This window comes from Oncorhynchus mykiss, chromosome 25, assembly GCF_057628025.1.
Source record: "Oncorhynchus mykiss isolate SJ-2025 chromosome 25, ASM5762802v1, whole genome shotgun sequence".
In the NCBI taxonomy this organism is placed as follows: domain Eukaryota; kingdom Metazoa; phylum Chordata; class Actinopteri; order Salmoniformes; family Salmonidae; genus Oncorhynchus; species Oncorhynchus mykiss.
This window is the reverse complement of record NC_143046.1, coordinates 73,557,020-73,629,108: the sequence shown is the minus strand read 5'-3', so window position 1 is coordinate 73,629,108 and position 72,089 is coordinate 73,557,020. Positions and strand designations below refer to the sequence as shown.

Sequence of the window (72,089 nt, the reverse complement as noted above, 5' to 3'; positions counted from 1 at the left end):
CTGCTGACGAGATATGAATACAATGATCACATTGGGATGAAACGCCTCCCTCTACGGAGGTATGCAGGACACATTTCCCACTTTAAATGTAATATATGCCTACAGTAAACACACACACGATGCATGAGGGCAGTAAAGACACTGGTAGTCACATTTAGAGAACACTTCACACCCAACCAGCCATGTTCCCCACAAAATCTGCTCTCACTCTACACGTCTACTAAAGAGAACTGTCCAAAATTAGATCCTTGTTCTACTATCTCCGTTCAGCAGCTACCCCATCAGATCAGTCATACAGTAACCGGAGCACACCACAGCAGCTACCCCATCAGATCAGTCATACAGTAACCGGAGCACACCACAGCAGCTACCCCATCAGATCACTTATACAGTATTCAACCAATTTCAGCTTCCCCATCACTCAGAAGGCATAGCAGAGCGTTGGGACCTGAAAATCGTCAAAATGCAGGTCGGTCAGGTCGGCTACCAGCCTCTTTGCCTTAGGCTGGTCCTGCCAGGTATCTGCTATCCTCGTTTCTGGCTTGCAGTCCAGAAGTAGAGTACCCTTCTTGGGCTTCCCATTGGACCCCCCGGCCTTGGAGGGGACGACATCCATGGCCTCTCGCACCATCACCAGCCCCTCGGCCAGGCACTCCGCACGTTTGGTGTTTATGTTGCCCTGGCGCCTGATGTCCCCCAGCTCGGTCTTGGTGATCTGCAAGCCATTCTTCATGTCCTGTACCTCTTTGACCACGCTATCAATGCGACTATTGGTAGAGTCCACCAGCATCTGCAGGAAGGACTTGTAGTTCCTCTCCTGCTGCTCAATCAACTCTTTATAGAAGAACTGCTGCTGGTCTAGAAGCTCATATAACATGGACAGAGAAACCAGGTCATCGTCCTGGTAGCAGGGTGCCTTCTTGGGCAACATGGTTCTCCTCGGGCTCCTCAGCCTGCCTGTCTGGATGACTGGAGCTGTGCAGGTCAGGTCTCTGGCTGCTAGCCGTGGGGAGCTGTGTCAAGTCTCGGGGAGTGGGGCTCAGCTGGCTGAACTACGCACCAGACAGAGAGGAGGACTAGACTGATAAAGAAGCAGGGTTTACCTGACCTGAAGCCTGAGGTACTGTGGCAGTGATGGAATGATGTGACTGACTGGCTACCTCCCCTGTACTGTAGCGACAGCCTAACATTGGGGCTGCTGTCTGTATTGGATATCTTTGGGAATCCTAACTTACACATGGGGCGTTTCAACAGAAGCACTGGGGTTAATGTATCGTGTTTTGCTTTTCGCCACCCCGCCGACCACAATCCGGACTGTCAGCTCGGTGATACAGTTACAAAAACCAACGAGGGGGTCTGAAGGATAATTTCTGTGATTAGGGCCTGGTCACATGATGCTTAGGGTCCCCTGCCAGGCTAGCTGGACAGACGACAGCATCCAGGGTCAGAGAGGCTAGATGCTTAAGCTGACGGCTGTCTGCCACACAAGATGAACCCATTCGCTGCATCCCCCCTTTGTTGTTGAAGAAAATCCTAGTGGGAACACCGTACCTCACTGTGATACATAGGCTTTAATTTAGGGCTAGACTATACAATGGCTTTGTTTTTCTCTGAACCATCCTTAGGCCCTTAGCCTCTTTCTCTCTCCCTGAACCTGTAGGCCTTCTTTACTTTTGGCATTATCGGTTTGTCTTTGCTTGCAGGTTTGTCTCTCTGGTGTTACCTACACCCCTCTCTGTTTGTACACTCTTTCCCGGTCCTGTACTGTCCTTTTTTCTTGTCCCTGGCTCCCTCTGTCTCTCTCCCCCTCTGTCTCTCTCCCCCTCTGTCTCTCTCCCCCTCTGTCTCTCTCCCCCTCTGTCTCTCTCCCCCTCTGTCTCTCTCCCCCTCTGTCTCTCTCCCTCTGTTGGGTTCCTTGAGCATTGGCAGCAGCAGCATTCTCTGGCAGTGTGCCCAGAAGGGAGGTCCTCCTCCTGCTCCTCACCCTACTGGATCCTCAGGGCCAGCCCACTGTAACCCCAGCCAGGACCTCCCTCTCTCTGGCCCCTCGGGCAGGGAACGAGACCCCAACACACACCCCCAACACACATGGCTGCCAGAAATCTGGCCTGGATTTGCAAAAAATGCACAACCTAGGTATGAGAGAGCACTGCTTGCTGCCATAGCTGCAGCTATCCCATCCTGGCCCAGAGACCTAAAAACACCATAGCTGCAGCTATCTTATCCTGGCCCAGAAACCTAAAAACACCATAGCTGCTACAGCATGGCATAGCCACTTTCACATCACATTGACAAGTGGTCCCTGAGGGCCATGTGGTGGTGGTAGTGTAGTGACACACAGAAGATTGGGAGTGAGGGCTTCCTGTCACTGCTATGTCCCATCTGTGTCTGTCTGCCCACATGACTGGAGCTCCACTTTTATTTAAGTTTATTAGAACATGGACAATGTACATCATCTCAGAAATGAGAAGTGATGCTTTGCACCAGACTCCAACATAGAGCTACAGCAGAGGGATGGAGTTAATCAGACACTACCCCTACATATGAGCATGTAACATCATGTGCAGTGATAGTGCCTAGTCATCGTCTATAGATTCATAGCCTCCACCCAACCTTGCTCATAAATCTCTTGCAGCAATATTCAGCACATCGACATCAATTGGTTATGCTGCTTATTGTTGAATTTGTAACTTATTGTTACAGAATGGTAGCCCTAGACAGAAGAGCACCCCCCCCCCCCCCTGGCACTGCCAAGGTTGTCAGGCACCCTGCATTTAGGTTGTGGCCATTCCATGCCAGTAAAGCGAGAATAAGAAGAATCCAATCAGACAGTGGCCTTTTCTACATGGAGTCACCACACTAACTCTGATAGAGCAGATCAGCTCAATACACTGGGGCTGTCTTCTAGTACGTTCATTTCCTTGTTAGGGCACGCCGCAGGATCCTGTGGCATGACCAATACATTTGAAAATGTGATTTGATTTACAGCGGGGCAGGGTCAATGTCCCCACAACTACAGCAGAGAGCAGAGGACCCACCCATCTACTGAGGCATTACTACAGACGAGAGCAGGGGAGTGGAGTCGACACAACCTTTTAGTACACGCCTTCACAGCACAGCAACACACATCTAAAAAGATTCCTTCTTATGATTGTCCACCACAACCAATCAAACATTAGAGCGAGGGCCGAAACAGTGGACACACAGATTCAGAGACTACAATCCATAGCTTTGTAATCCCCACATTGGTGGAGACAGTACATCCATGCTTTTGGAGAAACAATGTGTGCATTGAGCACAAGAACATGACTTACTTTGAGAATCATGTTTTAATGCTGTTCTCCCGCTGCTACAACCCAATCCCTCCCATGGAGACAGGCGATAGAAAAGTATGTTGGAGGTTGAACCTCCAGTGACAATGGTAATTACTAACTGAAAAACAACATGATATATGGAACAATGTAGATCTGTGTATAAAAAGTGGTAAGACCAAGGCATAAATCAAACATGCACGGTCATGTCAGAGATAGGGCAGCTACAGTTATTCCAAGAGTACCATATCACTTTCGACCTGACAAGTAGTATACAAGAATGTCACAGATTACATTTTTGATCAAATTGAAGCCATTGGTGTTTAGAAATCGTATAACAACAAGTCTATCAATTATTTGTAATTACCATAGAACAAAAAGTGACTGACAGCATGTATCAAACTCCGTTAATATTGCAAAGACGTAGACTTTAATTCCATAGATGAGTTTCTCCCTAATGTCTCCTGAGGCAGAAAGATGAAACTATGCATTCTACATCATACAACAGTAATATAACCTGAAAAACACTGATCATAGTAAAAATGATACACGATCTGGTGAACTGCTGGTTCATAGTGGCCTAATACAAACGCAATATCTTGTCAAATTCCTAGAACATTGTATATAATTCTGAATTAGTGATTTTATGGGGGCGGGTGTACGATAGGTACAGCGGTAGATCGTATGCACTGCTCCCTCGAACCGCATCAACAGATATTTGTTCGCTGCATTGAGAGGTCCGCTTGTGCATGTGGAAAATATAAAAATCTCAATGGTTGTTCAGCTTTATATCGATCATAATTGGATAGCCCACATTCTATATTACACATATATTATGTTACAGAATCTTAACACGTTCCATTACCGGATCAGCACACGGGTTTTGTTAAACATTAAAACCGTAAAATGCTAGTTTCACGGGCGCATGGAGTCAGGTCTGGCTCGCTGACATGAAGTAAATGCCGCGATCATCATCAGACAAAAATATACTTTTGAGTTATCATCATACGTCTTAAATATCGCTCCATCAAAAACACAATCAGCAATGCATAGGAATTGTAGGAAGGATCCTATAATCAATAAATGTAACACCCAAAAATTTGACAAGCTAGCGTCGACGCACGATCACTCCGACCGTCACTCAACGGTTCACGCGAATCTTCCTCCGCAGGAAAAGCATGCATTCATGCAACGAGGAAACCTTACCATTGCTTGCTTAAATTATATTGAATTAAAAATAATATTTCCAACGCAGCACATGATATAATACTCACCATGTCTGTCGGCGCTGAATGTGTTAGTTTTCTAAAACTAGACTACGAGATTGACCAGTTCCCGGGACCTCTACTGATGGGTTGAAGGTGTGTATCTCTCGCGAGCTCTGTCTATATAGCTTGGTGTATTCCTCCGCCGCTGAAAACCCTCCTCACTCACTTCCGCATTTTCCTACTGCAGGACAGGCAGCATGTATCACTCCCTCCCTCCCTTCTCAGAAAACTTGCCGGACAGAGTTGTTATTTGTATTTAAAAAAAAAAAAAAAAAAAAAAAAAACTTTAACTACGCAAGTCAGTTAAGAACACATTCTTATTAACAATGACGGCCTACCAAAAGGCAAAAGGCTTAATGCGGGGAAGGGGGTTGGGATTTAAAAAAATAAAAAATCTATTAAGTAGAAAAATAGGACAAAACACACATCAAGACAAGAGAAACAACACAACACTACACAAAGAGAGACCTAAGACAACAACATAGCATGACACATGACAACACAGCATGAAAGCAACACAATATGACAACAACATGGTAGCAACACAAAACAAGGTACACACATTTTTGGGCACAGACAACAGCACAAAGGGAACAAAGGTAGAAACAACAATACATCACACAAAGCAGCCACAACTGTCAGTAAGTGTGTCCATGATTGAGACTTTGAATGAAGAGATTGAGATAAAACTGTCCAGTTTGAGTGTTTTTTGCAGCACGTTCCAGTCGCTAGCTGCAGCGAACTGAAAAGACGAGCGACCCAGAGATGTGTGTGCTTTGGAGACCTTTAACAGAATGTGACTGACAGAACGGGTGTTGGATGTGGAGGATGAGGGCTGCAGTAGATATCTCAGATAGGGGGGAGTGAGGCCTAAGTGGGTTTTATTAATATGCATCAACCAGTGGGTCTTGCGGTGGGTATACAGAGATGGCCAGTTTACAGAGGAGTATAGAGTGTTATGATGTGTCCTACAAGGAGCATTGGTGGCAAATTTGATGGCCGGATGGTAAAGAACATCTAGCCACTCGAGAGCACCCTTACCTGCTGATCTATAAATGATGTCTCCGTAATCTAGCATGGGTAAAATGACAATCTGAATCAGGGTTACTTCGGCAGCTGGGGTGAAAGAGGTGCGATTACAATAGAGGAAACCAAGTCTACATTTTACTTCAGCCTGCAGCTTTGATATGTGCTGAGAGAAGAACAGTGTACAGTGCAGTGGCACAAAAACCTAAAGCCACACACATAGAACAACACAGACCAGTGACCAATTTGCCTTTGGCGGCAGGAAGCCTAGCGGTAAGAGCATTGGGTCAGTAACCAAAGGGTCACTAGTTTGAATCCCAGAGCTGACAATGTGATCTGCCAAGGCACTTAACCCTAATTGCTCCATGGTAGCTGTTGATATACTCTCCAAGAGTGTCTCAGGGGAGTTGGGATATACAAAAAAAATTAACATTTCCAATTCACATATGCATATAATACTCACTTGTAGCCTACATATGTGAAATAGGACAAATATAAGCACTCACCAAATGTGTTTATTTATTATTTCATACAGACAGTATCTGACACTTACTGGTACAAGTACTCCTACTCATATATTAATACATTTGGATTTGACCAGCCATTCCTTGAGTTATTGTTGCATTGGAGATAAGCAACACCAGACAGAGTATTAAAAAGAAAAAGTGCACGTAAGATGTTGTTGGTAGAATAGCTGGCATTCCATCATCACTTCATGATAACTGAAGCTATGAAATGTGCATTACATTATTACTTTAAAAACAAAATAGGCCGATGGTGATAATCGGACAATAAGAGATTTATTTAGGCTAGCCTATTTGTCATATTGAATTAATATTCACTACCCAATATCATTCATTGACAAAATGACGAATAATGTAGTTTTATAGTTGGCCTGTTTGGCTATAAAACTGATGAAAATTACATATTTATTTCCAATGTTTTTGCAAACTCAGAATCAACTTGTTTTCAGCATTTGTCATGAAATCCGAAATATATAAGGAGCATTCCTTCAGGGGATCACTATTCAATATCTATAGCCAATATTTTAAATTCTGCATGCTGTTTTGTGATTATAGAAAAACTAAACCCTAATAAGGTATATTTACAACCAAAACAGTAAATACAAAAATCTGTAAATGATTGACATACATAGGCACAAAATAAGTTGTGACATTGGCTTTGGTCATGTGGCCAACAGTGCAGCTGTAGTATAATTCGACAGATTCCGGTCTGTCCAGTGACTCCTCACTGCATACCGTGCCTATGAATATACAGGTTTCTGATGCGCTCGAGCTGGAACATGGCGCTCTACTTTATGCAACGCACTGTTTTATCTCTGCGGAAGAATACTCAAAAACACTGGCCAGTGTCTGTTGACGCTGGAGAAATTGCAGTTATTTTTGAGACGGCGCTTCTCATTGGATACAGTGGACCTGCAATATTCTGCCCATTGTACGGGAGCCCACGATTGGCTACGTTGGATCTGCAATGCGTCAAACAATGGCGCCTAATATTACCTGAGTAGTTTAGGAAAACGGTATGGCCGGACAGTCTACTTTGTATCACAGAGCATTTTGTAATACTATAGTTATTGCTGTCGACAAGACGTTTCTTTCAGTCTGTCTAGTTCCTCAAAATCATACATCCTGATCTGGCAGGGGCTCGATTGGAGTTTTTTTTGGGAGGAATGGTGGGGATCGGCGATTGGTTAACGCAAGCATGCACGGAACTATTTCCTTTTAGTCGCGGAATTGAAAATGACAGGTGTATCAATCAGGGAATATACAATTAAAATATTAGAAATCCTGTGCTGATTGAGTCTATTTTGTGAATTAAACTACTGCATTCAAACAGAGATTTACTTTTAGGCAATAATCTCGCAGTCTGCAACAATATGTCCCAGGCATAATCACGGTTTAATCAGTCTATGAAAGTGTGTTTGTGTGCTCATACTCAATCATACAATTTGCATTCAAGAGAACAGGATTTTAGCAGCCTAAAATTATGCGATTCCTAAAATTCTACCTCTCCAACAAACCACAGGCGCGTTCGAGATTACGTCATATTCATGCGACTGTTTACACGCAGAGGCTATCAACATGGCACTATTTCCAGCTTTTGCAGGATTATCAAATACAAAAGCTGAGATTGCACCTAAAGGTAAGACCCACAAATGTTTATTTATGTTTAGTGGATGTGTTAGCCACCGTTCTGTGACGGCTTTTCAAAGAGAGATCTAGTGAAATTAAACGTAAGTGCAACGTTCCTGCTTGAAAGTGTCAGTGTCCTAGTTTTACTAGCTTGTTAGCTTCATTGGTCACACCACAATTATACTATAGCTAGCTAAGTGTCTCTGCTCGTAACATAACATCCCCCAAAATATGCATCCATAGCTATAATTTGATAAACATTAACGTTAGTTACTCAGTGGTGTGGCCAGGTGAATAAGCATGATAAACAATTTACCCACACTCACTTACTGTAGGTCAGCAGTGCATTGGCCCATCGGGCCCTCACCATAACCTTAATCTAACCAAAAAGGTGTACTATATCATGTCCTTATAAAATTAAACTCTAAACCCATTGGCACAATGCGATATGACAACTCTTTGACATAGAACTATCTTTAGTGCATTTACTGTATCAGTGGGCTTCTTTCTGAAAAAAGCTGTCGCCAAACCTGATTAATTATTGTGCATAAAAGCCCTAGAGAACTGATTGCGATTGATTTGACATTCCTCTTCTCTCTCCTCAGAACTAGAATGGCTGAACAATCAAAGTTTCCGCACTGATGACGCTCTCTCTCTTCACCAACGAGCCACTGAGAAAGCCAACGAAACACAATCGGCAGAAACAAGGTGTTATTATCATGTGTTTAATCGTTATTCAATTATTTCCCTTTCACTGTGACTCAATAGTATTACATGCTCCATTGTACAGGAGACAGGATAAGGCATTCTGCCCATTTGAGAAGCACTGGAGGTTTTATTGAGTAGCTTTGAATTTTACTACACAATCTTGTTTTTATTACACAATTATAAGAAGTTTACCTCCAAATATCTTATACTTTTGTGGGATGATATGATCTCAGCATTGACGTGGTGGTAGTTTCACCCCAAAATCAACAGCTTGTGATATTTGTACTTATATGTATACTACTAACATTTCTCAGCAGACACGTTATACCAGAGAGGGAGGATAAGAATGATGTCCAATCCAACAAGAAGAAAAAGAAGGAGAAGAAGAAGAAGAAGAAAAAGAAGAAGCACAAGAAGAAGAGTGGAGAACCCTCTCCAGCAAGCAGTGGCTCAGATTCGGATACTATCTACCCCAGTGACCTCCTAAAAAAGGCTGAGAGCACTCCTCCCAGGTATGACCTCACTCATTTTGTTCCCAGTGAGACCCAGGATACATGCTCTAATAGGAATATATATGATCAGTTTCGCAATTTATGTCATAATGAATAAGAGTATTTGGACAGGGGGGGGGGGGTTGATCCTAGACCAGCACTCCTACCGTAAGATGCTTTTTGAATACTTGCCCATGGCTGGTATTACTGTAGTAGTTGTTCTGTTTCAGGGTTTAAGTGTTTCCAGGTAGGGAGATTCATTGTCCGTGGCTCAGTGCGTTAGGGGAGGTATACTCTGGGGGTCTTGGCTGACTGCCAGTTGGAGTAGCTCTTCTTGACTCAGACTCTGAATTTAACTGCGACAGCAAGCCTGGTGGTCTCTGAGCTGCCAATGAAATTACCCCCCACCCGTACTCTTACCCTAACCCTAACTTTGGCTCCTCCATAGGAGACTTGTGTGACTTATCCTTCAAGCTACAGTCAAATTATCCTAATGTTGCCATTATTTTTTATCTGTATTGCACTGGCAATATTTAACGACTAATCTGTTACTGCACTGTCAATGTTTAACGATTATGTCTGTTTTATGAAAAGCTTTCTTATCAATTTCCATTATGGCATCATGTTTGTGTCACCACTAACCCTATATTGTCTTTTGTGCCAATCATGAAAACGCTGACTCGCTACCTCACCCACCCCTCTTTAGAGGTGTGGCCTATACTCTTCATTGATCCTGACTATCTCTGTCTGTAGTGAGGAGGTTCAGTTTCAGGTGGAGGGGTCTTATGTGTGGTTGGATGACCTCCAGACCCCCACCGATCAGCCCTTCTGCGTGGACAGGAGAGCAGACCGTGCCAACTGGGAGTACAAATCACTTTACAGAGGAGATATCGCTAGGTAGGTAACCTTCCTTCCCCCTCCGCTGCACCACCTTCCACCCTCCGCCTCCCCACTCTAACACCCCTCACCTCTGCACCACCACCATTACTGCCATCTCAGCTCTGGTGTAGCTGTCCGTCAGCCATCATCAACCCACTCTTACCCTGTCCACACCACTGAGCTGGACAAAGCTGAGATATACCTCACTGGCCTGGCTGCGCATCCACCACTGTCGATGGACTCGCACTGGAAAGGACAATGCGAAAATAACCGTACGGTTCAGGTTGGCACGATATTGTTGCAAGGGTATCTGTTGGCCAGCAGTGTTTAGTTTACCCCCCTGCCTGGTTCTGCTCCCAATGCAAGGTCAATCAGAGAGTGAGTCAGTCAGCTCCATTACAGTACACATCATCACACGTGAGCTTGGGTGGCCAGAGGGTGGAGTTGGGGGGGTGATAATAAAAGCTGCACAGAGTTTTGTGTCTGTAGCGCTGCAGTAATCCAACTCTCACAGGTGGTTTTACTACTTCAGCACTCTGACTGCCCTCAGCCTGCAGTCACAGTCAGGGTGCTGAAATCAAAGCTTTTAACTGCTATAAATTCCTTCCTTCCTGTCAGAGCGCACTCTATGCCCTACATACTTAGTGAGTTGAATAATGACGTGCCTAGGATGTACGCTCACAGTGGGGTATATATTGTTGCCATATGTACAGTGCATTCGGGAAAGTATTCAGACCCCTTTTCCACATTTTGTTACATTACAGCCTTATTCTAAAATTTATTAAATAGTTTTTTCCCCTCATCAATCTACACACAAATCCCCACAAATTATTTTGTGCAAATGTATTATAACCCCGCCCCCTCCGGAAATATCACATTTCCATAAGTATTCAGACCCTTTACTCTGTACTTTGTTGAAGCACCTTTGGCAGCGGTTACAGCCTTGAGTCTTCTTGGGTATGATACTACAAGCTTGGCACACCTGTATATGTGGAGTTTCTCCCATTCTTCTCTGCAGATCTTCTCAAGCTTTGTCAGGTTGGATGGGGAGCATCGCTGCACAGCTATTTTCAGTTTGCTCTGGCTGGGACCACTCAAGGACATTTAAAGACTTGTCACGAAGCCACTCCTGCATTGTCTTGTTTGTGTGCTTAGGGTCGTTGTCTTGTAGGAAGGTGAATCTTCACCCCAGTCTGAGGTCCTGATCAGTCTGGAGCAGGTTTTCATCAAGGATCTCTCTGTACTTTGCTCCGTTCATCTTTCCCTCGATCCTGACTAGTCTCCCAGTCCCTGCTGCTGAAAAACATCCCCACAGCATGATGATGCTGCCACCACCATGCTTCACCATAGGGATGGCGCCAAGTTTCCTCTAGATGTGACACTTGACATTCAGGCCAAAGAGTTGAATCTTAGTTTCATCAGACCAGAGAATCTGGTTTCTCATAGTCTGAGAGTCCTTTAGGTGCCTTTTGCTAAACTCCAAGCAGGCTGCCATGAGCCTTTTACTGAGGAGTGGTTTCCGTCTGGCCACTGTACCATAAAGGCCTGATTGGTGGAGTGCTGCAGAGATGGTTGTCTTTCTGGAAGGTTCTCCCATCTCCACAGAAGAACTCTGGAGCTCCATCAGAGTTATCATCGGGTTCAAGGCCCTTCTCCCCCGATTGCTCAGTTTGGCCGGGCGGCCAGCTCTCGGAAGAGTCTTGGTGGTTCCAAAGTTCTTCCATTTAAGAATGATGGAGGCCACTGTGTTCTTGGGAAACTTCAATGCTGCAGACATTTTTTTGGTACCCTTCCTCAGATCTGTGCCTCAACACAATCCTGTCTTGGAGCTCTACGGACAATTCATTCGACCTCATGGCTTGGTTTTTGCTCTGACATGCACTGTCAATTTTAGAATAATGCCTGAATAAGGTCTGAATACTTTCCGAATGCACTGTACACTATATGGACACCCCTTCATATTAGAGGATTTGGCTATTTCAGCCACACCAGGTGTAAAGTCCAGCACACAGCCATGCAATCTCCATAAACAAACATTGGCAGTAGAATGGCCTCACTGAAGAGCTCATTGACTTTCAACGTGGCACTGTCATAGGATGCCACCTTTTCCAACAAGTCAGTCAAATTTCTGCTCTGCTAGAGCTGCCCCGGTCACCCGTAAGTGCTATTATTGTGAAGTGGAAAAGTCTAGTAGCAAACACGGCTCAGCCGCAAAGTAGTAGGCCACACAAGCTCACAGAACGGCACAGGCGAGTGCTTAAGCACGTAGCGTTTAAAAATGGTCTGTCCTCAGTTGCAACACTCACTACCGAGTTCGAAACTGCCTCTGGAAGCAACGTCAGCACAATAACTGTTTGTCGGAAGCTTGATGAAATGGGTTTCCATGGGCGAGCAGCCCAAGCGTCGGGTGGAGGGGTGTAAAGCTCGCAGCCATTGGACTCTGGAGCAGAGGAAGCGCGCTCTCTGGAGTGATGAATCACGTTTCACCACGTGCCAGTCCGACTGATGAATCTGGGTTTGGAGGATGCCAGGAGTACGCAACCTGCCGACTGCATAGTGAATAATGGTTTGGGGCTGTTTTTCATGGTTCAGCCTAGGCCCCTTAGTTCCAGTGAAGGGAAATCTTGACTCTTCAGCATACATGACATTCTTGACATTTCTGTGCTTCCAATTTTGTGGCAATAGTTGGGGAAATGCCCTTTCCTGTTTCAGCATAACAATGCCCTGTGCACAAAGCGAGGTCCATACAGAGATGGTTTGTCGAGATCGGTGTGGAAGAACTTGACTGGCCTGCACAGAGCCCTGACCTCAAGCCCATCTAACACCTTTGGAATGAATTGGAACGCCGACTGCAAGCCAGGCCTAATTGCCCAACATCAGTGCCCGACCTCCCTATTGTATTTATGGCTGAATGGAAGCAAGACCCTGCAGCAATGTTCCAACATCTAGTGGAAAGCCTTCCCAGAAGAGTGGAGGCTGTTATGGCAGCATATGGGGACCAACTCCATATTAAGGCCCATGAGTTTGGAATGAGATGTTCAACGAGGAGGTGTCCACATACCTTTGGTCATGTAGTGTCTTCTTTTAACTCAGTTTGCTTCTGAGTATGGTTGTCTTCATTAGCATATTTCTAAGTGTGTGTCTATATACGTATGCATGTCCACAGAAGCGGTGTAGTAGGACCCACTGATCTTTTTATTAACTGCACAAGGGCAACAAATTGAGTTTCAGATGATGTCGGGTTTAATGTGTAGTCAATACACACACACCACAGCAAGTTAAGTGAAATGTGATCAATATAGCCATGATTGGACTGGTGCTTGGTGTATTGCTGCAGAGGGACTTCCTTTTTGGAGGAGGTCAGGTGACGCAGACAATTCTGTTTATTTCTACTTTTTTCTCTCTTTCTCACCCTGCCCTCCCTTACTGAGTCGCACCCCAGTTCAAAACGCTCTCAATACATTGCTATTTCTCTTTACAGGGATTCTACATATGACTAATGATTGTAATGTCTTTAAAGGTACAAAAGGAAAGGCTCTTCCTCTCTGGGTTTGGACCTGCGGTCTCAGGCCGTGAGCTGGGCTGAGTCTGGCCCAGAGAAGAAGAGAGTGGACAGGAGACAGAGACCCAACCGCTACTTCTCCCCCACCGTCCGCCAGCTGCTGATGTCTGATGGCAAACCCACGCTGCCCAGACCTCCACCAGAGGACACCACAACCACCACCTTACCCTTCATCCCTGTGCCCTCCTGTCTGGAAGGTGAGGCAGAGGGGGGTGGCTCTGCCAAAGGCCAGGGCTCCTGGGTCAACCCCCTGGGGGTGTATGACTCCTCCACGTCCCTGTGGCTCCAGGGGAAGGGGAAGGCGGAGCATGGCAAGGCAGAGGAACAACCTTCTACTCCCAGGGACAATGCAGCCGTCATGCTGGCTGAACGGGTGGAAGACTTCAATAGGAGGCTGAGGGAAACCCCCACAGACACACACACCTGGCTTCAGTTTGTCCTCTTCCAGGTACACTACTCAATGTTAAAACCCCATAATTACACACCACACCAATTAGTCCATTCAAATCACATGAAATTTTACTAGGGCCAAGAGTATTTCCGGGACATTTCAACGTGTCAGGAAAAATTCTAGTCCCTGGCCTGTATCTTGATACAACAAATCACATAATAACTTCCAGAACTGTATTACAGGACGAGGTAGCTGGGGCGCCTGGGGTGTTTGCTGACATCTCTGAGAATGAGAGCGAGCGGCGGAAGAGGTCAGTGCGGGCCACGCTGGAGAAGAAGGTAGCCATTTTGGATCGAGCAGTGGAGAATAACCCGAGCTGCGTGGAACTGAAGCTGGAGCGACTGCGGCTCTGTAGGGAGCTGTGGGAGCCGGCAGCCCTGCTGAAGGAGTGGAAAAAGCTGGTGTTCCTGCACCCCAACAGTGCCCCCCTGTGGAGGAAGTACCTGCTGTTCATGCAGAGCCACTTCAGTACCTTCTCCGTGTCAAAGGTCAACACGGTATACGGGAAGTGTCTGAGCACGCTGGCGGCGGTGCAGGATGGGAGCATGGTTTCTCACCAGATGCTGCCGGGCACTGATGAACACATGCTGGGTAATGGTCCAAGCCACATACTATATACTTTATATTTAATAATGTTTGCATTAATAACATTAAGAACTTTTCCCCCGAGATAGCTTCTACATTATAGACAGAGGATTACTGAAATGTGCACTAACTCACAAACTTGTTCTGTTTGGTTGTGATGGAAAGTCATTGGTTTTTGCTTTCTCATCTTTTATTCACTGGCTGTACTGCAGAGGGGCTGAGACTTGAGAAGCATTAGCCAATGTAAATATTTGTAGAGGCGAGCAGAGAGCGAGTATTATGGTTCAGGTTTCCCCTTGTCATTGTGTCCTGTCCTGCTGCTGTATTGAACTGTATGTGGTTCATTGTGTATGTTCGGACTGTGTCTGTCACCATGAGAGTTGAAGAGTGGATTAGTTGTCATTCTATTGGAAGTGAAAGCTGCTGTTGTCTCTGCCGGAGTGTGTGCTTGTTTATGTACAGTGTTGTGAAAAAGTATTTGCCCCATTTCTGATTTTCCCTATTTTTGCATATTTTTCAAACTGAAATATCAGATCTTTAACCAAAACCTAATATTAGATAAAGGGAACCTGAGTTTGCAAATAACAAAAAAAGTGCTACTTATTTTATGTATCACATAACAAAGTTATGCAACACCCAATTCCCTGTGTGAAACAGTAATTGCCCCTGTACACCCAAAAACTTACACCATTGAATCATCTGTCCATAAAATATTATTCCAAGAGTCTTGATGATTATTCAGGTGCTTCCAGGTGTTTTTTGGCAAACTTGATTCAACTTTTTGGATGAGATGGGTCCTATTGAGTCTGACGAAACCCAAACACTGCATTCCACTGTATGAACCTCATACCAACGGACAAGCATGGTGGTGGTTTGGGGATGCTTTGCTGCCTCAGGATCTGGACGACTTGCCTAATAGAAGGAACCATGAATTCTGCTCTGTATCAGAGAATTCTACAGGAGAATGTCAGGCAATCCGTCTGTGAGCTGAAGTGCAGCTGGGTGATGCAGCAAGACAATGATCCAAAACACAAAATTAAGTCTACATGAAAATGGTTAAAAAGCAACAAATTTGAAGTTTTGAAATGGCCTAGTCAAAGTCCCGACCTAATCCCAATTGAGATGTTGTGGCAGGATTTGAAACGAGTAGTTCATGCTTGAAAACTCACAGATGTCAATGAGTTACTGCAGTTCTGCATGCAAGAATGGGCCAAAATTCCTCCACAGCGATGCGAGAGACTGGTCAACAACTACAGGAAGCATTTGGTTGCAGTCATTGCAGATAAAGGTGGCACAACCAGTTATTGAGTGTAAGGTGGCAATTACCTTTTCACACAGGGGAATTGAGTGTTGTATAATATTGTTAATTAAATAAAATAAGTATACTCATTTTGGGGTGTTATTTGTAAATTAGGTTTTGTTTGAAGATAGTATTCAGTATAAAAAATATAGAAAATCAGAAAGGGGACAATTCTTTTTCACGGCACTGTATCTCCTTTAAACTCCTTTCAGAAGTCTTTGGTATGGATTTGATGTGGTTATAATCTGTCATGACAGACTAAATTTAATTAATGTGTATCATGATGTCATTGCCAGATGTCTGTGGATGTGGCACAAGGCCTCATTCAGTAGACAAATGTGGAATTGTGCAGCTAGAAATGTCATAAATAGAACTGACAAGATTCCTTTTTCCCAATGACTGACAATTATATATGTTTTATACAGTACACATCTATCTGCAATGTTCTATAACATATTTCATTCTCCTGAACAGACCCCTAAACAGGTTTGTGCTGCGTAATGTTTCTGACCACTGACAGGAGATGAGGAACAGATGGACTAGGGGAGAAGGAGGGTGAGAAAGGGAGAGAGGATCATGGATGTCCACTCCAGTGTCCATGCTGCTGAGCAATGATATGAGTACTACAGTCCTGGACTAGCCTCCTGGCCCTCTGGCATCTGCCCCTCAATTAGCCTAATGAAACTATCATCTAGTTAGACTAGCTGTCCAGTGGTCAGTCTGGGCTGGACATGGAACTGTCTTGTCAGGGCTTTAGCCTGCTGAACAATGATAAGGATGGGATGCACTCCAGGAGCATTTCAAGTACAGCCTTAATTTGATTAAAAATAATGTCAAGGTAATGATAAGGTTTAAACAATCAGAAACAGAAGCGAGGGCCTCACATTCTTTAGCCCAGGGTTTCCCAAACTTGGTCCCACTCAAACAGTCCTATCTGTTGACCACAGCTAACTGTTATGTAAGGGTAGAAAACTTTGTTATGGATTTGATGTTATCCAGCGATGCTTCGATTATTGAAATCACCTGGAATTGTATTGAACATAGTGGAACTATTTAGGTTTATAGATCAACTACTGCAAATCATGGAAAATAGGCTAGCTGTTTCAGGTTCAACCATAGAAAATAGGCTAGCTGTTTCAGGTTCAACCATAGAAAATAGGCTAGCTGTTTCAGGTTCAACCATAGAAAATAGGCTAACTGTTTCAGGTTCAACCATAGAAAATATGCTAGCTGTTTCAGGTTCAACCATAGAAAATAGGCTAGCTGTTTCATGTTCAACCAATGTATGTCATCACTCATGACATCTTTGGTATTCTCAACTAGACCTAATAGATACAAAAGCTCTTCAATTGTTTTACTGTTATAAGATGATGGTCCCAGACTCCCTCTTGTGGTTGAATAGTACATATTCTAGCATATCTGAAGCTGCACTGTGGACGGATCAAACAGTGTGGGAGATGTACGCCGTATGTACTAACATTTGACCATAGCCTCTGCTTACATTGCAGTGTTTGGCATATATCTCCACCTGACCTCTGAGGGAGACTATTTTTGACTGTTTGGTTCCTTTTTGAAAATGCAGACGGTCTCTGTACTGGCAGTACAAGGCAGGTAGCCTGGTCCCAGATCTGTTTGTGCTGTCTTGCCAACCCCTATGGCCATTGACAGCACAAACAGATCTGGGACCAGGTTACAAGTCAGGGCAATGTAACCCCAACTTAAAGGGAACATCTGCAGGAGACGGCTGCATTAATTATAACTTGATAATTATTCAGAATAATGAAGACTACTGTGAGGGGCAATAAAAAGATTTTGAGAAGCTGACCTATCATGTGACCTCAGGGATGTGCAGATTTAATTTGCCTGCTGAATTTTTCATTCAGGGAAGATTATCTATCTGTTATTACTTACAAAAAAAAAAAATCTCACTTTCTTCCTAATCATGCTATTTGTTTCTCTCAAAGTCTGAGGATTTTTCAATTAATTCATCTTTAAGAGCTCATACTAAACTAATGCACACGTGCTGGTTCTAATAGGTGTAACTGAACTGGGTGATCTGTGTGAGGAATTATAATTAATGATGTGGTATTGTATGCTCTCTCCTCTCTCTCTGCAGCAATCTTCCTCCAGCAGTGTCATTTCCTCAGGCAGGCTGGCCACTCAGAGAAAGCTGTGTGTCTGTTCCAGGGCCTACTGGACTTCACCTTCTTCAAACCAGACACTGTCAAGGACCTACCCACCAGACAACAGGTACACACACACACAGTCATTCCCCAAGTTCCTCTGCAAAGAACACACATGTTCCAACACATGTACTCATATACAGCTGGTATCTCCCTCCAGAATAGACTGATGATGAATTGGTGTTACTGTATTGGCTGTTTATCCAAAGCCAGTGCACCAATGCTGTTTGTTTTTTGTCACTGGCATTAAAGCAGTGCTGGGACCCTCTCCACAGAGTGCCCTTCAGACTGGTCTGGGCCTTGTCACTTTACACACTACATGGATACTTTGCTAAGGGTGTTGTTTTAAAATGCATGACCAGGTTTTAATAGAGACCTTTTTCCAGCAGTGGGGCATTCTAATTTGAGAGAACACATAATGGCCTGTTTGCTCTTCTGTCAGAACTGCTGCAGTGGCTCACAGCTCACTGTCCTCCCAGCACCAGCAACATTACATAACGGAAACATAATTCTGAATGTATAATACCTCAAATGAAGCAAGGGCATGTTGCTATGTGTGTGTCCACATGGTAAACACAGCATTAGCTTTTATGAACTGTTTTAATTGATCAGGGTTGTATTTGTTGATGAGAGACCGTCCCTTAACACTATGTCTCTGTTCCAAGGCCTATACTAGCGTAGTACTATAATGAAGCAATATGTATTGGCTATGCATTTCAAGTGGTATGGATAGTGTGGCTATTGGAAAATAGGTCAATTGAGCTTTGTATTGTTAAGATATCACACCATATAGGATTTCTCTACCGAATTTGGAAGTACTCATGCCCAAAGCCCCACGTTCAGAGCCTATCTGTCTTTTGTCTCAGAGACGGTGATATTTAATAAGAATGTAAATGGGTTGGATCCCAACGCTGCCACTAAATCTAACATTACTATATGGATATATAAAAATAATTTAGAAAATGATCCAAGCAATGTGTCCTCCAGAAACGAATGCAGTATTAAACAGGACCACCTTTTATTCCACACTAATGTGTTTCTGCTGTTCTCCATGGAGGTCTGGTCTGCTGATCACTGCAGCACTGTGTGACGGCAGAGAGAGGCATGCACTACCATGGAGGGACTAATTAATTCTACCTAGTTATTGTCCTGCAGGCTTTTCCTGCAGTTCAGTCTGTTGTTCTTCTTGTCAGGAGAACTGCTGACCTCAGCGCAGATGGAGACAACTGCCCATCAACCCATGAATCATGATATGTTTACAAATGATTACATTGTTGAAATACCCAACATTCCCTCTCCTCCACCCTCTGTGTGATTGTACAGTATTTATTACTGTAGTATTGAGGGATTGATATAATTATCTGTGTTGTATTAAACCCTCCCTTTGGCCTTTGCCCCTTTGTGGTCCTTCAGGTGGAGTTCTTTGAGCCATTCTGGGACAGTGGGGAGCCCCGTGTCGGGGAGAGAGGGGCCAGTGGATGGAGAGCCTGGATGACCCAGCAGGAGAGAGGGGGCTGGCTCCAACCCAGTGAACAAGGTTAACAACTTTATAGCCTTGCCTGTACTAAAACCTGTGCTAACACTTTACATGGTTGCTCTTATTTCTGTGTTATAACACTGTAATTACACTAGTAGCACGTTAGGACGTTTTGGCGACGTAAGTCATAGTGTTGTAATGTTAACCTTTGGAACCTCTGTGTGACAGATGATGGAGATGAAGAAGATCAGGAGGAATTGGAGGTGAAGGATAAAACCTGGCCCAAGTGGAGGATCTGGTTGGATGTGGAGACGTCACGCGAGGCCATCCATTGGCTGCCATGGAGGCCGGACAAAACCAAGGGCCAATCGGTGGAGGACTGTGAGGACCCGGACCGACAGGTATTGGCTGTGATTACTGGTGATAGTGGTGCCAAAACTGGGATATATCTACCATTAAAAACTGGGTTCCTACTGTTGCTATTTATGTCTTACCACTTGCCTGCATGTGTGTGTTCTATGTAGGTGCTGTTTGATGACATTGGGCCGTCTATGATCCGACTGGCCCGCCCAGACCTCCAGCTATGTCTTCTTCTGTCCTTCCTGCACTTCCTGGGTCTGCCTGCTGACACTTCCTGTTACAGCGCCCCCTCCTGTAGCCTGCTGCTGGATGATCAGGCTCTACTGGGGGATGTTCACCACCCTGACTCACCACTGACCTCTTATGCCCTCCCTGTTCCTGGGGTCAGCCCCGTGGGTCACATGACCTCACTGCAGGGTGCCAGGAGGGGGGTGGGGCTGTGTAAGCAGGGGGAGGAGTTTGTAGACAACGTGTTCCAGATGGTTCTGCCTCTGTTCTCTGCTCAGGAAAGAGCTGTCCTCTCACTACACTGGATCCAGTATGAGAAGCTCAAGGTAAACCCAGGTTACCCCAGCCATAAGCTTTAGAGCCAGGCAAGCATATGCTCAGCCAAGTTCAATTACTTTGGTAATCGTGAAGGAAATTTAAGTTCATTGTAGTCAGGATGAAATGTACGTATTTTCATTCCATTTTAATGCTGAACTTTGTGTCCTTCCCCCTCTCATTCTCCATTGAGATTCTCCCACTAATGCTCATGTCTCTCCTGTCCTTCCACTCTGTATGTAACATTAAGGTGCTGAGGTGCGTGCGCGGCAGGAACAAGAAGCGTGTGAAATCCCAGGGGAAGAGGAGCAAGCGCCTGGCCAAGCGCCTGCTGAAGGAGCCAGAGAACCGGGGCCGCCTCAGCCTGTGGAGGGAGTACGCCCACCTGGAGTGGCTGCTAGGGAATTTGGACGAGGCCCACAAGGTGTTCGACACAGCCCTGGGACTGGGCGTGGCAGGAGGGCTGGCAGACCCTGCCCTGTGTGACCTCTGCCTGCTCTACGCCCAGCTGGAGGTGGAGGAGGCCTGGCGAAGGGATATGGGCGGGGCAGGGACGACTGTTACGACCGCCATGTCTTCACCAGCGGTCTATATCCTCACCAAGCTAGCAGAGGGTAGTTCATATGCCCCCTTCTTGGGACAGTTGGCTCCAGTGGCTGTGCTGAAGGCCAGGAAGGCCTATGAGCAGGCTGTGGTGAGCTCCCTGCCTGGGCAGGAGGAAGGGGCCGTGGGGCAGGGGCAATCCAAGAAGTCCAGGCAGGTCAAAGGTCTGGTGGGGTGTTACGCCCTATTCCAGTACCTGACTGTGGGGGTTGATGCTGCTGATGCTGTCTACAACCTGGCCAGAAAGAGGCTGGAGCAACACTCCAGTATGTCAGCCCAGGAGTCAGCTAGCAGTGAAGTAATGTGTGACATACAGACACTGAGCTCTGTCTCAGAGTGTGAGGCCCTGGCTGTCCAGCAGGTGGCGCTGCTGCGCTACCACACCAGCACCAACGTGTACCCACTTAGCCATATCAGACTGGCGCTGACCTCGGCCCTGGCCCACTTTGCCTCCAGCACTTCTCTGTGGCAGTTGTATGTGCAGGTGGAGAACCGCTACCATAGCGCTGGCAGGGCTCGCCGCTTCTTCCACAGCGTGACCAAGGCTAGTGCCAGTGTCGTGCCACGCCTGTTCGCCATCAGCGCAGAGCAGCAAAGGAAGCAGCTAGTGGACTCTGTTCAGAGGTGAGAACACTGAAGATGAAGGCTCTAATCAGTATCACTTAATCTAATAATGTCAATAACAAGACACACAAACACAAAAAGGGAATAGAACTACTGTAGTAGCTCACATTTAGATTCATTTCGTGGATGTTTTTTCATGAGTTATTGTTTTCTTCTTGGCAGGTCTGATTGCTATGGTGACACCCTCTCCAGCCTGCCAGAGAACGGCCTGAGCAACCGTATCCGCTCGCTGTTTGAGAATGCCATAGCAACAGAGCACGGGGTCCACTGTCCGTTGCTGTGGAGGATGTACATGAACTTCCTGGTAAAAAGATGCCTCTTTAAAACATGAACTTCCTGTTAAGACACCTCTTTAAAACACCCTTAAATCATTGCAGTTATCAGAACCTCAGGTTTGTTCCAACAGCCGAGGGATGAAGGAGACTTGGAAGTATTGCTGAAGCTGGTGTTTTGTTGTGTTGTAGCTAACGTCAGGTGTTTTATTGTGTGTTGTAGCTGACATCTGGTGTGTTGTTGTGTGTTGTAGCTGACGTCTGGTGTTTTGTTGTATGCTGTAGGTGTCAGAGGGGAAGGTGGAGAAGGGAAGAGGTATCTTCTACAAGGCTCTACAGGACGTCCCATGGGCAAAGGTGGGCACAGTGACCGATGAAATTATTAAACAGTGATAATTAGTTAGCTCTTTGGTGTGTTTTGGTCACAATATATGACATGGTTTCTGACGTGTGTGTGTGTGCTCACGTGTGTCCATCCAAAGGGTTTATACATGGACGCGGTGCAACTCTTCCCTGAGCACGTGCAGGAGTTCCTGGACCTGATGACCGAGAAGGAGCTCAGACTGAGGGTTCCCATGGAGGAGGTGGACATACTGCTGGAGGACTGAGGCTCTAAAACCCTTCCCACAGTGCACTGGGGCCTGGCTTCCTCAGACACTCCACTGTGGATACCCGAAGTTGTGCACTGACCAATAGAACAACCAAGTGTCCTCATGAAGAAGACCATTTTACTTTTCAAACAGACGTGTGAATAAATGATGTTACACTTATTAATGTTAATTCAATATTGTGATGGATTGCAAAATCCATATTTTTATATTTCCAGCTTTTTATGGATTCTTAATCCATATTTTGATTAACATAATATCCTATTTTTCTGTCAAAGATTTGTTTTGAATTTTTTTTTTTTTTTTATGGACTGAAATAAATGTTTTGTTTCCCAATACTGGCCTATCAACCTTTATTTAAGAATGAGCTCTGAGCTTTCAGACAATGTGAACCCTGAGGGATGCTTGTGTGCATTTCCTGCGTGGATAACGACATCATCACAGCTTAACAGTGTGGAAAGGAGCACACCTGAGTGTACACTTCAGAGCCCGGAAGAAGAGAGGAAACACACGAGGGTAGAGAAGCTTTGTATAGTCTTTTTAATGATTGTCCTTCAGAGTAGTAGAGCATCTACTCTGGCTGTCTCGGGTGAGTGATGCTTCTGATGACCTTGAACCTATGATGATTTTCCTCTGTCAGTTTACTGGATTGGCCTCGATCTACTACATACTACTCAGGCTATGATGTAATATTTCATTAGTGAAATATACAACGCCTTCGGAAAGTATTTAGACCCCCTTGATTTTTCCCACATATTGTTCGGTTACAGTCTTATTCTAAAATGGATTTAATTGTTTTTTTCCCTCATCAATTTACACACAATATCCCATAATGACAAAGCAAAAGCAGGCTTTTATACATTTTGGCATATAAAAAACTGAAATCACATTTACATAAGTATTCAGACCCCTTACTCAGTACTTTGTTGAAGCACCTTTGGCTGTAATTACAGCCTCAAGTCTTAGGTATGACGCTACAAGCTTGGCACACCTGTATTTGGGGAGTTTCTCCCATTTTTCTCTGCAGATCCTCTCAAGCTCTGTCTGGTTGGATGGGGAGTATTGCTGCACAGCTATTTTCAGGTCTCTCCAGAGATGTTCGATCGGGTTCAAGTACAAGCTCTGGCTGGGCCACTCAAGGGAATTCAGAGACTTATCCTGAAGCCACTCCTGCATTGGTTGTGTGCTTAGGGTCGTTGTCCTGTTGGAAGGTGAACCTTCACCCCAGTCTGAGGTCCTGAGCAGGTTTTCATCAAGGAGCTCTGTGCTTTGTTCTGTTCATCTTTGCCTCCATCTTGACTTGTCTCCCAGTCCCTGCTGCTGAAAAACATCCCCACAGTATGATGCTGCCACAACCATGCTACACCATAGGGATGGTGCCAGGTTACTCCAGAACTGACACTTGGCATTCAGGCCAAAGAGTTCAATCTTGGTTTCATCAGACCAGAGAATCTTGTTTCTCATGGTCTGAGAGTCCTTTAGATGCCTTTTACTGAGGAGTGGCTTCCGTCTGGCCGCTACCATAAAAGGCCTGATTGGTAGAGTGCTGCAGAGATGGTTGCCCTCCTGGAAGGTTCTCCCATCTCCACAGAGGAACTCTGGTGCTCTGTCAGAGTGACCATCGGGTTCTTGGTCACCTCCCTGACCAAGGCCCTTCTCCCCCGACTGCTGAGTTTGGCTGGGTGGCCAGCTCTCGGAAGAGTCTTGGTGGTTCCAAACTTTTTCCATTTAAGAATGATGGAGGCCGCTGTGTTCTTGGGAACCTTCAATACTGCACAATCTTGTCTTGGAACTCTACAGACAATTCCTTCGACCTCATTGCTTGGTTTTGGCTCTGACGTGCACTGTCAACTGTGGGACCTTATGTAGACAGTTGTGTGCCTTTCCAAATCATGTCCAATCAATTGAATTTACCACAGGTGGACTCCAATCAAGTTGTAGAAACATCTCAAGGATGATCAATGGAAACAGAATGCGCCTGAGCTCATTTTCGAATCTCATAGCAAAGGGTCTGAATTATTACAGTACCAGTCAAAAGTTTTAGAAAACCCATCAGAGTCCCTGGGTTCGCGCCCAGGCTCTGTTGTAACCGGCCGCGACCGGGAGGTCCGTGAGGCGACGCACAATTGGCCTAGCGTCGCCCGGGTTAGGGAGGGCTTGGTCGGTAGGGGTGTCCTTGTCTCATCGCGCACCAGCGACTCCTGTGGCGGGCTGGGTGCAGTGTGCGCTAACCAAGGTGGCCAGGTGCACGGTGTTTCCTCCGGCGCATTGGTGCGGCTGGCTTCCGGGTTGGATGCGCCCGTACGGGAGTTGTAGCGATGAGATAAGATAGTAGCTACTACAACAATTGGATACCACGAAATTGGGGAGAAAAAGGGGTAAAATGAAAAAAATAAAATAAAAAAGTTTTAGAAAACCTACTCATTCAATGGTTTTTCTTTAATTTTTTACTATTTTCTACATTGTAAAATAAATAGCGAAGACACAACTATGAAATAACATATGGAATCATGTAGTTACCAAAAAAGTATTAAACATATTTTATATTTGAGATTCTTCAAAATAGCCACCCTTTGCCTTGATGACAGCTTTGCACACACTTGGCAATCTCTCAACCAGCTTCACCTGGAATGCTTTCCCAACAGTCTTGAAAGAGTTCCCACATATGGTAAGCACTTGTTGGCTGCTTTTCCTTCACTCTGCGGTCAAACACATCCCAAACCATCTCAATTGGGTTGAGGTCGGGTGATTTGTGGAGGCCACGTCATCTGATGCATCACTCTACTTCTTGATCAAATAGCCCTTACACAGCCTGGAGGTGTGTTGGGTCATTATCCTGTTGAAAATCAAATGATAGTCCGACTAAGCGGCAAACAGATGGAATGGCGTATTGCTGCAGAATGCTGTGGTAGCCATGCTGGTTAAGTGTGCGTTTTAATTATAAATAAATCACAGACAATGTCACCAGCAAAGCACCCCCACACCATCACACCTCCTCTTCAATGCTTCACGGTGAGAACCACACATGCAGAGATCATCCGTTCACCAACTCTGCGTCTCACAAAGACATGGCGGTTGGAACAAAAAATATCAAATTTGGACTCATTAGACCAAAGGACAGATTTCCACCGGCCTAATGTCCATTGCTCATGTTTCTAGGCCCAAGAAAGTCTCTTCTTATTATTGGTGTCCTTTAGTAGTGGTTTCTTTGCAGCAATTCGACCATGAAGGCCTGATTCACACAGTCTCTGAACAGTTGAGTTTGAGATGTGTCTGTCACTTGAACTCTGTGAAGCATTTTTTTGGGCTGCAATTTCTGAGGCCGGTAACTCTAATGAATTTATCCTCTGCAGCAGAGGTAACTCTGGATCTTCCTTTCCTGTGGTGGTCCTCATGAGAGCCAGTTTCATCATAACGCTTGATGGTTTTGCGATTGTACTTGAAACTTTCAAAGTTTTTGAAATTTTCTGTATTGACTGACCTTCATGTCTTAAAGTAATGATGGACTGTCATTTCTCTTTGCTAATTTGATCTGTTCTTGCCATAATATGGATTTTTACCAAATAGGGCTGTCTTCTGTATACCACCCCTACCTTGTCACAACACAACTGATTGGCTCAAATGCATTAAGAAGGAAAGAAATTCCACAAATCAACTTTTAACAAGGCACACCAGTTAATTTAAATACATTCCAGGTGAGTACGTCATGAAGCTGGTTGAGAGAATGCCAAGAGTTTGGAAAGCTGTCATCAAGGCAAAGGGTGGGTACTTTGAAGAATCTCAAATCTCAAATATTTAGATTTGTTTAACACTTTATTGGTTACTACAGTTGAAGTTGGAAGTTTACATACACCTTAACCAAACATATTTAAACTCAGTTTTTCACAATTTGTGACGTTTAATCCTTGTAAAAATGCCCTGCCTTAGGTCAGTTAGGATCACCACTTTATTTTAAGAATGTGAAATGTCAGAATAATAGTTGAGAGAATGATTTATTTAGCTTTTAATTCTTTCATCACATTCCCAGTGGGTCAGAAGTTTACATACACTGAATTAGTATTTGGTAGCATTGCCTTTAAATTGTTTAACTTGGGTCAAACATTTTGGGTAGCCTTCCACAAGCTTCCCACAAAAAGTTGGGTGAATTTTGGCCCATTCCTCCTGACAGAGCTGGTCTAACTGAGTCAGGTTTGTAGGCCTCCTTGCTCACAAACACTTTTTCAGTTCTGCCCACAAATGTTCTATAGGATTGAGGTCAGGGCTTTGTGATGGCCACTCCAATACCGTGACATTGTTGTCCTTAAGCCATTTTGCCACAACTTTGGAAGTATGCTTGGAGTCATTGTCCTTTTGGAAGACCCATTTGCGACCAGGCTTTAACTTCCTGACGGATGTCTTGAGATGTTGCTTCAATAAATCCACATAATTTTCCCTCCCTCGTGATGCCATCTATTTTGTGAAGTGCACCAGTCCCTCCTGCAGCAAAGCACTTCCACAACATGATGCTGCCACCCCCGTGCGTCACGGTTGGGATGGTGTTCTTCAGCTTGCAAGCCTGCACTTTTTCCTCCAAACATAACGATGGTCATTATGGCCAAACAGTTCCATTTTTGTTTCATCGTTTTCTCCAAAAAGTCCAATCTTTGTCCCCATGTGCAGTTGCAAACCGTAGTCTGGCTTTTTTATGGCGGTTTTGGAGCAGTGGCTTCTTCCTTGCTGAGCGGCCTTACAGGTTATGTCGATATAGGACTAATTTTTACTGTGGATATAGATACTTTTGTACCTGTTTCCTATAGCATTTTCACAAGGTCCTTTGCTGTTGTTCTGGGATTGATTTGCACTTTTCGCACCAAAGCACGTTCATCTCTAGGAGACAGAACGCGTCTCCTTCCTGAGCGATAGGACAGCTGTGTGGTCCCATGTTGTTTATACTTGCGTACTATTGTTTGTACAGATGAACTTGGTACATTCAGGCGTTTGGAATCCATTGACTTGTGGAGGTCTACAAGGTTTTTTTCTGAGGTCTTGGCTTATTTCTTTTGATTTTCCCATGATGTCAAGCAAAGAGGCACTGAGTTTGAAGGTAGGCCTTGAAATAAATCCACAGGTACACCTCCAATTGACTCAAATGATGTCAATTAGCCTATCAGAAGCTTCTAAAGCCATGACATAATTTTCTGGAATTTTCTAAGCTGTTTAAAGGCACAGTCAACTTAGTGTATGTAAACTTCTGACCCACTGGAATTTTGATACAGTGAATTATACGTGAAATAACCTGTCTGTAAACGATTGTTGTTAAAATGACTTGTGTCATGCACAAAGTAGATGTCCTAACCGACTTGCCAAAATGAATGTTTGAAAAGAAATTTGTGTAGTGGTTGAAAAACAAGTTTTATTGGCTCCAACCTAAGTGTATGTAAACTTCCGACTTCAACTGTACATGATTCCATCTGTTATTTCATAGTTCAGATGTCTTCACTATTATTCTACACTGTAGAAAATAGTACAAATAAAGAAAAACCCTTGAACTTAGGTGTTAGGTGTTCTAGGTGAACTTAGGTGTTCTAAATATTTTGACCGGTAGTGTATGTGTGCGTAAGCAGGCACATTTTCTAATACATTAGTGTTTGGGATTGTGTGTGTGTGAGAGAGATGTAATTGTAATTGTTATTTATTGTAATTGTTGCTTTCAGAACATTTGAAAAGGTTTTCTGTTTGATTGTAAAGTCATTGAATATCTCTTTGTAGCGTTCTATTCAAGGGCTTCATATTTTAAGAAATACTTCAACGTAATGTGTTTTTGTACATGGTTCTGGTCAAGCTGGTTTGGCTGGTGATATTTTCCTTTAACTACGCTGTGAAATGTTACCATGTTGCCATCCCGTCTATTTGAAAAGCAAAACATTTGGGCTCGAGATGGATGGTCGGAGACTAGAGGTGGCGAGGGACTCCAAGGTACTATTCTTTCACTATGAGCACCCACACATGGACATGAAGACCATCAATCCAGGCTTTGTTGCCCTCATCCTCTCTGGCCATTATTATTGGTGTTTCTGTGTGTCTAAACGCATGAAAGCAAAACTCCTTTTACACTAGATTCAGTACAATATCACTGCTACCCTCTCATCATAACTTTTCCCTATCTCTTGGTCCATCACTATTGCTAGGTGGTGGTATGAAAGAAAGCTCAGCTGGAGAAAAGGAGATTCCAGTTTGAAGTCATTGAGGCAGTTGGTGGGAAGAAATAATGACTGATACAGTAAATCTGACCTCTTATAATGTAATGCCCTCTATGGTACTCTCATTTTTTAAATGCAGGTTCAGGGGCAGGACAACCACCTGGAACAGCAAGAAGCTACCATGACACACTTTGTGGCATTGTACTTTAATAGTTTTGTTGGTTGTAGTAGTTTTGTTAATTGTCTAAGTGTTTATTAGTTATCGCTCAGTTTATTTACATGCAAAGTTGTTATCCACTTATCTCCTTCCTCCCTGATTGAAACAACAGCTGTCAGCTGCACATTATGGAAATATTCTAACATTAATTCATGAACATGAATCACATGAATTCTAACTTGTTCCTTCAATCAAATAGTAAAACAAGAATTTACCATGGTTAACTAAAAAAAAATCTATATATACTTTACTTCAGATAAAAATCTGAAATACAGAACAGTTTCCCAAATGGTTTATGTATTATTATTGTACTTCAAGAGGTAATACTTAGGTTATGGTAACAGACCAGAATACAGTTTGTTCATTTGTTCAGAAACCCAACTTTTATTTAATAGCTGCAGAATTGACTACCAAACAGCTGACTACATCTAGACCCAACGATACAATGAACACATAAGGAAACGTTTTACTAGGCGATAATAACAGTTTCGAAGCAGTAAGTGAAAGACTAGAATGTTGCCGAGGTGAGTTCTGTCCATGTTTAGAGGTACAGGCCCTCTGGTGTCCCTTCCTGTTTCTTGTACAGCACGTTCTCCTTTGACTTCTTAAAGTCCTCATTAGTCACCTTCATCCTGCGCTCTCTCAGAGCCATCAGCCCTGCCTCTGTACAAATGGCCTGAGAGAGAGAGAGACAAAGTTACAAACACTAACAGTGAAAATGCATTGAGGTGCCACAGGATGACAGCAAAACCAGAAGGTGAAAGTAAAATAAAGATGGGTTTATTCAAAGAGAACAAATCATAGTTATGCTGAGAAGTAGATGGTAAATGTTCATTCTTCCCTGTCCTCAGTGATTCTCCAAAGAACAAAGAGACAGGATGTCATTTAAAACCCCCAATGCAGTGCCTTAGACCACTGCGCCACTCAGGAGGCCCCTACACAGATTCTAACCAGATGTTGGAACTGAAAAGCAACTATTTCCATTGATCATTAATTCCCTACTAACCCCTAGTCCTCTGCTTTGTGTATTATCTTAACATTTCCAGAAAGAGGTATATACAGTATGCTGCATTTTTACAATTAGTCTAATTACTATGCCCCAGCTGGTTGCTGTAACGTCAGTATTGCACCTTGATGTCAGCTCCGGAGAGGTCATCCTTGGCTAGGATCAGGTCATCCAGGATCACATCGTCTGCCACAGTCATCCTGCTGGTGTGGATCTGGAAGATCCTTCGCTTGGTCTTCTCATCCGGCAAGGGGAACTCTATTTTTCGGTCAATACGGCCTGATGAGTGGGGGCACACACAAAGATATCAAATCAGAGGAGCTGCTACACGGGGCAATCACATAAGATCTCTCCAATCATTACTTCATTTAGGTGGGCATAGCCAGTATTGTATTTTCTTTTGAAGATTCATAGCCATATGATCATGTTATTGTGTACCTGGTCTGATGAGTGCAGGGTCCAGGGTCTCTATCCTGTTGGTGGCCATAATGACCTTAACATCTCCTCTGGAGTCAAAGCCATCCAGCTGGTTGAGAAGCTCCAGCAAAGTCCTTTGGATCTCCCGCTCCCCTCCTGAGTTAGAGTCATATCTGCAGAGGACACAGCACTCAGCACAGCCTCAACCACTGAGACACACCATACTATTGTAGAGATGTCCTCCTATACATGGAAGTTCATCGAAGTATACAAAACATACTGTAATCACAGTGTTCACTGTACTGCTAATTTAATCACTAAGCAATAGTGAAGCTAGTAAGCCTTGTCCAAGCCAGAAGTGCCATTAGGAGACAGGCAACGTGATTTCAGCCTACCAGTACACCCCTTGGACAGGACCCTTACCCCCCAATCCAACAATGCTGAGTGCCGTACAGAGAGGCATTGGAGTCTTTGGTATGACTCGACCGGGGATTGAACCCCCAACCTGCCAATATCAAGCCGGACACTAATGAGTTTGTGCAATAGCATTGTTTTCTTATTTTGACATAGGTTGCGTTTAGACAGGAAGTCAAATTCTGATATTTTCCACTAAACTGGTCTTTTAACCAATCGCATCAGATCTTTTAGTGAAAAAAAATATCAGAATTGGGCTGCCTGTCTAAACGCAGCCATAACCTCAAGATAATGTAAAACTCTGACTGACAACTGTTGTATTGGGGGGGATGGCATGGCGGTTGGAAAGTGGGTTAGTGTGTACTTGTTTGCACTTTCTCCCTATGTGCAATAATGTAGCAAAGTAGTCTATAGATGTTTTTTGCATGAAATGAGCCTACTGTATTTTTTTCACTATAACTAATTTACTCCTCATCAACAAATTACACACACTCTGCACACCTCAATGACCACGGCCTGACTAAAGAACAGCTAGCCTTGCCTCTTAGTCCCGATAGCGTCGATCTCGTCGATGAAGACGATGGAGGGTGCGTGTTCCTCAGCCACCCTAAACAGCTCTCGGACCAGCTTGGGCCCATCCCCTAGGTACTTCTGAATCAACTCAGAGCCCACCACACGCAGGAAAGTCGCCGAAGTCTGGTTGGCCACTGCTTTCGCCAATAGGGTCTTCCCTATCACACCATAGGAACAGTGTCAATCTATGACACCTTTAGAGGCGGTTTCTCGAATTAGTTTTGGACTACAAAGCAAGCTCAATGGAAAATCTCCATTGAAAATGCTTTTCAGTCCAGGATTAAGCTTAATCTGTGCATGGGAAACCACCCCTTTGAGTATTACCGGAGAAAATAAAGATATCCAAATTCTGTTCTGTCTTTATTTTTGTCCATCATTGTTTCAGTTGTCTTACCTGTCCCTGGTGCTCCATACAGAATGACTCCTTTAGGAGGCTTGATGCCCATCTCTTCATAGTACTCTGGATGGGTCAGAGGGAGCTCCACAGACTCCTGAGAGGGACATAGGGAACCACAAGTACAGTTGTCAATCAGTAGAAATGGTTACCATGTGTTGGATATCGTTCCAATCCAGCCTTCTGATTTAAAGGGATAGTTCGAGATTTTGTCAATTAACTAGCATTAGTGCTATAACTGGAAGTCTACAGGAGCAGCTAGCAAAATCTCTCAATCAGTGACACCAGCCTCCACTGACCCAGCTGTATCCATTTACATTAACATTGTGCATACAGAACAGTTAGTTTGGAAAGATTTTGGGAGTCTCACGCAATAAAACGATGTGCTTAAGTATAGCATTAACAATAAAGTTTGCCGTGTATTCTACTTCTCTACGATCTCTGTCTGAAAATGTCACCTTAATTTCCTGGATCTGCTGGTCCAGTCCACCAATGTCAGCATATGTTTCCTGTGGAGCCTTCTCCACCTTCATCACGGTCACCAGAGGATCGGTGTCATCCATCAGGACCCCAATGACGGCATGGACCTGTGAACACACGCACGTTACGTTCTTCTATCCTTGTGTGGACCTAAAATGTCTTCCCATTAAAAATCCTATTTTCCCTAACCTAACCATAATTGTAACCGTAACCCCTATGCCTAAAATAGCCTTTGTCCTCATGGGGATGTGGGAAATGTCCCCACAAGGGAGAATTTTCCTTGTGGGGACTTTTGGAGATTTTAGAACCAAACCACGCATAAACACACACACACGTCCCTCAATGGCATTGCACAGTAAAGATGAGCTCTTCAATTAATGCTAATGACAGTAAGGCAACAACTAAACACAGCAAATTCACTTGACTGAAACACAATCGGTCAATGAACTGAGGATTCAATTCCCTTAATGGCACACTCAGTCAGTACTTTGTGGTTGAGAAGGACGGAACAGCCCGGCTCCAGCAGATCTTTGTCTACGAAGGAGAGGATGCTGACATAGTGCTCAGAGCCCACAGACGTGGAAACGATGGCGTGGTTGTCATCAATGATCTCCTCCAGGTTCCCCACTGACATGGGAGTCCCTCTCAGATCATCTACCTTAGACCTCTCCTCCTGCAGGACAACAGAAGGCAGAGCGGATGGGTGAATTAATTCATATTTAGATGAAAAGGTGCAGTGTGAAGGTTTTATAGTGCTAAGTGATGCAAAGATATCGACTGATATATTATATTTTACTGATAGGATACAAACTGTTCATATAGCCTATAGTCCTGTGTTTATTTTTATGTTTCCTTACATTTACATTTGAGTCATTTAGCAGACACTCTTATCCAGAGTGACTTACAGCAGTGAGCGGGTATATTTTTATCATTTTTTCAGTACTGGGAATCGATCCCACAACCCTGGCGTTGCAAGCGCCAAGCTCTACCGACTGTGCCACACAGAACTTACGCTGCCTGCACATGAAGTGTCCTTCGGGAAACAATAAATGTCTAGGCATTTGAATTGATTTTATTTTCTGTCACGTGATGAGTACCTCCTGTTTCTCCTCCAGTGGTTTCATCTGTTCCTGGTTCCTGATAAACTCCTCCTCCATCAGCAAGTAGTCTTTGATCCTCTCCTGCTTCAGCAGTTTCAGCCTGCAGTGTGTGTGGGGAGTTACTGAGAGAGAAAGATAGAGCAGTCCGTTCTATGCAATGGGTAACTGTCCAGGAAAAACAGCAGTTGTAAAATTGTAAACAACTTTCTGTCATGGTTTACAATTCAACATCAGTAGATAGAAAGGAACTCTGCCATGACATAGTGAAAAGTCTAAGGTTAATAGTAGCCAACTAAACTTACCAAGAGGTAGCTTGCTGGCAGCATCAGGTCCCTTGCTCTTCTTCTTCCTCTTCCCAACCCTGGTGGGGATAGGTGGTTCATATTTCTTTTTCTTATCCTGGAAAGTGCAGCAAAAGTTACAGAACAGTGTGATCACCTATCCCAACAGGAAGGGTCAGTGTGTACCAAACTGGTAAGATGAATATTCAAGTTTTCAGAAGGTTAGTATTATTAACTAGCAACATTAGCTACTATACTTGAGACAGAGTAGCTAGTATAGATTGTTTACCTTGTCGTCTTTCTTTCCTCCTCCGGGTCCATGTCCTCCACTCTGACTTTGACCCTGTCAAATAAATTACGTCGGACAGACAGTGATGATACACTTAAAGGCATTTGGTAACAGTAACTTGATTGGAGTCCAAAACAATAACAATTTACTAGACATCAAGCTAGTTAGCAGTGCTAACACGCTAGCTAACAGCTTTCCACTGGCTACAAATGGCAGATTGTAGTTGAAATGCAGTAAACACGTTCAACAAAATACGACAGTCCGTAATATAATCATCAATTAAGGTTAAATAGTCATTAAATCCTTTAAAATTATAGAAATATTGATTTGGATAAACTGCTGCCTCACTTACCATAGCTGCTTGCTATCAGACAGTCTATCAGCGTCGCTCACGTAATACGTCACAGTACGGCAAGTGAAGCGTTTCAAAATGAAGAAAAACGCAGATGAAAACCCTGTTGTGGCTGTTCTGTGAGAACCAAATCATTGGTGAAGGCACTATAACCAGGACATATGAAGCTATCAATAAGTTGTTCTTCATGGAGATTAATTTACATTTTACACCAATTCCAACACATCCAACGAGGTCTGTAAAACTATTTAGGTGCTACATTCAATCAGCTCATGAAGCCTATCATAGGATTAGGAATTTTAGAAAGGACATGAAAGGTCTGACAGAATAAAAGGTCAGTCATTTTGGTCAGGGAGTTAGTCAACCTTGGTCAGCCAGTGTGCTGTGATAAGATGCATTTGAAGATTATCTTCACAGTACATTAGCTAGCCAGCCAGTTTGTGTAATGTTACCCGTAATGGTCCCCTGATGTTTGTGTCCAGTTTTCCGTTAGTTACGGAAACATTATATGTATGTATGTTAGCAAAACCCTCCTAAGAACCTATTCAGAATACTTTGGCATTAGATAACATTCCTTTAATGTCAAACAGAACTCACCATGTTCTCAGAATTGACACGTTTCATTGAAAGAACATTCACGTGTCCAGTTTTCTGAGGGTTAGGAGAATATTCTATCAACGTCACACCAAACATACATAGAACATGGTTTCCATGTTCTCAGAATATAGCCGAAGATATTAATGTTCTATAAAACGTCAAGGGAACGTTGCAAGGACATTCATGTGTCCAGTTTTCTGATGGTTAGGCGAATATTTCATCAACGTCACACCAAACATACACAGAACATGGTACTCAGAATATAAGATGTTGATGTTCTAGACACGTTTCATTGGAACAGTAGAGTATATACTATGATGCTCCTACCCCGTGTCAAAAACAATAGATATGCCTGGGCCAGTGGTACTGGTTCACCTTATGCGGATATCAGCTTTAAATATGTGGGTTAATCAAATCAAATCAAATGTATTTATATAGCCCTTCGTACATCAGCTGATATCTCAAAGTGCTGTACAGAAACCCAGCCTAAAACCCCAAACAGCAAGCAATGCAGGTGTAGAAGCACGGTGGCTAGGAAAAACTCCCTAGAAAGGCCAAAACCTAGGAAGAAACCTAGAGAGGAACCAGGCTATGTGGGGTGGTCAGTCCTCTTCTGGCTGTGCCGGGTGGAGATTATAACAGAACATGGCCAAGATGTTCAAATGTTCATAAATGACCAGCATGGTCGAATAATAATAAGGCAGAACAGTTTAAACTGGAGCAGCAGCACAGTCAGGTGGACTGGGGACAGCAAGGAGTCATCATGTCAGGTATTCCTGGGGCATGGTCCTAGGGCTCAGGTCCTCCGAGAGAGAGAAAGAAAGAGAGAAGGAGAGAATTAGAGAACGCACACTTAGATTCACACAGGACACCGAATATAGCCCAATCAGTGTCAATCCTGTAGTCTGCAAGTTAATTCAAATATGAAGGGTATTTATGCTCATGGCACATGTACTTATTTTTTACCTCTCAATACAAGTGCCTCTCCACCTTGTGAAACTGGGAGATTTGTTGAAAGCATTAGCATTTCATAATGAGAGACTGTCAGTGAGACACGGCAGCATCACATTTATCTTTTCAAAAGCCTTAAGGGACATAAAACCTAATAATGCTCTACGATACGGTAAGTAGGTACACCTCCAAACTGATGAAATATGGAAATGCCTTGTTTGTTCAGTGAGGTCTGCGTTTGCAGCAGACATTTCCCAACATTAAGCCACTGTAAGCCTATTCATCTGAGGGACATTTAAAATGAAAACTTCTGTGAAAGATAAATAAGCTTCTTGGGAGTCATTTAACTGCTGTCCAACCCACTCTTTTTCTTTCATGAGGACATATGGATGTTGATCTATGTTATCCAACCATACATTATAAAAGACCATGTACAGGCTAGGGGGAGAATTGGTCTGGACAGATGCACTTTGTAATATTCTCATTAGGAAGTAACTAATTAACTGGAAACATTTTCACACCTGTTCTTCTGCTGTCTTGTCCTGCAGCTTGGAGCAAAGTACAGAGGGATGAGAAAATATGTAGGGGAGAGAGCTTCTTTTAAACAATGTCATCATCTGAGAATTGAGGTCGGCAACAGGGGAGATAATTCTATAAAAGTCCTGGTTTGGTTTGTACATCTCACTCCAGCGTCATACACAGATTAGATGTGAGGAACTAACATGTTGTGCTAAATCATTTCTCCAGTAGATGGGGATGTGTTACTGTAAAAATATTAATAACATGCCCATCTATACACGTGACGTTGCTAGGACTGCTCAGTGGTATTTTTCCATTCTCTAACACAGCATTCCAAGGCCAGACAACATTCTGAAGGTCAGACAGTTCCCTGAACACTTACCCCATAACTGCACATGACGATAACAAAGATACCTGGAAATACCTAACAGCTCCCATATGCCTTTATCCTCTGACTCGGAGAGGGTTTAGCAAGCCATGGCAAGACCTGTGATATCACAATTAGCTATGTGGTAAAGTTTGCATAGTCTTCGCTGACAGATAAATCACAATTGGCAATTATGTGCTATCTTTCATTGAGACTCCATTGCTGATCACATTTGTGATGAGGCCTTATGTCATTCTACCCGTTGTTCACCAGTTTAGTGACCCACCATTGCAACCAACACAGTATCACAGTATCTCCCAGTAACATTAAAATACTTTGATTGGTGCATCTGATAGGGCATGCATGCTCACAGTTTTATAGCATTTAAAGAAAATAACCTTTTCATGACTGTCAGAGGATCGTTTTTGTTTCTCTGACAGCCCTTTTGTGTCTGGTGGTCCTGATGCCAGCAGGGACCGGAGGGCAGAAGATAAGGCATTAGCACTTATTGACACAGTATACCTTCCCAACCTCAGCACCATCCCCATCACCTGCAGCTTTGGCTATTTCACTAGCCTTTGCCAAGTCAGCCTCTAAAAACGCAGACTACTTGGACGGTGGTGTTCCTTTCAGAATAGAGTCTTTCTCTGCATTGAAAAGGGTTTATTTTTTCAAGGTTTCACCTATTTATTGAGCGTGCCAAGAATGGGAATGAGCGGAGTTCACGTAGTTGGCTGGCACTGGAATTACGCTTAGGTTTACATGCACCTATATACTCTTCTTTGGATATTATGATTGTGCATTCACATGGGTATCTTTAATATATGCATCATCAATTAAGTAACTAGATAGTATATACAGGTACTGTAGCAGGTGTGTAGCAGCTTTCCCAACCTTTTAGAGTTGGTCTACAGTCCATCATTATGTATCTAAGATTCTGTTAATTAAAGCAGTGAATCAGCAACCTAGGATCCTAGACAACAGTACTTCCATTCTAAACCAGACTTTTGGGGGAGAAACCTGGAGAGATCATGTAAGATGTATGAGGCTCTTCACCTCTGTCACCCTACTCTGCAATTACTGAGGATCCCATGCCTCAACCCCTCAAATAGAAGGGCAGAGTGGGCCTGACTTGTCCTATTAAAAACTAGTGCACCTCAGACAGGTTAATAACCATTTGGATATCCCCATCAACTCAATTATTCACATGAATCTAGTTACTCTCACTCTGTAGAGATGTATGGAGGACGCACTTGCCACCACGCTTGCTTTAGCATGGGCAACACCATTGAATGCTAGCTGTTTTTCTTCTTTCCATCTCCATGTCTTGCTCGCTGTGTCTGTCGTTGGACGTCCACCATGTACTGTCAGGAGCTGGAGAGATCCGTGTAGTTGAACTTCCGTTGCCAATGACAGCTGAACTAGCTGAGATCTATCTTTGATGTGAGGAAGCTGGGCTCTATCAGGTTATTAGAGTCATCAAAGCGACGGGTTATGTGTAATACGGCTGACCTGGCAGTCAGGGGAAATGGAGCCACTCTCCTTCATCAAGTCCTTATATGCTGTACGATAGTACAGTAAGATTGGCTATTTGTAGAACATGGTTTGAAATGTATACTGGAAATGCACACGGCATATTGTTTTTCATGTTGACTTTCTTAGAGAAGGGTTAAATAGTTGATCATGGATGCTCAGTATTTATCATTCATTTCCCCAAAGATAAACATGCAATATTTCCAGCTGAAAATGCCACTCTAAAACCATGTACACTGAAAACATTGAGGTTATATTGTAATGTTTTTCAACATGGTTTTCCTTAATGAAAATCCACAGAGGCAGAATAAAAAAATACTTATGAAAAAAAAACACTGTAAAAGTCAGTAACAGCTTTGTAAATCTGCCACAGTGTAAGGGTCGACGCTGGTAGAGACGAGAAGCAGGTACAGGGAGTGAACTTTTAATGGCGCCGGACATGGAACAGGACAGCGTCTGGCCGTGAACACATTAATGCTGACATAGGGAACAAATGGCGGAGCAGAGAGTTGTAGACGGGGCAATCAACAAAGGGAAGGAGTCCAGGTGAGTCCAATGAGCACTGCTGCGTGTAATAATGGTGACAGGTGTGCGTAATGAAGGGCAGCTTGGCGCCCTCAAGCACCAGAGAGGGAGAGTGGGAGCAAGCGTGACACACAAATATAATCAACACCTTTTTCAGCAGCCCTGTATAAAACGTTACACTTTTTTTTTTTAAACAATCACTGCAATTACTTTGTTAATTTACAGTTTGTACTATACATCCAGAGGTAGAGCTGAAAAGAGTGTCAGAACAATATCTCTAAATTTAAATTTTGGTGGGCTACCTCCCTCTCACCCCCATTTAACAGCTGATTGGTTGACATACTGTCACACCCTGATCTGTTTCAGCTATTCCTGTGATTGTCTCCACCCCCTCCAGGTGTCGCTTGTTATCCCCAGTGTATTTATACCTGTGTTTGCTGTCTCTCTGCGCCAGTTTGTCTTGTATGTTAGTCAAGTCAACCAGCGTGTTTTAACCGGTCTCCTTTTGCTATTCTCTTTTTGTTAGTCTTCCCGGTTTTGAACCCTGCCTGCCCTTCGGTACCTTTTGGACTCTGAACTGGTTTGGAACTGGTTTGGACCTTTTTGCCTGTCCACGATCATTCTCTTGCCTTACCCTATTGGCTTAATAAATATTGTAAGACTCCAACCATCTGCCTCCTGTGTCTGCATCTGGGTCTCGCCTTGTGTCATGATACATACATTTTCTTGGCTAATTCTATGTGGGATAGGAAGTCATTGCTTTGGTAGATCCATCGCCTCATATTCATCAATGACATCGTCAGCCTAATTTGTTGCATGTTATTTCACTTGGTGCACTTAATCTTCATTAAAGGGAAACTAACAGGGCATTGGGAAAGAAGCTACAGCTTCTTTAAGATTCTAAACCTGAAACATTTTAAAATTAGGCCTGGAGGATCTTAACTGTCAATCTAAGTTTGGTATAGAGCTAATATAAATATCAGTCCATGTATTAATAGGCATATATTGTTTCAACTCTTGCCATGTAAGTTTGAAAACTTGAAAAAGTTATTACCACATAATTAACATTTTACAGTAATTTCTTCATAAATACCTGGTCATTTCGGTAGAATAAAGTCAGTGGTGCCAGGAAGCTGACTGTGCCACCTGTCCTGTCCTTTGCCGGGGTGCTTTTCTCTCCTCACCCACGCATCAGTAGATCCCTGTACCCTGGGAGGGGTTGTGATTAGAGGGAATTGGATCAGTCAGCCAGGAAGGATGACCAGAGAATGGAGGGCAATCTGACAGAGCTATGACAAGGGAGAGAACGGTGAACTTTGGAAATGGCCACAGCTTTGGCCTGAACACCTGTGTGCAACAATAAATCCATTGCATCTTCTCAGTCAATAGAAATTACTCCCTCTATTACCCCCTATATTGCCATTCCTATGACCCTCCCCTGCTCCATTTTTAAAATGTGTATGTGATCCCTGCGGTATTTGAACCCATGACCTTGGCTCTGCTAACGTCGCTCTCCCTTTCTGAGCCACATGGATCATCCTGTATGACCTGTATGGATCAACCTGTATGAGCTGTATGGATGATCCTGTATGAGCTGTATGGATCATCCTGTATGAGCTGTATGGATCATCCTGTATGAGCTGTATGGATCATCCTGTATGAGCTGTATGGATCATCCTTGTGAGTAGTAGCACTGTTTTCCTGTATTGTACGTGGCATCATCATGTTCAGGGGATTGGGGCTGCAGTGCTGCTTTAATTACTGGATTCATTACAGTTGAAGCGTTACCTTGTGGAAAGCAGGAGGCTCTAATAGTCTAATTCCAGCTGTACATTGGGAACAGGGGGCTCAGTCAGAACACAACCTGCTGAACCCATTAATATCCAAATATGAAGAGAGAAAATTATTGGTTGGAAGTCTGTAGGCTGTTGATATTGAACAAAGACAGTACATGGGGATGTATTACTTTGGTTAGTTCAGAATGGTGGTCGTTGGAATGAGAATTGGTGAAATGAAAAGGTGGTTGTTAAAAGGAGAATTGTTGTACTGACTTGCATTTTATATATCCATTTTTGAAATTAAGAAGACACTCTTATCCAGTATGACTTACAGTCAGCATTTCATGGTAATAGTCAATAGTGAGTGGATCCCTGGCGTTCAACCTTCATCCAGCATTATAGTTTTTTGTATATAATACCAGAGAGCTAGACATCTCAGTATTAAGACCTCCAACGATAACACAAACACTGTGTTAGACATGTACATTGCTATAAACTGTCCACAGGTTTTGATTTCAAATCAGTTATTATAGTCTTCATTGTCCTCTCTTTGTCCATTCTTGCTTCCATCTCTGTCTCCACCTCAATCATTTATTTGGATTCCGCTGTGGCAATGATGAGTGTGTTAGGCCTGTTTTTTCCTCAATATCAATGACTCTTTCATCCCTGTGTTCTTAGGCTGTTGAATAAGCAATCGTGATTTATAATTTTCGTGGGGAGTTGCACGGTCACGTGTCAAGGCCAGAATGTAATTATCATAATAGACAGCTGGCAATCCAGTCCTTTTGTGTTAGGTGAACCCGAGAGCCACACATTACAAAAGCCAAGGTGATTTCTTCTGCATGTCCTCATCTATTTTAACAGATGAAAATGGCACATGACGAAGAATGAGAGAGATAGAAAGGAAGAGAGAGAATGAGAGAGAGCGCAAGAGGAAAAAAGTGGGAGAGTAGGTGTTAGAGAAAGGAAAATATATAAATATTGTGTCCTTGACGTCTGTACAGCTTGGCAGCACTGACAAACTGCGAGCTATTCTGACTAAATGTAATTCCATCCTTCTCGGTTGTGTCTTACTGGTTTACATTAGTAAGAGACAATACAAATGATAAAGACATAGCCACATTAGACTCACAGAGCTGTTGGCTGAAGTGCAGCCAGAAATCCTTTCCTAGACGCATCATTATTTTTGTAAACGTAACAATTATTAAACCGCACCCCTCCCTCATATACACACATACCGTACCTGCCCCCCATTAATCCACATGGACACAGAACACTTCAATCCCACTGGAGTGAATGCCAGCTATACATTCGTCAATCAAACCAAATACAAGAGCTTTACAGACCATGGGTGCTCACTAACAATCTGTTTTTCCTTGAGCGACAGGAAAATGTTTTCTGGATGTTTCACAGAGCCCTTGCTCATGTCAAGGGTATCAAACAGCTAGTCCACAAACAGTGGGGTATTTCTCTGGCTGCATGCCTGAAGGGATACTGGAGTTCCTAATAGCAAACTGGCTGGGGATAAGAGACTAAAGCCTCCATCTACATGGGGAAAAGAAGGCTAGGATGCAAGGGATTGGGATGGGATGGGGAAGCACAGCCTCAAGTGTTGTTGGGTCTTTAATGCTGCTGGCTACAATACATGCAATATCTAGCAGTTACAGAGGTATTTTAAAATGTGTAAAAATTGTTTTAAATGTAATCTTTATTTAACTAAGCAAGTCAGTTGAGAACAAATTCTTAGTTACAATGACGGCCTACTCTGGCCAAACCCGGACGATGCTGGGCCAATTGAGCTCCGCCCAATGGGACTCCCAATCATGGCCGGATGGGATACAGCCGGGATTCAAATCAGGGACTGTAGTGACGCCTCTTGCACTGAGATGCAGTGCCTTAGACCGCTGGACCACTCGGGAGCCCATATTTTATATCGTTACCTACTTATGTTGATCTTGGCAATGCAGAGTTTAGCGGCAAGCATCACACTGTGTTGACTGGCTGGCAGGGCAGAGAGTTAGAGCTAAGGAAGGAAATTAGTTAGCTTCTAGTGGTGTCACTGCCCTGAGTCTGAGTAATCCTTCAAACAAATAGAGGCCTACGGCACACACTGTGAGGAGTGTGAGAGATTTAACTGACAAGCCTGACACAGTGGCAAAGTCTTTTACTGCTGCTTTATTTGCATGTGGAGTAGAGAGATTACTGTCGCCATGCAGACAGAACCCCTTCCACCCACCTCTCAACACTACAGATTTGCATATTTCTCATTCTTCTTTCCAACCTTCAAAAAAACCTCAATCCATTTCTGACCTGCAGGTTTAGCCAGCCAATCCCAGCATGCATTGCACCACAATGAGTTTAGCCACCTGGGAGGTGGCTAAAAAAGTTCAGATAAATTATTTGAATGCTTTAAACTTTCTTCTTTTTCTTGCCTTCCATTTTAACCTCTTGTGCTCATGCTACCTACTCAGAGGAGGAGGAGCTGTAGTTGTTCAGAGTCAGTGTGTCCTCGGGGTCTGATTCACCCAGCTGTGATAGACGGACAGACAGACTGCCTTCTGGGGGAGACTAGAACTGTATTATACTGACTGGCTCTTCTTTTTTCGTCATCCCTTCATCATGCCAGAAGAAACAAGTGCTTTATTCAGTTCATTGTTTCCCTTAATACGATTTTTGACTCTCAATTGATTGAGTGATTGCTTTAAACACATATAATGTGGTCAAGTGCAACATTCTTCTCCTTATAAAGAAAAGAAGACAGCTTAATTCATTACAGAGCCATGGCGAGGAGACTTCTGATTGGAGATAATACCGCACTGAATTATGGATAGACAAGACAGAATGTATTCTAGTAGTTCTGGAGCTATATAATGTAAGCTTGCGTGAGTACAGATGTAGGATCTTAATTTGTGCCAGTTTGCAATGGCAGGAAAATAATCCTGCAGCAACAGGAAATGTGAATTATTATGTGGATTATAATTAATGGACATTTTTGTAGGGTTTGATACATTTTTCAAGTCTGAAATGTCAAAGTGTAAATTACAATCTTCAGAAGCCTTTTTAAATCTCAAATGCACTACAAGTTTAAAATGTCCTGAATAGCAGGAAAGTGCTCTTGCAACGGGGTGATCAAATTAAGATCCTACATGTATAGGTGACAGAATACATTGATATTTCGCAGGTCATTATTGTGATGTATCTGTTGAATAAATAGCAAGTGAATGTTCATGTGTGTCAGTACAGAATAACAAAAATGTGTGTGTGTGTGTGTGCGCACAGGTGTGTGTGCATACATGCGTATCCCTTGCGCATACACACGCACACACGCACACGCACACACTTATTTATATTTCTTGTGAGTTTTTGTTCTACTTAATTGTAACACAGATATTGATTACAGCATTGTTAGGAAAGAGCTTGTAAGAAAGGCATTTCACTGTGCACATGACAATAGAACTTGAAACACACACACACACACACACGAGATCCAAGGGGAATGATGGGAGAAACATACAAAGGAACTGTCCGGTACAATCATCCAATCAGATCATCTACTTTCCCCTCTTCTCCCTGAAGACATATATTCCACATCAGTGAAAAAACATCAGGAGCATTGTTCCTCTTACTAATGAGCTACTGGGAGACACCAAACCACTGATCAGCCATACCCAGCACGCGCACACAGACATGGGCGCCTGACTTTGTCTGAAAGTAGGGGTGCAAAAGCTTGGCGCCGTTGTTTGAAGTGCTGTCACCATGATTTTTTTCTAAATGAACTTGTCTCATTATTGATGCAAAGAGGGTAGAAATGGCTTATTTGGTCGATATTACTAAGCCAAGCAGCCAGACTCGACGCCAGGATAAAGGGACTAAGGCGGCAGTTGAAATCTGTGAGGGGCCACAATTTTGGGGTCTCTTGCATTGGAATTATATTGAATTCTGCTTACATTACGCTATACCACAATAAACATAAAGTTCAAATGTTGAGACTCTGAGACCATTAAGTGCTTTTGAAGTGACAGGTTGGTGTGAAATCTGTAGTCCATCTCCGCTGGACCGTATCAGCACAATGGACAGCACCCTACACACTAAAGCAAGGCCTATTTAGTTGAAAGATGGTGTCGAAGAATGGCTCACATTTTACATTCTCCCAACGACTTGTGCTATTTTGTTAGTTTTTTTGTGTTTTGTGTATAACTCATTTTTAAAAACGTATTATGTACATAATGTTGCTGCTACCGTCTCTTATGTTCGAAAATAATATAGAGCTAGCGGGATTTTCCATACACTGGCAGAACAGAGACACTACCTCTGGTAAGACGAGGGGTGGGGGTTGAAAGGAGTTCACCTAGGGGTCATGATAGGGGCTGTACCAAATGTTTGATGTAATATAATAATTGATTATGCTTATGTTGTATTAATAGAGGGGAGGGGTTATAAGACCCTGCCCTCCTTACATTTATAGGGTCCTAGACTGCAGATTCACAATATATATTCATTATAGAGGTTTAGTATTGTTCCACAGTTGTTTTCTGGTCTCTTTGCTCTTATAAAAGAGACCCCACTGAGAAATATGTGACTGTGAAGACAGAACTCTGCAGTTGAGTGTAAGAGATAAGAGATTAGTCAGACATTCCACTATAAATCACCTTGGACATTTACTGCTAAGCTTTTAGATAGGTATATAAACAAGAGTTTTAGTGTAGAGTAGGCATGGTTTTGGTCTCATGAGTAAAAGATAATGGCGACAATGGTGACATCACCAGGGCTGAACTTCGGTTTAATAAATAACCTCAGACTTTTTCTTTGAAGCAGAGCTTACTCGGAAACATGCGTTATGTTCCTGTTGTTAACTTCTGTCTGCAATTGCATTAATAAAGGTTTTTGAAATATTTAATTAAAGATATTATCATATTGCTAATTTCACCAATGAGCCAATGATTGACAAGGAACAAGGAAACAAACCCCAACAGGGTGTGTGTCTATTTGTCAATAACAGCTAGTGCGCGATATCTAATATTAAAGAAGTCTCGAGGTATTGCTCGCTTGAGGTAGACTACCTTATGATAAGCTGTAGACCACACTGTCTACCAAGAGAGTTCTCATCTATATTATTTGTAGACGTCTATTTCCCACCACAGAAGGAAGCTGGCACTGAGACCGCTCTCAACCAACTCTAAGGCCATAAGCAAAGAGGAAAATGCTCACCCAGAAGCGGCACTCCTAGTGGCCGTGTACTTTAACGCAGGCAAACAAATCAGTTTTACCAAAATTCTACCAGGATGTCACATGTGCAACCAGAGAAAAAAAATCCTTGACCACCTTTACTCCACACACAGAGATGCACACAAAGCTCTCCCACGTCCCCCATTTGGTAAATCTGACCATAATTATACCCTCCTGATTCCTGCTTACGAGCAAATACCAAAGCAGGAAGTACCAGTGACTCGCTCAATACAGAGGTGGTCAGATGATGCGGATGCTACACTACAGGACTGTTTTGCTAGCACAGACTGGAATATGTTCCGGGATTCATCCAATGATGAAGGTGGAGTAAACCACCTCAGTCATCGGCTTTATCAATAAGTGCATTGACGATGTCATCCCCACAGTGACTGTATGTACATATCCCAACCAGAAGTCATGGATTACAGGCAACATGCGCATTGAGCTAAAGGCTAGAGCTGCCACTTTCAAGGAGCAGGAGACTAATCAGGACGATTATAAGAAATCCAGCTATGCCCTAAGACGAACTATCAAATAAGCAAACAAGCAAAGCGTCAAGACAGGATCCAGTATAGACTGTTTTCTCTGCTACCGCACGGCAAGCCGTAATGCAGCACCAAGTCTAGGACCAAAAGGCTCATTGACAGCTTCTACCCCCAATCTATAAGACTGCTGAACAATATAAAATCGCCACCTGACAATTTACATTGACACCTCCCCTTTGTACACTGCTGCTACTTGCTGTTTATTATCTATGCAAAGTCCCTTCACCCCCACCTACATGTACAAATTACCTCAACTTGCCTGTACCCCTGCACACGGACTTGGTACCGGTGCCCCCTGTATATAGCCTCGTTATTGTTGTTCTTATTGTGCTACTTTTTATCATTACTTTTTATTTTAGTCTACTTGGTAAATATTTTCTTAACTCCTCTTGAACTGCACTGTTGGTTAAGGGTTTGTTTGTAAGTAAGCATTTCACTGTAAAGTCTACACTTGTTGTATTCGGATTTGATTTGATTTGATGTATTTGGCAATGAATATAGGCTACAAGATAGATAGGGTAATTCACCTATTACAAACAACCTATGAATACAGCCGTACACACAGCTGTCTCACCAAAATAATGCATACTAAATGCTGAAAGTAGTAGCCTAGTTATTAAAAAATACTGAATAGCAGTTTGGCTTAGAACTGCGAATGCGAACTAATGCATTTGATTTAACTAGTTAGTTAAGAAAAAATTCTTATTTACAATGACGGCCTACCCCGGCCAAACCTTTCTCTAACCTGGACGATGCTGGGTCAGTTGTGCGCCTCCCTATGGGACTCACGATCATGGCCGGTTGTGATACAGCCCGGGATCAAACCTGGGTCTGTGGTGACGCTTCTAGCACTGCGATGCAGTGCCTTAGACCGCTGCGCCACTCAGGATCCCACTATACTACTATAGGCCTATAAACAAAATATCAGATTGATAAAGGCATAACACAAACTATATTTAGGCTAGTTACATTAACAGCAAAAAAAATGCAGTAAACAAAATGCGAATGAAAATAACCAAAACATATCCCACAGCCTACTATAGTCAGATGCAGCCATGCACAGGTGTCTTGCCAAATAAATAGGCCTATAATCCTGCATCAAACATGGAAAATCATGCAGCTCATGAGCTCAGCAACACGTTGCGATATGGCACAATACACTTCTGTTGATCAAATTCAACCCACCCACTTATCAATTAAGCAATGCCGGCCTACCATAAACACGTTTTCAATACTACAGTTCCATTTACAATGAGGAAAAGCAATAGGTTACCAAAGACAACCATGGAAATAGAATGTAGGCTATCTATTTTTCTGATGAAACATACCTACATTTATGTAGCTATACCTAGGCATCATTTGGGTTCTAGCATTAGAATTATATGGACTTCTGCTTATAGCTCACTATACCACAATAAACATACAATATAAAATGCAGAGTTCATTGAAGGATTTTGCCATTCCATACCCTAGGTTTTTTTCTGAAAAATGACATCACTGGCTATACCACCAAGGTTTTGATCAAAACCACCCAGCTAGATTGTTTTTGACCATTTCAGAAGAGTTGCAGCCTCCTTGATGCTCTGTTGAACTTCCTGGGTAATCGATCATTCCATTCCCTCCAAAATCTTATTGTAAGATTCCCCTCAAATGTCAGTTGGATTAGTTGAGCTTTCCTTGGGTGTAATATGCTTAATCTGTGCTGACTGAACACACTTGTCAAAGTGTAAAATTAGTTCTTGCCAGCTGCCTATTATTAACACGTGTTGACACCTCAGTTCCCATAGCACTTTGAACTTGTTTTTCTTTCCACAGAGCATTGCATTTCAAGTGCTCCTTGTCTTTGGTTCTATCAATTGACTGTGTAACCGATGTGAAATGGCTAGCTAGTTAGCGGTGGTGCGCACTAATAGCGTTTCAATCGGTGACGTCACTCGCTTTGAGACCTTGAAGTAATGGTTCCCCTTGCTCTGCAAGGGCCGCGGCTATTGTGGAGCGATGGGTTTCTCTCCTCATGGCCAGACAGTATAGAGAGAGTGAGTTTCACAGGAGAACAAAGGAACCTCTTCCACATCACAGAACTTGAGAACTGAACAATGTCTATGTTTTGGAGAATGTGTACACAGATGGGGAAGAATCCAGCTACGACAGGTCCATTTCGTTTAATGTTTGTGAAACTCATAAGAGACAATACAGCCACATTACCATAACTCTGTTTATACAAGAGTCTCAGTTGTGAGGCTTGCATCTAATTGTTGTATAAAATGAATGTGTAAAGATGAAACCATTTGTGAAATTATGTATGTGATTTTAAACTGTTTAATGAAGGAAACTCCAATTCCCTTTGGAGTTTAACTAAGTCATAGGCCCACAGACATTGATCTGGCATCATGGGGCAGCCTTTCCTATGGTTCTGGATATAACCCCCACCTTGGGAATTTCCCTTGAGACCAGCTTACCTCGATTACCATGAGTGGGCTATGGGTTGAGTAGAGACCAGTACCTCATTACAGAAGGAGCTAAGGTTTGAGTAGATTGCTGAATCTTTTAACCATACCACGTGGTTAACCTCTGAGACTATCGATCCGACAGAATAAGAGCTACTCTTCGATACTAATTACTAGTCTGCAGTTAGAAATTATGTACCCTTGAATACAAGGACCGACAACCACTGAAACATCTATTCTGTAAAAATATTTCTGAATGTTACTCTGAATTAGCCATTCTAACCAAAGACTCCAGGGACGCAGAGAGAGGAGCGGATTAACTTCCAATAGAGATCACGACAACACACTGAGCGTAAATATATATATTGATTGCAATTATTCCCAAATAAGTGAGTGTTCATGTGCAAAGGATTAGAATTTCAATGGTTATAATGATCAACTTTGTAGTGTCTTAAATCTTTCGCGCCCTTCTCAGTCCCTTTGTCTACCAAGCCGCGATCCTGGTTTAGCCCACCAGGGCACATCCCCTATCATTTCCCTGTAACCATTATAACTTTGTTTGTTTATGCATTTCTGTGATTATTTAGTTGGTTAACTTCTTATGGGTAGGTGGGACGGTAGTGTCCCACCTGGCCAACATCTGGTGAAATTGCAGAGCGCGAAATTCAAACTACAGAATTATAAATATTTAACTTTCATAAAATCACAAGTGTACATACACTTACTAATACATCAAAATAAAGCTTAACTTCTTGTTAATCCAACCGCTGTGTCAGATTTCAAAAAGGCTTTACGGCGAAAGCACACCATGCGATTATCTGAGGACAGCGCCCCGCATACAAAAGCATGAAAAACATATTTCAACCAGGCAGGTGCGCCACCAAAGTCAGAAATAGTGATATAATAAGTGCCTTACCTTTGATGATCTTCTTCTGTTGGCACTCCAAAAGGTCTCGATTACATCACAAATGGTCCTTTTGTTCGATAATGTCCTTTATATCCATAAAAACTCAGTTTAGCTGGCGCGCTTCAGTCCATAATCCACCCAGTTTCCCTCCATCAAAATGCATACAAAATGAAGCCCAAACGTTACTAATAAACTTTTACAAACAAATCAAACAACGTTTATAATCAAACCTTAGGTACCCTAATACGTTACTAAATGACAAAATTTAAGACGGAGAATTGTTATTGTCTTTACTGGAGAAAAATACCAAAGAACGTACTTTCTTCCCTGTGCTTGGAAACACTACAGCCAAAATGGGAGCCACCTAGAAAAACTACAATATCTGGCTCATTTTTCCAAAAACCAGCATGAAACTCTTTCTAAAGACTGTTGACATCTCGTGATAAACATGAAAGCCATTGAAAACAGTGGTAGGCTGAAATATATATTTTTTGGGATGGTTTGTAATCGGGGTTTCACCTGCCATATCAGTTCTGTTATACTCACAGACATAATTTTAACAGTTTTAGAAACTTTAGAGTGGTTTCTATTCAAATCTACCAATTATATGCATACCCTAGCTTCTGAGCCTGAGTAACAGGCAGATTACTTTGGGCACACTTTTCATCCGGGCATGAAAATACTGCCCCCTACCCAAGAGAGGTTAATAAATAAGTGATTGAGACAATTGATGTATGGATGATTCATAGTGAAGACTGAGTTCGTGCAGATAACCAACAATTTACGAAGTTTGGAAAGAGACTAACGTGAGGTAAAGAATAATTCATTAATTAGAAGACTAATTGTCTTAAAATATCTGAGAATTTATATTATGAAAATTACAACTTTGTAATCTGAATATTTTCCTTGGTGCCCAGACTTCCTAGTTAATTACATTGACCTAATAATTACAGAGAATTGATTTGATAAACTAACAGTCTTTAGTTTAAAGATGCCAAAGACACGACAGCAGGCAAGGCCTTATTCTAACTGGAAGCATGTAATTGATCAAATCAACGGCACTCAGCAAGCAAGGAGCACACTCTTCCTATGAACCAGTTGCTATTAAATGAACATTTTTGGACAGAAAACCTGAGGTTATGGTAAGAATCTATGCTAACCTAGCTGGCTACTCTGTTCCAAGATCATCAGGAACAGGACGGGGCTGTGGAGCCATTATCCTGGCGACACTTGTGGAAGGGGAGGTGAGCTCTTCGCGTGTAGCCAGCTGGAGTTCGGCATCATTGCTGCCTCTGTGATTTTTTTTCTGATATCCATCATTGCAGTGGCATATTAGCTGGTTAGAGCTAAATAGGCTAACAACATTAATGCCTTTTACAGCTAGCTAAGAAGCTAACTAAACTCTGTAGTGGTGGGTCGTGAGGCAGAGTTGAGTGAAGCAGTTTCATCCTTACACATCAAAATAAAATATTACAGGCGGAGGCGTACCGTGTTATTCACATAGCCTATGTCACAGATGTGCTGCATTTTTTCACGTTTTTTATGGAAACTCAAAAGGAACTATACCTAACCGCCCAGTGGCTTTCCATAGCCCCCCTACACACTCCGCGGCGTGCTCTATCTATGGTGCTGATACAGCTCAGCGGAGATACAGATTTCACGGCAACCTGTCACTCAATCATTTGAACTTTTTGGCACAAGTTTCAACTAAGGTGGCTAAGCCCCCTTTTGCCCCCTCGTGGAACCGGGCCCAGTGTTTTATCTAGACACAAATATCCTGTGCTTTTTCATTTGATGCATAGGCACATACAGACACAGGGTGGTTACATTGTAACTGTGAAGTGGCCATATGGGGCTCAGCCAGGATTGTTACTTTTATAACTTAATGAAAACATTTTTTAAATGTGATTTAACCGATTGAAGTTAGGAAATAGATGGTGAAAATGCAGAATGGTGTTAAATGCGTGTAAATTATTTCACAGATTGAATCATGAAATATTACTGATTATTATTTCTTACTATCTACTTGTGAACTACTCATTGACAGCCCGTGAACTACTGGACATGCAGTTTCCTGCTAAGGTGCAACCTTTGGTAGGCTGATGGAAGGCTACTCAGTCAGCTCAAATGATATGTAACAACACCATTGGACCAACACCATCGTACATAAAACAACGATACAAATATCATAACAGTACAACAAAATACAAAAATTATAATATTTTGACGGTGCGATTTCATTATGAACATCAGTGGTGCAACTAATACCTTCTAATTGCACTGAACCAAAACAGTGGGTGCAGGAGCAAAGCAACGCTTGAGAGTGGTCAAAACCATTCATCTTGAGGCAACAGGGAAGGGGGTGAAAAATTCAATCTGTTAATTATAATATAATCTATAAAATGGACATATCCATTTTAATACAGACTAGCTCAAAACATTACTAATCATTAAAAATGACAAATTACAGAGTGGTTCATAATTTTCTTGTGAAAAACGTTGGGGGGCATAAACATATGTTTGCACCCCTATTCTGAAAGTGAGGGTGAAGCTGCTTAGTTATCTCCATTTCTTAGGCGCCTATTCACACAGACAAGCATGTGAATGTAAGCGTGTGTGTGAGCGTGTGAGTTACATGAGCAAACGTGTGTGTGTAGCATGATTGAGGATAATTTCTCACCTTGGCATAATGTACAGGGCATGCAGGGAGATTTTAATTTCATTTTCAGCCAGTGCTATTCCTCTCCTGATCCCGACTGACCAATGGAGAATCCCCATAGGAGGAAGGGGTGTTTGTTTGGGTTATGTTTACAATGGTGTCTGTTACTCTCTCTCGATCTGTCTCTCCATCTGCTCTCCTTCACGCTCCCTGCTCTCTCCACTACTCTCTGCCTCTATTTCTTTTTCATGTCTTCTCTAAGCATCGTGATTCATGTCTCTATATTCACATCCTGTATAAGGTTATGAAGAAACTCAATGTACCACCATAGAGCTCCATGCAGTTGCCAGAGTCTACTTAAGCTTCTTATTGGCTGATTAATCAGGTCTACGCTTGTCACGCCAGTGTGTGAGGATTTGCAGTGTTGTCATTTGTTGACTTTTAAATCTATTTAAATCGTACTGCATATAGACATGGTTTGCTTTCCAACTTGGATGTGGTTTTGTATCCTTTCGAGATGCTAAATACAGACAGAATTGAGAGACGCCATTTTGTTAGATGACTGTCTGAGTCATCTCAGTCCACAGCACTGCTGGTTTTCATCTTCCTTCTCTAATAAGGGACTGACTTAAAACTGAAACTAGGTAAGTCAACTTTAAGTACCAGGGGGAATAAAAAATGTTTACCAGCAGTGCAGCAACAGTATAATATCAACTGACACTGTAAAGTCCATGTACAGAGCAGCAACAGTATAATATCAACGGACACTGTAAAGTTCATGTACAGAACAGCAACAGTATACTACCAACTGACACTATAAAGTTCATGTACAGAGCAGCAACAGTATAATATCAACTGACACTGTAAAGTCCATGTACAGAGCAGCAACAGTATAATTTCAACTGACACTGTAAAGTTCATGTACAGAGCAGCAACCGTATAATATCAACTGACACTGTAAAGTTCCTGTACAGAGCAGCAACAGTATAATATCAACTGACACTGTAAAGTTCATGTAGAGTGCATTCAGATAATATTCAGACCCCTTGACTTTTTTCACATTTTGCTGCGATACAGACTTATTATAAAATGTATTAAATTGTTGCTATTCCCGCATCAACACACAATACCCCATAATGACAAAGCAAAAACAGGTTATACATTTTTGCAAATGTATTAAAGATAAGAAACTGAAATGTCAAATTTACATAAGTATTCAGACCCTTTACTCAGTAGGTTGTAGAAGCAGCTTTGGCAGCGATTAGAGCCGTGAGTCTTCTTAGGTATGTCACTACAAGCTTGGCACACCTGTATTTGGGGAGTTTCTCCCATTCTTCTCTGCAGAACCTCTCAAGCTCTGTCAGGTTGGATTTGGAGCTTCGCTGCACAGCTATTTTCAGGTCTCTCCAGAGATGTTTGATCGGGTTCAAGTTCGGGTTCTGGCTGGGCCACTCAAGAACATTCAGAGACTTGCCCTGAAGCAACTCATGCATTGTCTTGGCTGTGTGCTTAGGGTCGTTGTCCTGTTGGAAGGTGAACCTTTGCCCCAGTCTGTGGTCCTGAATGCTCTGGAGCAGGGTTTCATCAAGCATCTCTCTGTACTTTGCTCTTTTCACCTTTCCCTCGATCCTGATTAGTCTCCCTGTCCCTGCTGCTGAAAACCATCCCCACAGCATGATGCTGCCACAACCATGTTTCACCGTAGGGATGGTGCCGGGTTTCCTCCAGACATGAGGCTGCCACCGCCATGCTTCACCGTAGGGATGGTGCCGGGTTTCCTCCAGACATGATGCTGCCACAACCATGCTTCATCGTAGGGATGGTGCCGGGTTTCCTCCAGACATGAGGCTGCCACCGCCATGCTTCACCGTAGGGATGGTGCCGGGTTTCCTCCAGACGTGACGCTTGGCATTCAGGCCAAAGAGTTCAATCTTGGTTTCATCAGACCAGAGAATCTTGTTTCTCATGGTCTGAGAGTCCTTTCAAATCAAATCAAATGTATTTAGAAAGCCCTTCTTACATCAGCTTATATCTCAAAGTGCTGTACAGAAACCTAGCTTAAAACCCCAAATAGCAAGCAATGCAGGTGTAGAAGCATGGTGGCTAGGAAAAACTGCCTAGAAAGGCCAGAACCTAGGAAGAAACCGAGAGAGGAACCAGACTATGAGGGGTGGCCAGTCCTCTTCTGGCTGTGCCGGGTGGAGATTATAACAGAACATGGCCAAGATGTTCATAGATGACCAGCAGGGTCAAATAATAATAATCACAGTGGTTTTCGAGGGTGCAACAGGTCAGCGCCTCAGGAGTAAATGTCAAATGTCATTTTATAGCTATGTACAGGGTTGTAACAATGTGCAAATAGTTGAAGTACAAAAGGGAAAATAAATATACATAAATATGGGCTGTATTTACAATGGTGCTTGCTCTTCACTGGTTGGCCTTTTCTTGTGGCAGGAGGTCACAAATCTTGCTACTGTGATGGCAGACTGTGATATTTCACGTAATACTGTAGATATGGCAGTTTATCAAAATTGGATTTGTTTTCGAATTCTTTGTGGGTCTGTGTAATCTGAGGAAAATGTGTGTCTCTAGTATGGTCCAAAAATTTGGCAGGAGGTTAGGAAGTGCAGCTCAGTTTCCACTTTATTGTGGGCAGTGTGTACATAGCCTGTTCTCTCTTGAGAGGCCTCTCTGAATAGCAAAGCTTTCCTTAATTTTGTATCAGTCACAGTGGTCAGGTTTCTGCAACTGTGCACTCTCTGTTTAGGGCCTAATAGCACTCCAGTTTGCTCAGTTTTTTGGTTAATTATTTACAATGTGTCAAGTAATTATCTTTTTATTTTCTCATGATTTGTCCTGGGGTTCTGTGGGGTCTGTTTGTGTTTGTGAATAGTCTCTCTCTCTCGCTCTTTTGTTTCTCTCTCTCTCGCTCTCTCTCTCTCTCTCTCTCTCTCTCTCTTGATTTTCTCTCTCTGTTTGTGAACACAGTCTCTTTCTCTCTCTCCTGATATCCCCCAAGTGCAAAACGAGACACCACAGAGTGCTTGATCTTATATGCTCTCTTTCAAGTCAGGACTTTCTGAGCATGGAGACACAGCATCGGCATGACAAGTCGGACAGTCGCCGCTTGAGAGTGCCAGCTTAGTACAGCAGTGAATAGAGGAGGGCAGAAAAAAAAGGGAGAGAAAATGGGAAGGGGAGAGAGAAAAAGAGAGAATAGGGGAGTGAGAGAGGGGAAGAGAGTGTGTGTCTGTGTGGGTGTGAGCAAGAGAGAGAGGTAAAAGCAGCCCTGATTGAGGGTTCTATGACTGACACTGACTGTGTGCTCCTGTGTGCTCCTCTCCTCCCCCTGCTGTGGAAGTTCAGGGGTGAACAAGAGCCCTTCTACTCCTCCATCACCATATGGAGGAAGATAGGGGATATAACATATATAGGTGTTTACTGTTGGTGTGTGTACCAGTGGAGGCTCCTCAGAGGAGGAAGGTGAGGACCATCCTCCTCAGTGAAATTTAATAAATATAAAAATAGTGAAACATTAAAAAAGTTATCCTTTTTAGATAAAACGATATTAAATATATTTAGATGTCACCAAATAATTGATTAAAATACACTGTTTTGCAATGAAGGTCTACAGTAACTTCAAGAGCATTGTCTGGGGTAGCACCGTGGTGTAGCCGGAGGACAGCTCACTTCTGTCCTCCTCTGGCTGCATTGACTTCAATACAAAACCTTGGAGGCTCGTAGGCCTCACCTCCTTGCATAGACATACATGGTAAATATGACCACTTCCAGAGGACATCCTCCAACCAATCAAAGCTTTGCTGTATAAACTGACATGTTGTCCATCCAATCATAGAATCCAGATCAGAGAATGAACCTAGTGAGTTGTATTGGGATTGTGCCACAGAGCATTATGGGGGTTCTATGTGTTGTGAAGTTTGGTGACATTTTTGGATAGAGATTATGTTGGATAGAGATTATGAGTCAAAAGGGATAGTTGAGCATTTTTAGAATATTATTCAATTCAAATGACTTTTTCCAAGTTACAGAAGACTGAGGAGGTATATTATAAATTGTTTTGTGTCCAGTTTGTGCAATTTATTTAAATTTGCCTTGCTAACTATAGTAGCTAGCTAGCTACTAGCACGAGTGTGCAGTTTTCTCTGCCAGAATGGTAGAATGGCCAACGCTGCAGAAAAATGTTGTGGACTTTTTGTCGAAGAACCCCTTTCATTCTCTGGAGTACATGGAAAAAGTGCTAATTAAAAGCGAGAGTCGTCCTCTGCCTGAGATCAGTTCCATAAAGAAGGACGAAAAGGTGAGGGCGTTCAATACCAACTGGTATCAAAAGTATAGCTGGTTAACAGGGAGCCTTTCATCAAGATGCCTGTATTGCTGGCCTTGCCTGCTTTTTGGAAAGTTTGAGCCTTGGTCGAAAGGTGGGTACAGAGACCCGAAGAACATCGATCGTTCAGCTAAACAGCAAATCAAAAGCAGGGAGCATATAAATACCCACATCAGAGTCAAGCTTCTGCAAAAAAGCTACATTGATTAGGACGAAGGTCTGCGTATTCAAACTGCGGAACATAATGAGAAAGTGTCACGCTTGCTCATGCTCTTCCGCTCTGGCACTTGAGGGCGTCATTGAAAATAAGAATTTGTTCTTAACTGACTTGCCTAGTAAAATAAATAAATAAATAGTGACCGGTGATGAAGCGCAGGTGTGTGAAACAATGGTGACACTCCCTGCCTTCATTACAAACACCTGTCACCATTGTTTCACACACCTGCGCTTCATCACCGGTCACTATTTATTTATTTATTTTACTAGGCAAGTCAGTTGAGAACAAATTCTTATTTTCAATGACGGCCTAGGAACAGTGGGTTAACTGCCTGTTCAGGGGCAGAACAACATCAGCTCAGGGATTTGAACTTGCAACCTTCCGGGTACTAGTCCAACACTCTAACCACTAGGCTACCCTGCCGCCCCATTATGTGTAGCAGCGCATCATTGGACTCACCTGGACTCCTTTAATTTGTAATTTAATCTTCCTTATTTCTGTCTGCTTCCCCGTGGGTTCCCTGTATCAGCATTGTCGTCGTTTCCTCTGTCCAGACGCTGTCTGTATTCCGTTCGTGTTCTGTTTCATGTCTGTTATTTCATTAAATGTTCACTTCATGTACCTGCTTCTTGTCCCTGGCATCTGTCCTTACAGTAAGAAGAAACAGCGATGTCCTCAAGCAGCTTATCAAGCACCACTGCGTTTTTGGGCATGCAAGAATTTTCTATTAGAGGACATGACGAGAGGGAAAGTTACACCAACAAGTGCAACTACAAGGAGCTTGCAGAGGTAATTGCACATTACGATGCTTTACTTCTGGGATGTCGAAAATAATTCAGAATGATTTGATAGCTTCCATCGCATTATCCATTAAAAGATTAAAGAGGTTGATGTAGTGCATTTTAATCGCAGGCGCACTCAAGTAGGCTTTCCACTTTCCTCCTGTATTTATTTAGCAAAGATGATAACACATAATCACTCCGGACAGACACAAGTAAAAACTCATGATATAAATGTTTCAGCACCCTAGGTTACACCTAAACATTAAAAATCTGACATGCTGTATGGGATGAAAACAATACTATTTTTCAGTCTGATCAACTGTAGGCTACTAATAAGAGCAGATGCATACAGTCTATGCACCCTGTCCATCTGGTCAGAGTAAACTAATTGGTAACGTTATGTATTTATAGTCCATTTATGTGTCAGGAGAGAATGTGATCAAATTTAGTCTATATTCAAAATTGTGCTGGCTAGTCTGCCTGTACGTTTTAAACCCAAAACTATTAACTGGAATTAATTAATCAAAATAATAGTGATGACAAATGTGAATGTGAAATGTGAATATAGTGGTGTCATGACGTTGCCTTCTTTGAGCACATCCCCCTCTCGCTGCACCAATCCTCTCTCTCTCTCTCTCTCTTTCTCCTACACCCAGGCTGCTGTTAGGCAGGTCATAAATTCCTGGAGGAGATTCTTCCTCATGGCCAGACAGTATATAGAGAGTGAGTTTTCATAGACAGTACAAAGGAATTTCTTCCACCTCACAGAACTTGAGAACTGAACAATATTCATGTTCTGGAGAATGTATAAAAGGTCGATGAAGTAGCCAGCTACGAACTGGTCCATTTGGTACAATTTTGTGAAACTCATGAGACAATACATCCACATTACCATAACCCTGTTTATACAAGAGTCTCAGTTGTGAGGCTTGCATCTAATTGTAGTATAAAATGAATGAGTAAAGATGAAACTATTTGTGAAATGATGTGATGCTATATAATGATGTTGATGTGAGAGAATTGTTTAAAGTTTCATTAAGTCCTTGGCCCGCCCCCAGGAGCACAGACATGACCTGGTGTCATGGAACAGTCCTTTTCTATGTTCCGAAAAAAAACCACCTGGGTTTTCCCACTTCAGACTAAGCTTACCTCGATTACCGAGAGGACTAAGGTTTGATTATAGACCATGCTTCTCTCAATTACGAGAGGGCTAAGGTTTGAGCCCATTGCTGAATTCTTAACCATACCACGTGGTTAAACTCTGAGACTATCTAACTGACAGAATAAGAACAAATCTTTGATACTAATTACTAGTCTGCAGCTAGGACTTCGGTATCAATTGAATGCGGAGACCGACAACCGCCAAAACATCTGTTCTATAACAATATTTCTGAATGTTACTCTGAACTATCCATTCTAACCACGGCAGAGAGAAAGAGAGAGAGGGCGGACAATCTCTCCAACAGAAACAAACTTTCCAACAGATATCAAGACAACCCACTGAGCCTAAATATGTATAATGATTGCAATTATTCCCCTTTTTTCACCTTTATTTAACCAGGTAGGCAAGTTGAGAACAAGTTCTCATTTACAATTGCGACCTGGCCAAGATAAAGCAAAGCAGTTACACATACAACAACACCGAGTTGCACATGGAGTAAAACAAACATACAGTCAATAATACAGTAGAAAAATACGTCTATATACAATGTGAGCAAATGAGGTGAGATAAGGGAGGTAAAGGCAAAAAACAATATAGCAAGTAAAACACTGGAATGGTAGATTTGCAGTGGAAGAATGTGCAAAGTAGAGATATAAATAATGGGGTGCAAAGGAGCTAAATAAATAAATAAATACAGTAGGGGGAGAGGTAGTTGTTTGGGCTAAATTATAGATGGGCTATGTACAGGTGCAGTAATATGTGAGCTGCTCTGACAGCTGGTGCTTAAAGCTAGTGAGGGAGATACGTGTTTCCAGTTTCAGAGATTTTTGTAGTTCGTTCCAGGCATTGGCAGCAGAGAACTGGAAGGAGAGGCGGCCAAAGGAAGAAATGGTTTTGGGGGTGACCAGAGAGATATATCTGCTGGAGCGCGTGCTACAGGTGGGTTGGACCGGTGGAGAGCATGCATTTAGTTTTACTTGTATTTAAGAGCAATTGGAGGCCACGGAAGGAGAGTTGTATGGCATTGAAGCTCGTCTGAAGGGTTGTTAACACAGTGTCCAAAGAAGGGCCAGAAGGATACAGAATGGTGTCGTCTGCGTAGAGGTGGATCAGAGACTCACCAGCAGCAAGAGCGACATCATTGATGTATACAGAGAAGAGAGTCGGTCCAAGAATTGAACTCTGTGGCACCCCCATAGAGACTACCAGAGGCCCGGACAACAGGCCCTCCGATTTGACACACTGAACACTATCAGAAGTAGTTGGTGAACTAGGAGAGGCAATCATTTGAGAAACCAAGGCTATCGAATCTGCCGATGAGGATGTGGTGATTTATAGAGTCGAAAGCCTTGGCCAGGTGAATGAATACGGCTGCACAGTATTGTTTCTTATCGATGGCGGTTAAGATATCGTTTAGGACCTTGAGCGTAGCTGAGGTGCACCCATGACCAGCTCTGAAACCAGATTGCATAGCGGAGAAGGTATGGTGGGATCCGAAATGGTCGGTAATCTGTTTGTTGACTTGGCTTTCGAAGACCTTAGAAAGGCAGGGTAGGATAGATATAGGTCTGTAGCAGTTTGGGTCAAGAGTGTCCCCCCCTTTGAAGATGGGGATGACCGCAGCTGATTTCCAATCTTTGGGAATCTCATAAAGAGAGGTTGAACAGGCTAGTAATAGGGGTTGCAACAATTTCGGCAGATCATTTCAGAAAGAAAGGGTCCAGATTGTCTAGCCCGGCTGATTTGTAGGGGTCCAGATATGGCAGCTCTTTCAGAACATCAGCTGACTGGATTTGGGAGAAGGAGAAATGGGGAAGGCTTGGGCGAGTTGCTGTGGGGGCATGCAGTGCTGTTGACCGGGGTAGGGGTAGCCAGGTGGAAGGCATGGCCAGCCGTAGAAAAATGCTTCTTGAAATGTTCAATTATAGTGGATTTATCAGTGGTGACAGTGTTTCCTATCCTCAGTGCAGTGGGCAGCTGGGAGGAGGTGTTCTTATTCACCATGGACTTTACAGTGTCCCAGAACTTTTTTGAGTTCGTGTTGCAGGAAGCAAATTTCTGCTTGAAAAAGCTAGCCTTGGCTTTTCTAACTGCCTGTGTTTCTTGGTTTCTAGCTTCCCTGAAAAGCTGTATATCATGTTTTTGTGTTGGTTAAGGGCAGTCAGGTCTGGAGAGAACCAAGGGCTATATCTGTTCCTGGTTCTAAATTTCTTGAATGGGGCATGCTTATTTAAGATGGTTAGGAAGACATGCTCGCTGAATTGTTTCAGGGAGCGTTTGACAGTGATGAGTGGAGGTCGTTTGACCGCTGACCCATTACGGATGCAGGCAATGAGGCAGTGATCGCTGCGATCTTGGTTGAAAACAGCAGAGGTGAATTTAGAGGGCAGGTTGGTTAGGATGATATCTATGAGGGTCCCCGTGTTTACGGCTTTGGGGTGGTACCTGGTAGGTTCAATGATAATTTGTGTGAGATTGAGGGCATCAAGCTTAGATTGTAGGATGGCTGGGGTGTTAAGCATGTTCCAGTTTAGGTCGCCTAGCAGCACGAGCTCTGAAGATAGATGGGGGGCAATCAGTTGACATATGGTGTCCAGAGCACAGCTGAGGGCAGAGGGTGGTCTATAGCAGGCGGCAACGGTGAGAGACTTGTTTTTAGAGAGGTGGATTTTTAAGAGTAGAAGTTCAAATTGTTTGGGTACAGACCTGGATAGTAGGACAGAACTCTGCAGGCTATCCTTGCAGTAGAGTGCAACACCGCCTCCTTTGGCCGTTATATCTTGTCTGAAAATGTTGTTGTAAGGGATGGAGATTTCAGAATTTTTGGTGATCTTCCTAAGCCAAGATTCAGACACGGCTAGAACATCCGGGTTGACAGAGTGTGCTAAAGCAGTGAATAAAACAGACTTAGGGAGGAGGCTTCTAATGTTAACATGCATGAAACCAAGGCTATTACGGTTACAGAAGTCAAAAGAGAGCGCCTGGGGAATAGGAGTGGAGCTAGGCACTGCAGGGCCTGGATTCCCCTCTACCTCACCAGAGGAACAGAGGAGGAGTAGGATAAGAGTACGGCTAAAAGCTATGAGAATTGGTCGTCTAGAACGTCCGGAACAGAGAGTAAAAGGAGGTTTCTGGGGGCGATAAAATAGCTTCAAGGTATAATGTACAGACAAAGGTATGGTAGGATGTGAATACAGTGGAGGTAAACCTAGGTATTGAGTGATGATGAGAGAGAATGAATGAATGAGTGAGCGTTCATGTGCAAAGGATTAGCATTTCAGTTGTTATAATTATCAACTTTGTAGTGTCTTTTATCTCAGTCGACTCCCACTTCCCTTATGTCCACCAAGCCGCGATCCCGGTTTAGCCCACTAGGGCACATTCCCCTCTCATTTCCTTGTAACCATTTCTACTTGTTTGTTTGTGCATTTCTGTGATTATTTAGTTAGTTAATAAATAAATGAATTAAGAGAATTGATGTATGGATGACCCATAGTGAAGACTGGGTTTGTGCAGATAAGCGACAATTTACGATGTTTGGAATGAGACTAACGTGAGGTAAAGAATAATTAATAATTAATTAGAAGACTAATTGATCAGATATTAAAATATCTGAAAGTTATATTAGGAAAATTATATTATATATCTGAATATTCATATCTGAATAATTATATCTGAATATTTTCCTTGGTGCCCCAAATTCCTAGTTAATTACATCTACCTGATTAGTTAATCACGTAATAATAATTACAGAGAATTGATTTGATAAACTACAAATCTTCAGTTTAGTGATGCCAAAGACAGGACAGTGGTGATCCTAACTGATCTAAGACTGGACATTTTTACAAGGATTAAATGTCAGGAATTGTGAAAAACTGAGTTTAAATGTATTTGGCTAAGGTGTATGTAATCTTCCAACTTCAATTGTATCTACATAGCACATCATTTAGCTATTTGCACCTTACGGATTGTGGTTGTTGTGGATGGCTGTTCACAAATCTAAATGTTTTTATTTGAACGCAATAATGGCTAAATTGAAGAAGTCTAAGCTGCCGATCAATCAATGTTTTTGAAACCAGTGGACAGCCAGTGAAAAATGTGCTCTTGTAACATCTGCATGGTGCGGATTCCAGCCTCTGAAATAAAAGTGGGGCTTTTATTGCTCAATTTAATTCATGCTGATAAATAAATGCATAGGCCTAATGGACACATGCTCAAACTCGCACACTTTTGATAGACGTAAAGGAGCAATCTAGTTGCTACATCCATTTTGGACATACAGTGTATGCCTAAGGCACGTTCACGCAGATGAGCAGGGACCCTGGGCATCTTTCTTTTGGTGTTTTTCAGAGTCAGTAGAAAGGCCTCTTTAGTGCCCTACGTTTTCATAACTGTGACCTTAATTTCCTGCCGTCTGTAAGCTGTTAGTGTCTTAATGACCGTTCCACAGGTGCATGTTTATGGTTCTTTGAACAAGCATGGGAAACAGTGTTTAAACCCTTTGCAATGAAGACCTGTGAAGATATTTGGATTTTTACGAATTATCTTTGAAAGACAGAGTCCTGAAAAAGGGACGTTTCTTTTTTTGCTGCGTTTATATAATATAAATATATAGGCCTTTCTACTGACTCTGAAAAACACCAAAAGAAAGATGCCCAGGGTCCCTGCTCATCTGCGTGAACGTGCCTTAGGCATGCTGCAAGGAGGCATCAGGACTGCAGATGTGGCCAGGGTAATAAATTGCAATGTCCGTACTGTGAGACGCCTAAGACAGCGCTACAGGAAGACAAGACGGACAGCTGATCGTCCTCACAGTGGCAGACCATGTGTAACAACACCTGCACAGGACTGGAACATCCAAACATCACACCTGCGGGAGAGTTACAGGATGGCAACAACAACTGCCCGAGTTACACCAGGAACGCACAATTCCTCCATCAGTTCTCAGACTGCCCGCAATAGGCTGAAAGAGGGTGGACTGACGGCTTGTAGGCCTGTTGTAAGTCAGGTCCTCACCAGACAACACCGGCAACAGCGTTGCCTATGGCCACAAACCCACCATCGCTGGACCAGACAGGACTGGCAAAAAGTGCTCTTCACCGATGAGTCGCGGTTTTGTCTCACCAGGGGTGATGGTCGGATTCACGTTTATCATCAAAGTAATGAGCATTACACAGAGGCCTGTACTCTGGAGCGGGATTGATTTGGAGGTGGAGGGTCCGTCATGGTCTGGGGCTGTGTGTCACAGCATCATCGGACTGCGCTTGTTGTCATTGCAGGCAATCTCAACGGTGTACGTTACAGGGGAGACATCTTCCTCCCTCATGTGATACCCTTCCTGCAGTCTCATCCAGACATGACCCTTCAGCATGACAATGCCACTAGCAATACTGCTCGTTCTGTGCATGATTTCCTGAAAGACAGGAATGTCAGTGTTCTGCCATGGACAGCGAAGAGCCCGGATCTCAATCCCATTGAGCACGTCTGGGAGCTGTTGGTCGGAGGGTGAGGGCTAGGGCCATTCCCCCCCCAGAAATGTCCGGGAATTTGCAGGTGCCATGGTGGAGGAGTGGGGTAACATCTCACAGCAAGAACTGGCAAATCTGGTGTAGTCCATGAGGAGGAGATGCACTGCAGTTCTTAATGCAGCTGGTGGCCACACCAGATACTGACTGTTACTTTTGATTTTGACCCCCCCTTTGTTCAGGAACACGTTATTCCATTTCTGTTAGTCACATGTCTTGTTCAGTTTATGTCTCAGTTGTTGAATCTTGTTATGTTCATACAAATATTTACACATGTTAAATTTGCTGAAAATAAACGCAGTTGACAGTGAGAGGACGTTTCTTTTTTTGCTGAGTTTATATATACACACACTACCGGTCAAAAGTTTCAGAACACCTACTCATTCAAGGGTTTTTCCTTACTTTTCCTATTTTCTACATTGTAGAATAATAGTGAAGACATCACAACTATGAAATAACACATATGGAATCATGTAGTAACTAGAAAAGAGTTAAACAAATGTAAATATATTTTTTATTTGAGATTCTTCAAATAGCCACCCTTTGCTTTGATGACAGCTTTGCACACTCTTGGCATTCTCTCAACCAGCTACACCTGGGATGCTTTTCCAACAGTCTTGAAGGAGTTCCCACATATGCTGAGCACTTGTTGGCTGGTTTTCCTTCACTCTGCGCAATCATCTCCATTGTTTTGTTGACGTTGAGTGTGAGGTTATTTTCCTGACATCACACTCCGAGTGCCCTCACCTCCTCCCTGTAGGCCATCTCGTCGCTGTTGGTAATCAAGCCTACCACTGTAGTGTCGTCCGCAAACTTGATGATTGAGTTGGAGGTGTGCATGGCCACGCAGTCGTGGTGGAACAGGGAGTACAGGAGAGGGCTCAGAACGCACCCTTGTGGGGCCCCAGTGTTGAGGATCAGCGGGGTGGAGATGTTGTTACCTACCCTCTCCACCTGGGGGCGGCCCGTCAGGAAGTCCAGCACCCAGTTGCACAGGGCGGGGTCGAGACCCAGGGTCTCGATCTTGATGACGAGTTTGGAGGGTACTATGGTGTTAAATGCTGAGCTGTAGTCAATGAACAGCATTCTCACGTAGGTATTCCTCTTGTCCAGATGGGTTAGGGCAGTGTGCAGTGTGGTTGTGATTGCGTCGTCTGTGGACCTATTTGGGCGGTAAGCAAATTGGAGTGGGTCTAGGGTGTCAGGTAGGGTGGAGGTGACATGGTCCTTGACTAGTCTCTCAAAGCACTTCATGATGACGGAAGTCGTTTAGCTCAGTTACCTTAGCTTTCTTGGAAACAGGGACAATGGTGGCCCTCTTGAAGCATGTGGGAACAGCAGACTGGGATAAGGATTGATTGAATATGTCCGTAAACACACCAGCCAGCTGGTCTGCGCATGCTCTGAGGACGCGGCTGGAGATGCCATCTGGGCCTGCAGCCTTGCGAGGGTTAACACGTTTAAATGTTTTACTCACCTCGGCTGCAGTGAAGGAGAGTCTGCAGGTTTTGGTTGCGGCCGTGTCAGTGGCACTGTATTGTCCTCAAAGCGGGCAAAAAATATATTTAGTCTGTCTGGGAGCGAGACATCCTGGTCCGCGACAGGGCATGTTTTCTTTTTGTAATCTGTGATTGACTGTAGACCCACATACCTCTTATGTCTGAGCCGTTGAATTGGGACTACTTTGTCTCTATACTGATGCTTAGCTTGTTTGATTGCCTTGCGGAGGGAATAGCTACACTGTTTGTATTCGGTCATGTTTCCGGTCACCTTGCCCTGGTTAAAAGCAGTGGTTCGAGCTTTCAGTTTCACGCGTATGCTGCCATCAATCTACGGTTTCTGGTTTGGGAATGTTTTAATCGTTGCTCTGGGTACGACATCGTCAATGCACTTTCTAATGAACTCGCTCACTGAATCAGAGTATTCATCAATGTTGTTGTTTGTCGCAATGCGGAACATATCCCAATCCACGTGATCGAAGCAGTCTTGAAGTGTGGAATCAGATTGGTCGGACCAGCGTTGAACAGACCTGAGTGCAGGAGCTTCTTGTTTTAGTTTCTGTCTGTAGGCTGGAAGCAACAAAATGGAGTCGTGGTCAGATTTTCCAAAAGGAGGACGGGGGAGGGCCTTATATGCGTCGGGGAAGTGAGAATAGCAATGATCCAGGGTTTTACCAGCCCTGGTTGCGCAATCGATATGCTAATACAATTTAGGGAGTCTTGTTTTCAGATTAGCCTTGTTAAAATCCCCAGCTACAATGAATGCAGCCTCAGGATATGTGGTTTCCAGTTTGCATAGAGTCAAATAAAGTGCGTTCAGGGCCATCAATGTGTCTGCTTGGGGGGGAATATATACTGCTGTGATTATAATCGAAGCGAATTCCCTTGGTAGATAATGCGGTCGATATTTGATTGTGAAGAATTCTAAGTCAGGTGAACAGAAGGACTTGAGTTCCTGTATGCTGGACATTGGCGAGTAGTATGCTAGGGAGCGGTGAGCGATGTGCCCGTCTCCGGAGCCTGACCAGAAGACCGCTTCGTTTGCCTCTTTTACGACATCGTTGTTTTGGGTCGTCGGCTGGGATCCAATCCATTGTCCTGGGTGGAAGGCAGAACACAGGATCCGCTTCGGGAAAGTCATATTCCTGGTCGTAATGATGGTGAGTTGACGTTGCTCTTATATTCAGTAGTTCCTCCCCACTGTATGTAATGAAACCTAAGATTACCTGGGGTACCAATGTAAGAAATAACATGTAAAAAAAAATTACTGCATAGTTTCCTAGGAACGCTAAGCGAGGCGGCCATCTCTGTCGGCGCCGGAAGTAAATCATCATTCTTCTTGGAAACATCATCATTCTTGTTCTGAGAAAATAAGGGAGTAGTACACAGCGTTGTACGAGATCTTCAGTTTCTTGACAATTGATCGCATGGAATAGCCTTCATTTTCTCAGAACAAAAATAGTTTCAGAAGAAAGGTCTTTTGTTTCTGGTAATTTTGAGTCTGTAATCAAACCCACAAAATGCTGATGCTCCAGATACTCAACTAGTCTAAAGAAGGCCAGTTGTATTGCTTCTCTAATCATCACTACAGTTTTTAGCTGTGCTAACGTAATTGCAAAAGGGTTTTCTAATGATCAACTAGCCTTTTAAAATGATAAACTTGGATTTGCTAACACAACATGCTATTGGAACACAGGAGTTATGGTTGTTGATAATGGGCCTCTGTGTAGATATTCCATAAAAAATCTGCCATTTCCAGCTACAATAGTAATTTACAACATTAACAATGTCTACGCTGTATTTCGGATCAATTTGATGTTACTTTAAAAACAAGGACATTTCTAAGTGACACCAAACTTTTGAACGGTCGTGTACGTTTAAAAACGGCACGCACAGCCTACATATCAATACATACCAGGGGAGGCTGCTTAGGGGAGGACGGCTCATAATAATGGCTGAAATGGAATGGCATCAAACACATGGAAACCATATGTTTGATGTATTTGATACCATTCCACTGATTTCGCTCCAGCCCTTACCACGAGCCCGTCCTCCCCAATTAAGGTCCAACCAACCTCCTGTGATACATCCACACAAAATATCTAGGTCAAATAGGGGAGAGGCATTGTGCCATGAGGTGTTGCTTTATCTGATTTTTGGGTTGACTGTTCAATATGAGATGGAAGGGAGTTCCATGCAATAATGGCCCTATATAATACTATACATTTTCTTGAATTTGTTCTGAATTTGACTATGAATTTTATTATGAATAGACCCCTGTTTGCATGTCAGGTGGGGTAAGTGTGTGTGTCAGAGCTGTGCGTAATTTGACTATGCAAACAATTTGGAATTTTCAACACGTTAATTTCTCTCTCTTTTTTTTGTTGCTTGAAAGGGTTTCCAAATGACATGGTTAAAGAGAAAGAAAAACATAATCAACAACAACAACAGTACCAGAGTTTCACATTTATTTTTCTGTCTTTCTTTTAAACCTTAATTGCTTTCAAAAGCATTTTGAATTATAGATGAGTTAGATGAGTAATGGCCAATAAAGAACAGAGGCCTGAGTGAGAAACAGCGGAACACTGTCCCCCCCCTTCTCCCTCTGATCCCAACCACCCCCCAACAAACGCATGTAGACACTACTCTCCTCTACCTCTACCCTCTACCCTCTACCCTCCACCACCTCTACCCTCCACTGCCTTACTTCACAGCTCCCTGTATTCTCCTTCTTTCCTCTCCTTCATGAGGATGCCCTCCTCTAGTGGAATTCTAGCCACAGTTGAGGGGTGGGAGGCGGGGGATCTGTCGGTCTCTCTCACTTTCTTTTTTTTCTCTCCAAACGACATGGGTAGAGAAAGAAAAACATAATCAACAACAACAGTAACTCAGCCTCAGAAAAATAAAATGTGAAACTCTCCCTGTCTTTCCTTTAAACCATAATTGCTTTCAGAAGCATTTCGAATTATAGATGAGTTAGATGAGTAATGGCCAATAAAGAACAGAGGCCTGAGTGAGAAACAGCAGGACACTGTCCCCCCTCCCCATCCTCCTGCTCCCAACCACCCCCCAACACAGACGCGTACACACTCGCGTATTCCTCAGAAGAGTTAATGACGTTTGACTGCACAGGAAATTGCCATTAATCTTTCCCATGCTTAATTTCAACGCATAAAAGCCACCTAACAAATGTCGTTTTTGGTCCTCACACTACAAAAAATAGCTCCACCCTTCATTTGTAGCCTTTTATCAAACCTTAATTAGCGTCTCTCTGCCAAACAAACACACTTCATGCCCAATCTTCTGCCTCTGCTGCTGCTTGGTTTATCTGGGCCAGATAGCCCATAAAGGAAGTTAATTTCTCAGTGAATATGCACCCCACTGTTGTTGGTTATGTATCTTTATTTCATTTTGGTTGTTGTTTGTTGTATCCTCATAATGAAGCCTTTGATAGTTCTGATGCCGTTGTTTTGATTTTGGCGGATTAATTGACCCTGTGTAATGCTTAGCTAGATATCCCCCTATTGGATTTGTTTGTATATAAAACTCTAAAGTTTTCTGTGAGAATGTTTATCTTTTCATTGTTTAAACAATAGTGTACTAACTATTCATTTTTGTTCTTATCAATATGAGAACTGACATATCCCTGAGCAATAAACTGATCTTATTAATGAGTAAAATAATAGATTAAACTTTAGTCTTCTGAATGTTGGCCTGCCTAGCATCTCAACTGAGGAGCAACATATCAAATAAGTTTGGCCTCATCAGGCTGCTCTCTATTCACTACTCAGCTCCACTTTGGGAGACATCATCCATTCAATTCAGATAATTTGAGGCAACCAAATAACTGTCAGTCATCTCACTAAAGGATTTATATTGGTATGATGGAAAGTTAATTAATAAACTCATACAATTCTCATTCAGGCACACCACGGCTCTAAAAAACAGCCTCCAATGCACACTGAGTGGAACAAATGACTTCAGAGAACATGATAATTGCTGACTTGTATTAGTTCTGATTAACACTACTGTCTGCTGCTTTCTGAAATGAATGCTGTATTAAAGCTCATAAATTAACTTTTGTTTGTGTGTGTCTGCGCGTGTGCGCCTGCCCGTGCGTTCGTGTGAGTGTGGCCACAACACAAGTTTTCCCCCATGCTAACCAGATGAAACCAAGACCGAGGAAGTTGTCGTGCCAAAGGAGAAATTATTCACATTTACTATGCTAAGTTCTGTTTTCTATATCATCCAATTATCAGGGATGAATAAATGTCTCTGATATAAAGAAATAAAGAATGCCTTCATTTATAAGACAACAGGGTTTCTTTCGGTTAGCGTCATGCTCCAGCTCAACTCTATACACTATGCAATTATACTGTGATAGAGGGAGGGAGTCAACATTGATTACAAACCTGCATTGATCTGTCTCAGCTGGCATTTAATCCCCAGCACATACTGTACACACACACACACACACACACACACATATACACACACGCTCTACAGATATCTGTTGATGAGTAACTGAATATCTGTTGATGAGCAACTGACTACAATGCCCCCCCCACACACACACAATGGCTACAACCTCTCCACAGCCCTACCATCTATGACAATGTTTTTGTTTAGAATTCAGGGCTTTAATGACCTCTTTCCTGTTCAGTGTTTTCTTTGACCAACTCTCAGAGGACCTAATTTATCAAACCAAACATGCAAACGTATGCACTCACTGCTCAGGAGCATAAAAATGTCAAGATCTTCCAAAGCAATCTGTTTCGCATGCATCATCCAAATAAACTGTAGGTTCAGAATCTATTATTTTTGATTTAGCTGTTATCTGTTTTTGTTTGTTTATCAATTAGTCAGTCAACGGGAGAGCCTTTACTTTATGCTCAACAACCATAGAAACCGCCATTTCCCTTTCCTTTCACGGCCGGCCAGCCAGCCCATTGTTGTCATACAAATAAATTGACCCAGCTCGCTTGTCGGCTCCATGGAGATTTACTGTGGTCAATTAACACAAGTGCACCTTCAGATAAGTGAGATAATGAATGCATCTATCCTACAAGAAACAGTGTTTTTGGCCTCTGCGCCACTGGAGTCCAAACACACCAAAGCACCCACATTACATATAAAACAGTGAACTATGTTTGTACTGAATGAGCTAAAGATAAAACAGTGCATCATATAAATCCCTACACCACCACATATCCACATCACAAAATGTTCAGTACACCAATGTCACAGTGTGTGCTTATGTATGTGTCTGTACCTTTGTGTCTTTCTTCACAGTCCCCGTTGTGTTTTTTTACCTGCTTTTAAATCTGATTATACTGCTGATGTGGAATAGAGTTCTATGTCGTCATGGCTCTATGTACTGTAGTACTGTGCGCCTCCCATGGTTTGTCCTGGACTTGCGGACTGTGAAGAGACCTCTGGTGGCATGTCTTGTGGGTATGCATGAGTGTCCAAGCTGTTTGCTGGTATTTTAAACAGACAGCTTGGTACCTTCAGCTTGTCGACACCTCTTACGAAAACAAGTAATGATGATATCAATCTCTCTTCCACTTTGAGCCATGAGAGATTGAGATGCATGTCATTAATGTTAGCTCTCCGTGTACTTTTAAGGGCCAGCGTGCTGCCCTGTTCTGAGCCAACTGCAATTTTCCAAAGTCCGTCTTTGTGGCACCTGAACACACGACTGAACAGTAGTCCAGGTGCGACAAATCTAGGGCCTGTAGGACCTGCCTTGTTGATAGTGTTGTTAAGAAGGCAGAGCATCGCTTTATTATAGATAGACTTCTCTCCATCTTAGCTACTGTTGTATCAATAGGTTTGGACCATGACAGTTTACAATCCAGGCTTACTCCAAGCAATTTAGTCACCTCAACTTGCTCAATATCCACATGATTCATTACGAGACGTAGTTGAGGTTTAGGGTTTAGTGAATGATTTGTCCCAAATACAATGCTTACAATGGAAATATTTAGGACTAACTGCAGCTCTTGGTTAAGTGTTGCAGTAATTTCAGTCGCTGTAGTAGCTGACGTGTATAGTGTTGAGTCATCTGCATACATAGACACTGGCCTTACTCAAAGCCAGTGGCATGTCGTTAGTAAAGATAAAAAAATGTAAGGGGCCTAAACAGCTACCCTGGTGAATTCCTGATTCTACCTGGATTATGTTTGAGAGGCTTCCATTAACGAACACCCTCTGTGTTCTGTTAGACAAGTATCTCTTTATCCAGATTATAGCAGGCCATAACACAAGTTTTTACAGCAGCAGAATATGATCGATAATGTCAAAAGCTGCACTGAAGTCTAACAAGTCAGCCCCCACAATCATTTTATCATCAATTTCCCTCAGCCAATCATCAGTCATTTGTGTAAGTGCTGTGCT

The 72,089-nt window shown here is 43.1% G+C and overlaps 3 protein-coding genes and 1 pseudogene across 4 annotated transcripts in view; 2 read left to right on the top strand and 2 right to left on the bottom strand.

The window, feature by feature from the left end:
- LOC110505729 (calmodulin-1) overlaps positions 1 to 4,670 on the bottom strand; it is a 13,814-nt gene extending 9,144 nt beyond the window's left edge. The window contains exon 1 of the mRNA XM_021585131.3: positions 4,586 to 4,670. Coding sequence (XP_021440806.1) covers positions 4,586 to 4,588 — 3 coding nt within the window. The 5' untranslated portion in view covers positions 4,589 to 4,670. The remainder of the gene's footprint in view (positions 1 to 4,585) is intronic.
- Positions 4,671 to 7,004: 2,334 nt separating this feature from the next.
- nrde2 (NRDE-2, necessary for RNA interference, domain containing) lies at positions 7,005 to 22,740 on the top strand. Of its 2 annotated transcripts, none has more exons than XM_021585127.3 (15): positions 7,005 to 7,145; positions 7,652 to 7,768; positions 8,364 to 8,466; positions 8,781 to 8,978; positions 9,711 to 9,854; positions 13,357 to 13,846; positions 14,032 to 14,440; positions 17,851 to 17,984; positions 19,331 to 19,454; positions 19,623 to 19,795; positions 19,919 to 20,308; positions 20,548 to 21,524; positions 21,687 to 21,828; positions 22,082 to 22,153; positions 22,279 to 22,740. In XM_021585127.3, the coding sequence occupies exons 2-15, from the start codon at positions 7,708 to 7,710 to the stop codon at positions 22,402 to 22,404; spliced, it is 3,543 nt and encodes a 1,180-aa protein (XP_021440802.3). In that variant the 5' UTR covers positions 7,005 to 7,145; positions 7,652 to 7,707; the 3' UTR covers positions 22,405 to 22,740. The 2 variants fall into 2 exon arrangements, with proteins under 2 accessions (XP_021440802.3, XP_090077181.1); XM_090221055.1 differs by having other exon boundaries at positions 7,011 to 7,145; positions 8,784 to 8,978.
- Positions 22,741 to 29,156: 6,416 nt separating this feature from the next.
- Positions 29,157 to 34,186, bottom strand: LOC110505726 (26S proteasome regulatory subunit 4). Its single transcript, XM_021585126.3, has 11 exons — positions 34,107 to 34,186; positions 33,755 to 33,808; positions 33,487 to 33,583; positions 33,182 to 33,306; positions 32,572 to 32,757; positions 32,063 to 32,191; positions 31,605 to 31,701; positions 31,179 to 31,368; positions 30,245 to 30,396; positions 29,931 to 30,085; positions 29,157 to 29,476 (listed from the first exon to the last, which is right to left on the bottom strand). Exons 1-11 carry the CDS (start codon positions 34,107 to 34,109, stop codon positions 29,342 to 29,344), a joined length of 1,323 nt encoding a protein of 440 aa, XP_021440801.1. The 5' UTR covers positions 34,110 to 34,186; the 3' UTR covers positions 29,157 to 29,341.
- A 29,131-nt stretch (positions 34,187 to 63,317) lies between these two features.
- LOC149972125 (uncharacterized) lies at positions 63,318 to 64,026 on the top strand (annotated as a pseudogene).
- The last annotated feature ends 8,063 nt before the right edge of the window (positions 64,027 to 72,089 follow it).

Excerpts from the sequence above, each read along its gene's own strand:
- LOC110505726 (XM_021585126.3), bottom strand. Across the intron at positions 30,086-30,244 it reads CCCTGCACTCATCAGACCAG|GCCGTATTGACCGAAAAATA; the intron begins GTACACAATAAC and ends CCCACTCATCAG. Across the intron at positions 29,477-29,930 it reads TCTCCGGAGCTGACATCAAG|GCCATTTGTACAGAGGCAGG; the intron begins GTGCAATACTGA and ends TCTCTCTCTCAG.
- nrde2 (XM_021585127.3), top strand. The coding sequence starts at position 7,708 with ATGGCACTATTTCCAGCTTTTGCAGGATTATCAAATACAAAAGCTGAG. Across the intron at positions 7,769-8,363 it reads AGCTGAGATTGCACCTAAAG|AACTAGAATGGCTGAACAAT; the intron begins GTAAGACCCACA and ends CTCTCTCCTCAG. Across the intron at positions 8,467-8,780 it reads ACACAATCGGCAGAAACAAG|CAGACACGTTATACCAGAGA; the intron begins GTGTTATTATCA and ends AACATTTCTCAG.